This window comes from Amphiprion ocellaris, chromosome 7 (assembly GCF_022539595.1).
Source record: "Amphiprion ocellaris isolate individual 3 ecotype Okinawa chromosome 7, ASM2253959v1, whole genome shotgun sequence".
Classification (NCBI taxonomy): domain Eukaryota; kingdom Metazoa; phylum Chordata; class Actinopteri; family Pomacentridae; genus Amphiprion; species Amphiprion ocellaris.
Window position 1 is genome coordinate 19,397,264 of NC_072772.1, and position 72,089 is coordinate 19,469,352.

Consider the following 72,089-nt stretch of genomic DNA (forward strand, 5'->3'; position numbering starts at 1 on the left):
TGCGAGGATCTCTGCCAACAATCCTGGGATGAACCAACCTAGATGCCAACTCTTGTCATCAGTGATGAGACTTGGATCTATGGTTACGATCCAGAGACCCATTATAGGAGCCTGCAGTCTCCAAAACCAAAAAAGTCGCGTCAGGTCAGGAGCACACTAAGAGCATGCTTGTAATTTTCTTTGACGTTTACAGAACTCAGCGCCATGAATTCATCCTCAGGGATCGGACTGTCAACGCCGGGTTCCACTGTAACATCCTGAGGTGCCTGCAAATGACCTGAACTGTGGTTCCTATAATGAACTCAGAAATTATGCAGCAACATCAACAACTCATATGAAGACAAACTAAATAACAAGAAATACAAAAAAAAAGATCACCTGTGGGCGGCACAGTGGCTTTGTGGTTAGCACCATTGTCTTACAGCTAGAAGATCTCTGGTTCGTGTCCGCGTCTTCCTGGGATCTTTCTGCATGGAGTTGCATGTTCTTCCTATGCATGGAATTTGAGGTACTATTAAGTTGTGCATCTTACTCTCTAGAGGGCAAGGGTTAAGCCTGTGACACTTGGTTTTGGTACTGCTTTCATTCAAACACCCAAAAGCAGTACAAAGTCACGAGCAACAGAAACAATCCTGAGTGGACACTGCATATCAGAGTCTTGAGAAACATTTATGTCAGGAAAAAAAGGATGAATAATTATTCTATACTGCTTTTTGGTATGACCAGGCCTTAAGTTATGCACTGTATGTATCTGTACATGCATCTTTCCTTGCTGCCAAAATATTATAATTGCCCTCCGGTTACAGATTATATGTCTAAAAATTTGTGTATGTGTCAAAGTTATATATTTAGAAGTTTTTCCTTGAAAAGAAACCTTTCCTGTCTTGAAATGGCTTAGTTGACAGCACCATTGCTTCCTCTAGAATGTGCAGATCTATGAAATCTCCACTTCTTCCCCCAACCATCTGCCTCCAGTTTTACTTTAGGAGTAAGTAAATAAAAATCTGCTTGAGCCAGAGCTGCACTATGGGTCGGTGGTTAACACTGTTGCCTTTGTGTCCCGGCTTGGGCCTGGGATCTTTCAACATGGAGTTTGCATGTTCATCCTGTGAATGCATGGGTTTTCTCCAGGTACTCCGGCTTCTCCCCACAGTCCAAAAACATGCTGAGGTTAATTGGTAATTCTAAACTGTTCATAGATGTGAATGTGAGTGTGCTTGTTTGTCTCTATGTGTAGCCCTGTGATAGACTGGCAACCTGCCCAGGGTGTCCCATACCTTCACCCTAAGTCAGCTGGGATAGACTCTAATCCTGCGACCCTAATGAGGATTAAGCAATGTATAGATCATGGATGGAGTAGTGCTTATCTGAGTCGATTATTGATTCCCATTGTACTACATTCCCTGATTAATCTCCTTCTACTACACAAGAATACTTCCATGAGAAGAAGAAGGACCGACATTGTTTCTTTATCTCACACTTTCTTCACTTTTATACTAGCAACTTTTATTATTCTTGACTAATTACAGCACACCCTAATTATCTTCTACAATATCAAAGTAATTTGTACAGTCCAGTCTGGGCCTGCTGGTGGTACTGGATAAAATGCCAGGGCATCCCCAGAGTGAGGAGGCTTCATATTGTACTTACTGTGATATCTGTTTAATTGACACTACCGTTTCTACAGCTAGACCATGTGCATCGCTAGCTTTAGAAATGGTAAATATGGTCTCTCCATAGGTGTGTATAGAGGATAGCAAAGACGTTTCTTACAATTTTTTTTGGGTGAGTGTTTTGCCTTTACTGATGAGGACTGTCTACAGAGACAGGACATGAAGGAGAGACAGAAGGGGAGTGGCATGAACCAAATGGTCTGGCAAGATGGGAATTGAAACAAGGATCTGCCGCTCAGGTATGTGCTGATATGACATGGGCCCTAACCACTCAACTGTCAGGTCACCCCAAGCTGTTTCCCCCCCTAATGTCAAGCTATAGTTTTGCTTTGTGGAATTAAAAGTAAACATCCGACGTAGGATGTTCTTCTGGTGTAGATGAATAGAAAAAGAAGACTGTGAGAATGGAAGAACGCCTCCACATGGTTTGTGATACTGTATAAATACTTCCATTTATACACTGAGAGAAGAAATTCATGATTATCTGAAAAAGAATCTCGACTCACTTACTAGAGCCGGTTACAATTGAAGTCAACCAGTATCTCATGATGTTCACACACTCATGCATCTAGCTGCCAAGCCTGATTTGGATTCCCTTAAAATTATATCAGCACGGCGCTAGCATTAGACTGCACTTATGACTTACTTTATAAAGGACATACTCATGCACTTGGCTTCTTAAAAGATGTCACATGGCAACACAAATACACACCCACATGGCCAGACATTTCATTCCCAATCACCCACATCATCACTGTCCCATGACTTCCATTGGTGCAGAGTGGAGTGGGAAGGAAACAGGTCAAGTTAAGTGGTTGCACGTTCAGCAGCTCTGCTCATATGACTGCCGTACCTTTAGACATTACTGCAGGAGAAGAGGGAGGATGCTGTAGACAATGATTTACTAACAGCCTGGGAGCTTTCTCTGGGATGCCTGATTCAATCATCGATAATCACTCAGACGCAGCCTTAGCTGGTTCTGGAGCTCTTCTGCAGGTACAAGAGCCACAGTGGATGCCATGTCATTTCTTCAAAGGAACAATTGCACCACAAAAAGCAGTTTTTTCAGTGAAGATAACATTAAATGAATCAGAAACACAGTCTAGTCATTGTTAATGTAGTAAATGACTATTCTAGCTGGAAACAGCTGATTTTTAATGGAATATCTACATAGAGGTACAGAGGAACATTCCCAGCAACCATCACTCCTGTGTTCTAATGTTACATTGTGTTATGAATAAAAGAATAAAAGCGTGAATTTTCATGGAAAACATGAAATTGTCTGAGTGACCCTGAACTTTTGAAATGTGGTTACCTGTTTAGGTATGTGTTGTCTTTTATTTAATACTTTTAACACTTTGCATTTGCTATATCAAGTTAACCAGGTAAATGATGTTGCTTTATATTTAACAGACAGATGTGAGAGTGATATCAATCCTTCTTATTTGACTCTTGACTAACAAGTCAAGTGTGTATCACTTAGCTGCTAAAGAACCAGATATTTCCCTCAGGGGTTGGTAGAGACCAAAAATACAACTAAAAGTAGCCTGGTGAAATATTACTTTGAGTGTCATTTATAATTCTGCTTTTCATTTTACATGCGTATTATCTGATGCCTCTGGTGAGCAGACTTGTTTTTCTCTCAGTGTTGGAGTCACGTCTCAGTGCTTCGACCGAGGCTGAATGTGAGAAAAGTCAGTGTCCCTTTGCAGAATTTGTTAACCACATGAGCAGACAGTGGTGTGCCAAAAGCAGGATGACACTGATTAGTGACAACCAGACTGCAGCACTGCAGGACACTGTCAGCTGTCATCAAGAGAGAACCAGGCCGTTAGGTCTGAACCCGCCCATCTCATTTTCAGCACTTTTTGCAGTGACATTAAGACGTACTGTAATTAGCAAATCCAAGAGGCACCCAGATGCATTTCTAAATGAACTCAACTTTCATCAAACCATAAGAAATACACATAAATTCTAGATCATAATGCCAAGATTTAATTCCAGTGTTGTTGTTGTTGTTGGGATCATTTCCAGTCTTCCTGACAGAAAATTTAAAGCCCTTAGACACTGTGGTGCAAGTCACAATGACAATTAAAGACTAAAAGTAGCCCATTTTAAAGAGTATTTATGGTTTTAATAGACAGCAACAATACTAAAAGTGATCCTTTCACCATCACACATCATTCCGTGCAAACTTAAGCTGTTAAATGTATATTTTTGGTGGCAGTTTAAAGAATTAAATTTTGAATTTGTCAGTTACAGTGCATTTCATAACGGTTCATTTTCAGTGGCTGAAACTGTTTTACAAAAACTTCTCTGCCTTGTTCTGCAGATTAATCCACTTCTGAGCTCCACGTGGCAGCTATCAGTGTTTGCCAAGCCTTGACTGCATAAAGATAAACTTTATGAAATCGCCTCAGAACTAAAGCCAAAGTATTTGATCGCCCCCTGGTGGTGAGCTGAAGTACAGAGCATAGAAAAAAAATCACCTCATACAAAATTTTTTCCCAAATATAGATTTCCTTTTCTGTTACATTCTGTACTTTTTTTAAATGGCATTTGTGTTTGTTCAAGTGTTCATTTTTCTGATGAGTTTGTTTTTATGGCTGGAGTGCAGGATTTTTACCATTTTAAAAAAAAATAAAAAATTAACATTCGTAACATTCAAGCCAAACATATGTTCACGCAATGCTGATTAAGTTTAACAGAACCACGTTAATGTTTCTGCATTACACGAGGTACCGGAGTTTAAATCTGCTGTCTGTGGTGACATTCCAGAGATGGTATACTGCTGGTGATACTTTTCACATTAAACTGTGATAACCAATTTGCCAAAGCAGAAGAGGAAAAGAAACCAAACCTATGGAGATGGAGTAGGCTACAGTAACTAGAAGTTTGATGGAATCTGTGGCAGAAAATCCTAGGAAGGGTCTAAGGACATTTTCTAATGCTCCTCATAAAAAAGAAACAGCATTCAGAAGAAAACAGTCAATAAAAGAAAGTGATCAATGACAATGACATGTCATAAGCACATGTCGACTGTGTTTGTTTATTCTTGCAACTAGAGGCAGGAAACTAAAAGTTCATTAGTTAAAAAACAGAAAGGAAATACCAAAACCTGCAGCACCTCAAATGGCCTCTGAGCCTGGCTCTGAAAGTGAGTCAATCACCATAGACCCCCAAGTTAAAATATCCAATTTTACAGCAGAAATAAACACGTTTATAGAATGGTACCAAAAACAGCTTTGGTCTCTATAGCTAAATTACCCTTTCATGACAACTTTACAGGGAGTAATTATTATATAACACATCTGTTTATGTTGTATTACGGATGAAAGTTACGCTCAGTTAATTGTCACACAACAGTCCATGACTCAGACATGCTTGCATGGCTGGACTCAGCTCAATACATGCTACCCGTCTGGTCTTTTCTGGACTAGTTAGGAGTTTCAAGAAGGCAATTCTTGCCAAGATTCACCACACAAAGCTTCAAATCCACAGTTCAGGAACTCTATGCCTGATGTCTGTCTTTCTATACAGACCGTGTATATTCATCGTTGTGAATAACGTTTGAATAAACTACCATAATTCACAAAAGCCTAATGCTATTATAATATTTTATCTTTTAAACAGCTGTATACAAAGAACAAAGAAGTACTCACTTGACAGCTATTTTTTTAAGTAAGTGCATGAATTTACATGCATTTGTTAACTGATTCAGAGAATAGCAAACCTTAAACTCGTCCCCTCTGTTCCAAATGGCATTGGATCCCACTGTGTAATCCCTTGACCTGGCTCCGAGTGTCAGAGTTAATGTACATTGTAGTGAGCATTACATCATTAAAAAGGGGCACTATAATGCATTGTACTGTCAGTAAGTTTGAAAGTCCTACATTATTCTGTTCCTGACCACTAGATACAGTATGTACAGTTTTCCTTTACAGTTGTTTTCTTGGACTACCCTTTAAATAGTATTGAAATAATTTTTTCACTGATCTGAGGAAATTAAAAGAAGTGGTTTTGAGGTATACTGATGAAATATTTCGACAGTACAAAATAAGCCTCTGTGGGTTATTTTAAAAACATGAAAATATGCTACAAACATACATATACTATTTTTTACTGTTCACACAAGAGTCATATGGAGGGTTTTCCATTAGTTTGACCAAAAACTTGAAATATTTTTTTAGTTTTTTGGGAAAGTCTAACAGCAGGATGCGCCGGATCTGACATACCTGCCCTCAGCCACATCTTTGAAACCTGATGTCAGAGCAGGGTCAACCATCACCTGAGACCTGACCCACCACGCCCACCACCTCTTCAGGCTCCTGCCCTCCGTCAAGAGCTACAGTTCTATTCAGGCTCACGCCCGAATAGTCTCACAAGCCTCAAAAACAGCTTCTTCCCTAGAGGTGTCGAACTGTTAAACGGACAATAGGTCACTCACACCTCCCCCCACCCCCATTTACACACACACACACACACACACACACACACACACACACACACACACACACACACACACACACACACACACACACACACACACACACACACACACACACACACACACACACACCTTACAAGTGCAATGCAAATTGGGCAATTATGTAATACATACTGTTTAACTACTGTGCAACTGACATTGTGTTCCTAGCTTGTTATTTAATTACTGTAATTCATTTTTCAAATTGTGGTAAATTCATTTATGTACTTACTTTTACTCATTCTATTTTAGATTTCTTTTTATACTTTGTCCGGGACTACCTCTGTAATTTTGTTGTAATGCTGGCAACACTTGTACAAGGACAATAAAACCTCTTATGTTATGATGTTATGTCTTATGTCTTCAGGGAAGATACCCCTCATGATATGGGGTAAGAAGCCCCTCCATGAGGAGCAATGATTTTTAATGCTCTAGTCCACATTTCAGATTAACATAATTAGAAATAAATTTTTTTTCACGATCATCTAATTCAATAAAATATTAGCTATTTAGCAGTAAAACAAAACAAAACAAACCATGATTATTTGACTAAAATTAAAACTTATAGAAAAAAAAATAAATCAAGAAATACCTAAAATTTATCCCAGCTCCCCGTTAAAAAAAAAATCTTCTACTCTATTTTGCAATCAAAAGTGAGGAGGCCTTAAAGACATCTTGTGTACTGCTGTAGCTGATCCAGCAGATGGAGCAGTCAGGTTGGAGTCTGTCTGGGTTTACTGTCCACTAACCAGACAGCTACAGCAGCTTTTCACTACTGTCAATTCAAACAGAAATCCGAAGCAGTATCGGAAAAGAATGGATTTTACTTTCAAATTAAAAGTTGTTTTTTTACGCTGACGTGCCTTTCATCGTTTATGTGTACTATAGTTGTCGTGCTATTATAATTTGATTTAGATGATAGAACTTTTGAAAATGTTGACTTAACAATATACGTTATATATGTTACGAGTATGTCGTAGCATATTGAGAAACTCGCTGTAAATTGTTTTGACAGCTGTAACCGGATGTGCTGCTGTGCATCACGTGTAGCTTGACGCCGCTCTCTGCCGCTCTGTAGACAGTCGGTCGTACCGGAGAAACCGAAGCGCTGGATTCAAGTGTTTAACCCTGTTGTCCGTGGCTCCGACAGTCTCAGTTCCTGCAGGTAAGACAAATACAAGACAAACGAGTTCGTGGAGGATTTAGGGTTCTTCGGCTTTTTGCATTTTATGTTTGTTTGGTTACCTTTTTTTGAAGCGAGTGCGAATGTTGATGTGGCATTTTAATTTCTTGGCTCGGTCGCTCGCCCCGTGAATAGCAACACAAAGCTACGCATCGACACGATAACTTGTCCTGAGTTCTGCACATGGAAGCAACAAGTAGAGAGAAATGAAGTTAGGACAAGTGTAATGTTGCAGTAACATTCACGGCACAGGCAACATGTGTGTGCAAGTCTCCTTCATAAGTCAGTCAGTGGGGCTGTCAAGCGGACACAAGAGATTAATGAGTGTGAGCTAGCTATCTGTTAGCTAACTAGTTGACCAACGTCTAATAATTCTGACGTCTAGTAATTGTTGACATTGCAGATGAGTTTTTCTGCAAGTTAAAATATAACTCTAGGCATCTGAATTGTGTCAGTCCTTTATTTAAATTCTGGAATTAAAACCCGTATTAAGTAGCCTCTTGGTAATTAATAAAACTGAGTCCCCTTTTCCAATAGTGCTATTTATAATGCTCTACAGCAAACGATGTGACAGATGCAGATTAAAGTTAATATATAATTTAAAGTGTCTTTTGTCGGTTTGGACGTATGCCGAACTAAAAAGTGGTTCCCCAGAAGTGATAGTAACATTGAGTCGTTTTGTTTGTTCGTTTACCTTCGCTGATAAATAGCGCATCATTAAATTGCCAACATTTTGACTGGACTTTGGTGTGACGCGTCCTGAAGCTGCAGGTTAGGGAGCGCACAGTGAGGGGCATATTCGCCCAAAGCTTCTTTTTACTGTACCTTGGCTAGACCGTTCCGAGCTGGGAATATTTTTAGAGCACCTAATGGTAGGGTTTATTGTGTAGGGCTACATTTACTGCAGTTTTAACGAGTTCCTCCCCCGTGTTTCTGGTTTCCAGCCCGTTGCTGCCACAGAGCATTTATGCATGAGCATTAGGTTTGTGGTGGAAAATGGTACGCACAGTGATGGAGTCGTGGAAATTTAACATTAACGTGTGATTCAGGCTTTACAGTTTGAGATCAATGACTGCATATTTTCATTTTGGTTATATTACATACTGACACTCTCTTTGCTGCTACTTTCTTATTGGCATCTTGGAAAGTCCTATGGGGGATGGGGGTCATAGAAGGTATTTGACCATTTAATGCTATGTTAAAGGCTTGTTTTGATTTTTTTCAGAATCTAGGCAGATCGTTTCGTCCAAAAGATGAGTGTCCCATTTAGTGCATTTGGTTTATCTCTGATGTTAAAGGTTAAAGACCGTCTTTTTGCAGCTCAAAATGTTTGACTGTCCACTCTGCAAACGTACTGACTGTATATGTGCCAGGACAAGTGGTGCACAGAACAAATGCTTGGTATGACATTGTCTGTCATCCACACCATTATAATTCACCATTACCAGAGTTGTAATTGAAGTAGTTGCTGCAGGACTTCAGAGGTGCTTTTGTACGTGTTTTCCATCGACATCCAGACACAGTGGGAGCTTCTAAATTCTAAGTATTTCTTAACAGTTGTTTCAGTTTCAGTTGTAACTGCAGGCCTCATTTCAAGGAAGTATAGGGAGACACGTGAGGCAAAAATAGTGTGTGAGATGACCAGTCTCTTAAAAACAGAAGGAAGTTAGTTACTGTAGTTCAGTGCACTGATTGGAGTTGCTGTTTAACATGTTCATCAGGCACTGTAATAGTGGAAAAAAATCTTTTTTTTCCCCAGCTACAACTCAGTCCAATTCAGTACACACATTTTCAGAATCAGTGTGACTTCCCAAGAATCCAATGTCAGTTGCAAATAAACATTCATAAACCTATCAATCATAAAAACAAGACACCCTAGTGCCTAACTTCTATTAATAGCTGTACTAGCATTTAATAGTCAGACTGGATAGGCAGTGAAGATATCTGTGATTCCATTCTTCCTGGTAAAAACAAAACAACGCATTTTACATATCCAAAATGACATTCTTCCTATTCATTATTGTGATTATATCCACATCATTATTCTTGCAGATATCTACATTTATGCTGCAGATATATACAATGTGAATTGCAGAATCATGAAGCTGACTTATAACGAGTTGTATTTCCACTTTCAGATATCTACAGTTCAGTTCTGACTATTCATAATTGTAGTTCAATATATTTTTTAATTCCCTTCAATTCAACATGTCTATTCTTTAAGATATCTTAAATTAAGTTTGAATTAGTCAGACAGTTGGGCTTACGTCCAAACCGACAAAAGACACTTTAAATTATATATTAACTTTAATCTGCATCTGTCACATCGTTTGCTGTAGAGCATTATAAATAGCACTATTGGAAAAGGGGAGTCAGTTTTATTAATTACCAAGAGGCTACTTAATATGGGTTTTAATTGCAGAATTTAAATAAAGGACTGACACAATTCAGATGTCTAGAGTTGCATTTTAACTTGCAGAAAATCTTATCTGCAATGTCAACAATTACTAGACGTGAGAATTATTAGACGTTGGTCAACTAGTTAGCTAACAGTTAGCTAGCTCACACTCATTAATCTCTTGTGTCCGCTTGACAGCCCCACTGACTGACTTATGCTGCATCAAAACCTGCAGGTTGGAGGCAGAATCAGCTTCCTTTTTAAACATTTTGTGACACTGCAACTGTGACCATGTACAAGAAATTGTTTTATCACCATGTCGGAGCAGCCTGAGGCCAAATTTCTTTTGAATTTTAACTGCAACTCTCTTAATGAACAAAGCTCTCATTCTGGATACAGTCTTTGCTGAATAAGTCTTTCTATTCATGACATCTTCTAATTATCTAATCCTCTACAGCAGCCACCATTTTTCTACGCACACTGTTCAAGTGTTGGGTTGGGCAAATATCCAATAGGAAACCTCGCTTTAGCAATGTCATGAACAACAACTTGGACTAGTCATGATATTGCTGGTCATAATTTGACTGGGAAGAATATGGTGAATACAAATTAGGATTGGCCACAGTGTAAGTAGGACTAGCTATTGTTCAAACATTCCTACAGTTTCATTTAGCAGACGCTTTTATCCAAAGCGGCGTACATCTGAGAGTAGATACAACACAAGGAAAGATCTAGTCAGGAGAAAATGACCGTGATAAGTGCCATAAAACATTCCAGACTTTTTTTGACCAATAAAACTTATGAGGTTATGAATCAAGAAAAGGACAAGCAACTTCTAAATTTGTCGCCACACTCTGTGTCTAGACCACAGGGATGGGCCGTTGTCTGGATGGCTGATGGAACGGGACCAATCAAATGACAAGATGCTGGCTCGTAACCGCTTCCTCCTCCTGGTGGTGGTGGGTGGAGCTGCGCTGGCCATTCTCAGTCTGAGCCTCCAGTTCTGTAAGTGCAGCGTGTGTGTTTTTGTGCTCAACTCAACTGCTTTACATTTTCATTCTCTCTGGAGCTTTGACCCAATATTCAAATTTCTGTTAAAAAAATAATTTCTGCGTTCCATAAAAATGTTGCTCAGCCCTTCTAGTCCACATGTTCTGCATGCGTGTCTGTGTTCATATATGCATATCCTCTCATTCCTTTTCTATTTACAAGGCCCCATTCATAGCAAAACAAAACAGAATCCCCTATAGACTTCCTGTAAATCCCCAGCACTCGCAGCGGGCCTCTCTGGATTCTCTGAAACCCCCTGTGAGTCCCTCTCACATCTGCTGTGAATTGCCTAGGTGTACACAATTGTGTCATTTCTCCATCAAGTCATTGTTCAGCATCCCCTGTAGGTATTGTCTACATAGTGTATCCCTGCCAGCCGTCGTGAATGCAAGGAAACCACTGCTCAGTAAAGGGAGACGAGTTGCCCTGCGCTGGATGTAATTTGTAAGCCTCGCTGGCGATTGGAAAAACAAGGGGTGATGAAGCAGGCGGGTTTGCAGAACAAATGGGAATTCATATTTGGATGTAAAATGTCTAAGATTAGGCTATTTTGTGCCAGGTTCCTGAAAACCCCAAAGGGGCGGAAATGTTTACAGCAATCGTAAGCTTGTGTCTGGACAAGCATATAGGATTAGCCTTCCCATAAATCAGACTCACACATATGCAGGATTATAGAGGAATTCAATGCTACAGAGCTGGTATTTTGGACTGCAGAATTCCCTAAACTGTCCTTCATCAGCTGTTTGAACATGCTGTCCCCTCATCAAGACTCAAATGCATAAGATGATGAACTGAAAGCTTTCACTTTTGTTTCCTCTTGGCAAAAGAGCAATTAGTCTCACTTAGTACCAAGTAATGCCTGAAACTGTCATAAAATTTGCCCTTAACTAGATTAAAAATGTAATAAGACCCAATAATGTAATGAATCGACCAATAATGTAGTAAAATGTTCTCAGTGTTGTCATTTTGACATTGAAAGTGACACAATATGTTTATTTCAAGTGTCCTGTAGTGAGTATGTAGGTGTTGCAAATGCTTATGTATGCCCTTTCAAGGGAAGTGTTACTGAAAGTTGTTCAGTTGAATTGTGATTGTTTTCATGAAGTGGCATTTTGTTGGAAACCTGTGGTGCAGAGAGTGAAGAGGAATGTTTAAGAGACAGTCATCTAGGGCCTCCAGTTGTGCTCAAAAGCTTATCTGACCTGGAATTCTGGGTCCTTATGACATGGCCGTTTCCCAAGGAGATACTGCATGCTTCTGCCCATGTGCAGTGTGTCCTCAAAGCTTGCACTAGGACTAAACAACTAATCGATTTCAAGTTGAAATCACAGTTAAAACAGTGTAATTGACACTCCTGCCGACTTGTGACAGTCATGCTTTTGATAATATCTCATGTGGTAATGCTCCATTGCATGTTTTAAATGTGTCACACACTGAATATTGAACTAAACCTTGACTTCAAAAGATTTTGTTGCAAATCAAGTCACAACATCTGTCAGACAAATCGCAATTCTATATTTCCCAGACATCATTCATCCCTAGTCTCCACTTAATCCTAAACCTTCTTTCAGACATGCACTTCTTTTCATTAATCCAGTGGAATCACATCGTGTCGGCTTCATGTCTGAATCAGCATCCTGGTGACTTTCCCTCTAAAGTTGCGGTGGCAGTCTTCGTAGATCAAACCCAGCACCAGTTCTCTATCGGTTTCAACTCGGCAGTGGGACCCATATGAGCATTCCTAAAGTAAGAGCGTTGCGTACATTTATGTACATGAAACAGAAATAACTGTATCAGTTACCTAAAATCATGAGTTTTCCCTGACATGGAGACAGGATGAATCAGGGTCTAATAGAAACTGACATTGTGGAGTTTTCTTTCCATCAGACAGGTGAGCTGTCACCCATAGAGCCACAGTTTATGCGCTACAGTTAAATAATTTTATTACACCACAGATTTAGATGTAGTCTTTTGTTTATCAGTGCATTATTATGCATTATTTCACTTGATGCACTATTAAATCTTCCAATAATGACAAATGCCACCTGCATACTGTTGCTCTGTCAGTCACTGTGGTGGGTATGTTTGAATCAAGCCTCAAAGAAAAGTGACCTATGTCACAATGACAGAATGCAACAGCTTAAACAGATTATTGAAGATACATGAATGTTAAATATCTTACCAGTATGTCCAAAAAGGGCTTAACAGACATTCTTTCATTCCAAATCCAAAGTATATACAGTATGATTCTTACATTTTAAACAGAGAATGTAAATTCTAGAAATGACCATAGTGCTGTCATATCTACCAAAGCATTACATAATCAATTTGAGGAAAACACCTGTAAAGTCTAATATTACAATATCAGTCAGGAGAGTTATTGCATTATTACTCCACCAAGTAACAGGTGGAGTTATGTGACGGTTGGTATACGTTTGTCCGTCAGTCTGTGCACATTACTCTAAAATGGACTAAACGGATTTGATGAAATTTTCAGGGAAGGTCAGAAATGACCCAAGGACCAAGTGATTAGATTTGTGCAGTGATGCAGCTTATAGTCTGGATCGACAGATTTGTTAAAGATTTCTGTATCATTGCAAGATATCCGCACAGCGTCACTGTAGCTATGACAACAAGTGAACACTACGTCAGCTTCCTGCTGATGAACACATGATTGTGATCCTACTACAAATCCACCGCTGCAGATTATCAGGACTTCTCCATCGGAAATCATACAACGACTGAGCAGCCTTGGCGGAGTACTGCGCTCTCTGAGTGCACTCTCTTTCTTGTTGCTTATGTAGTGTTTGTACTTTGGGACACCCAATGCACTCTAGTCACCTCTCCTTCCCTCTTCTTCTCCTACATGACAATTTGTGCTCCACCATGTTTGAAGTTATTATTAATGCCCTGCTATCGATCCCATTCTGATCTTCTGCACTGTAATCCTTGCCTTTGTAAAATCCCTACAGGCAGCTGCCCATCTGACCCTGTGCTGGTATTTACATACACGCCTGCCATTGAGATTTGGTATGGTCTTTTTTATTGTTATTATCACAGTGAAAGTCAAATATTTGCTGGTTTAATAATTAAGGGAACTTCTTCATGTGGATCACTTTTAAAATGGCCCTAACTTAATTTTTTTGATCAGTGCTGCAGTTGGAGAAAGACTGTTGTCATCATTTATTCATCACACGTAGAGAAGGAATTGAGCCACTATCCTGGAAAAGCATGGGATGAAAGCATAAGGGATTTTCTCCTCATGTTTCATAGATGATCAGCTTCTGTTTTGTTCCACTTTTCTGTTATCACTCGTTTGTCTGTTCATCTGGTTTATTGTCTGCACTCAATGCAGCCCTTCTGTCTTACACCCTGTCTGCTTTAAAGAAAAGGCCCATCCATGTGTTTATTGGTGTTTGTTGACCATTACCAGGAGACACTGAGTGACTGATGATGATCGATGGCAGAGTAAATGATTCTCTCTGGCTCCAAGCTACCTCATATTAAAACCAAAGCAAGGCAAAGGGCGCTATCGCCACGCTGACTGACACATAGGGGACTCCCAGAGGAAAGCGATGACAGAGCTCAGAGGCACTCCAGAGAGAACAGCTGCAGGGAAGCACGGTTAAAATGACTGAAACACAGAGAAAGGGATCTATTTTGAGACAAATAGCAGTAGTGAAGGAAAAGGTGAAGCAGAGCTTGATGGGAGTTAAGTGCTGCAGGAGGCTCAGTAGATTCACAGTGAGAGGAGAATGTCATGGGAGGATATAAAAGTAGAGATGGAAGGGTCGGTTGTCTGTGAGTTTTAGACTCTCAGGCGCTGTGATAAAAGAAACAGGGCAAAGAAGACAGTTTACAGTGTAGTCCCATATGTGCGTCCTTCAAAGTGCTGTGCAGATAAACTAAAAGAATTTAAAAGCTTTTTTCCATTTTTTAAGCAGGAGGTTGAGTATACATTCAATTTCTGTAACTTTTCTGAAACAATAATCTACCTCCAAATATCCCTAAGTGTTTGATAGGCAGAGGTCCAAGCACTTTCCATATTATTCCCTCTGCATTCCTTACATTCTTGTTTCCTGCAGTCTGTTTAACTGGACTGTTTGCCTCTGTGCTGACAGCAACATAGATGGTGTGCTTTCTGGCCTGTAACCAAAATGTAGATACGTCTATGAGAACAGAAACAAAATTAACATCTTGTTGCGATGTTGGAAGCCTAGTTTTCAGCATGATTCCTAAAAATAATTTAATAGCTAATTCTGTTTTATGTTTCCCTTCCCACTAGCTGAACGACTGCCGTACTTAAAGCTCCACTTAACAACACTTTCATCCAGTGTGTCTGAATACTAATCATGCAGCCTTTCACCTTTAGTTTTTTTCAAATGGACGAGAAAAAATTGCTTTGCAGCAATTTTCAGCCAGCATATCAACAGCATTCCTTTCATGTTATTCAGTTTTCAGGGTCTGCCACTCCACTGAAACCAAACTTACTGGAATGTTTCTCTGATTGTTGTGTCTCAGTTTAGGTTTTGAAATCACTAATCGCTGTGTCCCTTTAGATCAGCTTCAAGGATTTTTTCTTGGCCCTCTGCTTTTCTTGTGCCATGTGGAAATTAACTCTCCTTCTTGGCATTTCCAAACTGCTCATCATCTCTTCTCCAAAGATATGCCTTGGTAGGAAATTGAATACAACTTAGCTGCTTTGTGCAGACAGACAATAGCACTTCATTTAAAAAAATGTAGTCTTCTTATCTTTGTGTTGGTGCAGGAGGGGTTTTAATCCAGCGGTCTCTCACCTGTGTGTTATGTACATACTCAATGCAAAATTTCAAACCCAGCTCATACTATGTCACTCCAAAAAGTGTTGTGTCTGGCTGCGTGGATCTTGGGTTGTTTAGTAACTTGCAGTACAACAGATTGATGAGATAGAATTTCACTGTATTTATACTAGTGTTGAGAAAATACCTTAAAAAAAGCTTTTCAGTTCTTCTTGCAAACATTTCAACACTGACTTTCCTTCCCAAGAAATATTGCACAGAACACTATAGAACACTTTTTCAAAGTAGCATAGATAGCCATTAAAGACAAACTGATGCTGCCTGTGTTTTTCTAATGCCGAGTTGTTCAGCTGCCAAACATACTAAAAATGACTTTATTACAGGGGCCTGTTGTAGATAAAATGTGCACTGTTCAGACATATTAGCTGGGAGATTTAAATGATAATACTCAGTATCTCCATCCGTGTTTTCTCTGTGTGCTTATCGTATACCAGGTTCTGTGAACTGAAACTTATCCCAGAATGCGTTTGGCAAAAGGCTGGGTACTGGGCAGCCTGCCAGTCTATCCTAGGACTAACGCACTCCCAGACTACCACAATAAAGGTGCTTTCACAGCTTAACTGTGTGATGTAGCTGAAATATCAGTGGTATATTTGCCTGTTTAATTAAGTTTGTTTGTCGTGATGTTAACACAGTTAGGCAGTCTTTGGTGCGGACCAAAGAGCTATTCCAAAATGATCCCTCTTTAGATAATCTCACTTTCTTGCACTTGAGCATACAGTACTTCATAAAGAAACTTTGGAGAAAAAAAGCTAAATTTCTGTGCCAGACTCTTGTTAACTTTTACAGAGGAGCAACAGAAAGCATTCTAACTGAAAACATCAGAAACTGGCATGGGATGTGCACCGCCCAGGACAGAAGGGCTCAGCAGTGGGTGATTAAACCTGCCAGAACATCATGGGTACCAATCTACTGAGTGTCAGTGATACCACTGAGACGAGGCGTCTGCACAAAGCCCAAAGGATACTCAGAGGATATCCAACCACAACCGCAGCCTGTTCAGCCTGCTTTGTGTCTGGCAACAGTCCACTGCTGTACTACCAGACTTTGAAATAGTTTTTTTTCTCATGCTGTAAGATTACTGAATTTATTCTCCACACTTATACAAGAAAAAAGTTTTGTTTTTGCTACTTTGGTATTTATTCTTTAAATAATATGTTTTTTTGTAAGGTGCATTAAAAACTAAATCTGTAATTTGGTTATACAATCTCGTGTTGCATAACGCTAATTAAACTGAATTTTAAATCTGCAGATGCTCCATATTAAAAGACTCAAGTCTATATTAAGGACAATCAGGGGCTTATCAGTGTATCCTTAGCTTGTGCTGTGTTACCAAGCATTAGTGCTTAATTAAATGTGCAGAGGAGAATGTTAATCTGTGCTCAGATACAATTGAGTGTCCCTCCGGATTGTCTGCAAGTCCACAGTCCGTTTTCTGTGTTTTCTAGTGTTACCCCAGTTCTGTACACCAGCGGTCTCCAGCCTTTTTTGGACCATGGACCGGATTCAAGCAAGGCAATTTTCTACAGACCGGTCATGGCGCACATGACAAACTACAAAAGCACTCATAGAGCGCAATTCTCCGCCAATGTTGCTCAGTTGTATCATTTCTGAAGGACGAAATTTTTAATAAAAAATGACCTTGCGCTGAGCACAGGTGTGTGTTATGCATGTGTACCTTATGTATGGATACCAAATCGCGTGACCAAAATACGTAGCGGGCAGCGGAAATTGATGGGACTCGGAAACACCCCCACAATTTAATCAATTGTTCCTTGTATCATTTCTGATGGATAAGTCTCCATAAGTCCGCAGTGGTGGATTTGTAGTAGGATCACAATCGTGATCGTCAGCAGGCAGCTGACGTAGTGTTCACCTGTTGTCATAGTTACAGTGACGCCATACCGCTATCTCGCAGTGATACAGAAATCTTCAACAAATCCGTGGATCTAGACTATAAGCCACATCACTGCCAAAATCTAATCACTTGGTCCTTATGCCATTTCTGACCTTCCCTGAAAATTTCATCCAAATCCGTTAGTCCGTTGTTGAATAACGTTGCTAACAGACAAACAGACAGACAAAAGCACGCTGATCATCAAATAACTCCGCCGCATTCATTGAAGGAGTAGTAATGATCTTTTTTTTTGTTTTTAAAAGAGTTTTGAACAAATAAAATTACTTGTTATAGCTAAATATTGACTTACTTTTTCTTCAGTGTCAGCATCAAGCATCTCTCCTTCTTTTTGCCCCTTGACGTCTATTGTCGCAAATTCGCAACATACTACTTTCATTCAAACTGCAGCCGAGATAGCATATCCGTTCCCCCAATGCCGGTTTGTGCATATTCAATACGTACCTCGGAACCTTTTGCAAACACTGGTTTCTCGTAGGACTGGTCAGAGTGGAACCTAATTATTGTATATCTAATTATTATTATATATCTGTTCTATGTGTAATAGACAAATTAACAATTTCCACTTATTGTAGCATCAGCTGGAAAGCAAAAACACACAATTTTTAAAAAATTTAATTGTAAATAAATTCAGGCATTAAGGGCTTAGAAGCTCTCCAGAGATGTTTGTTCTTTAGTAATTTTGGCAGATTTTAACATGAAATGCGGAAAACAAGCACAGACAGAAGCGAATGGAAGACGATCTAGTCATTTTTCAACATAAAACACAGTGCAGACTCCGCCAGAAATAAATTATAAACCATTTTTATTCTCTCTGTGCGGCCTGGTACCGGTCCGTGGGCTGGTGGTTGGGAACCACTGCTGTACACCAGACACAAAGCCTGAATGTAGAAAGGTCTATAATGGTGAGCAGCTGCTGCCAGCCATTTCCATACTTTGTGTCAATATTTGCTCCATCTTTCATCTGGGATTTGGTACTACAGTGCTTACACTACAAACCACTCAGGATTCAGGTAATGTAAGTGTGGACACACCTTCTTAATTTCAAGCTAAGCCACATTCTCTGAGTACCTTTTCACCCACTAATCACTGCAGTGCGATAGCTGACACAAATTTGCTTGTGTGCATGTTTGAGGCAGAACAGCCTTGAGGTAAGAATCAAGCTGCGTCTGTGTGTGTGTAATGATGGACTCACACGACACAGAAGCAGAAGATTAGCAGGGTGAACTAGTTTTGCCCTGTGTTTGTGAGTCAGTATGCATCCGCGTTTGAAGTGTAAGGATGTATTTGGAGTGTTAAACCCTTCACATTTTAGAGATTAGTGACATTCAGTGTCAGGTGGAGTTGTCACCTTTGTTAAAAGCACTCCCAGACTACAAGGGAAATTTGGAGACAGATTCAAGTCCTAAATGCTTATTACTGCAGCCACATGTAGCGTGAGTGCATATATTTGGAAAGTCCTACGAGTGTGTGCGCTCTACAGTGTGCTCTGTTGCTGTGTATGTACTTGGTAGTGTTGGGCAGGGAGGTACAAAAGCCCCATTGTGTGGGCAACTGTGACTGAGCTGGCCTCCAGAAGTTTGGTTAGTCTAGGCAGGCGTATGTGTGTGTGGATGGGTAGCTGGGAGGTGGGGAGGCAGCAGTGTATGGGGCACAGAGTGTGGAGGGGGACAGGTTATGGTAATGAATGAGCTCCAGTGTGTGCGGCTGAACCTAAAGCTGCCGAACAGTCGTCAAAATGGTCTCCACTGTCGCAGCACACCTTCTCTTCTTTCTCATTTCTGGTGAGTTTAAGCAGATATCTACATGTACAGTTTCAAAACATTCGAGTGAAGACCTTACTGCATGAGTTTTGCTACTAATTTACCTAGAAAGCTTTCTGACTTTGGTTTGCTAGGTGTGGTTAACGATGCCAGCTGAGGCAATAAAAAAGTAACCTCAACTAAGTTTGGCAGGATTTGGGCTTTGTAGGACTTTTGAAAAGATTTGATACGATGCTGTATTGTCATTGTGTTGCCAGTATACAACAAAATCCTGGTTGGCTTTGCTCATTTTTGAAACAGCATGCAAAAACCATGTAGAGAGATAACATACATATATATACTTTAAATGTCTCTGTGTCTAGTGGATGAAGTTTCTGTCTTGTGTGTTCTCCACTCTCATTTAAACTGTTTAAAATGTTTTATGAAAAGTCATTAATGGAGTCATCTTACCGGTATCCATGTACTACTACTCTTACAACATAATATGCATCAATAGAAGGGCAGTTTCCCTATTATATTGACAGCTTGTGCTTCAAATGTGTCAACTCCTTAGATGAAATGGGATAATAGTGTCTCGCTCTTGAAGAGAGAGAAGAGAGATGTGGCTGGGAAAACCTGCATCCTTTAGATCTAGGCTGCCTTCAGTTAGACAGCTGCTTTACAGTAAATGCTGAACATTTTGTCTCATATGCTGATGTCAAGATTCTCCCAGAAGCTTTGCTCATATTTCTTTCTCAAAACAACTCATTTAGCACTATAGTACACTTAGCAGAACCATTTGCAAGTTTTTCGAAGGCATGTAAAAGAAGTCATAGAATCCCAATCACTGTTTTGGGCAGCAACTATTGCTTCATTTTTGATCATTAAGATCTTTATATTGGTTGTTTGATGATACGTGTAGTAAAATTTGAGACAAGAATAAGCAGAAAATCATATCATTTGTGCAGATGGAGCTATTAAATGTTAAGTAGTTTTGCTTAGAAAATGACTAATGATCTGCTAATTCGTTATTCGACTAATTATTTCAGCTCCAGATTTAACTGTTGATCAGTTTTTACAATTAATTTAGCCTCTAATGGCGTAGTTTCCCAGAAACTGACTGATGTCTTCAGATTGGTGGTTTTCCTCGTCCAGCCCAGCAATGATACATTTTCAATGATTTAAAACAGACAGAAGCAGCTGATGCCCTCATTTGAGAAGTGTGAAGCACTAAATGTTTGGCACATTGATGGTCCAAAAGGATACTTTATGTCCTCCCAATATAGGACAGTGTAAATCAGAGTCAGCATCATTCCCACAGGGTTTTGTCAAGCTTTGTTGAGCACAATCTCAGATAATGCGTGTGACAGTTAAACAAATAAAAACATGATCCTTGGAGAAAATTTGCAAGTCAAGGCAAGTTTATTTGTATAGTACATTTCAAGGCAAGGCGATTCGAAGGGCTTTGCATAAAACATTAAGGCATTAAGATGATACATAAAGGCAGCAAAAAGGCAATATTAAACAACACGTAAATTGCTGTGTGTGTAGAGCAAACATAAGTGCATATTTGCACAAAATGTAGGGACTTTGAGCTCTGCTGGAGTGAAGAGTGAGTGGAAATCTGTACGTGTGACTGTATGAGTAAGAGTGAAAGACAGGGTGTAACAGTGTACCCTCTATACTTTGCATTCAGAGTCTGTGATTTAAGTCTGAGGGTTGTTATAGAAATGAGAACCCATTAGCTCTTTGTGTTTTATGATCAGACAGGCAGTGGGCCTCTCTTTCTTTCTCTGCAGCAGGATGTAATATTTGCACAGTTCACTGGTCAGCTTGGATTTTCGATGTGTGTGTGTGTGTGTGTGAGACATAAGTGGGATTTGGATGTTCGACTTGCCAAAAAGGCACACAAGCTTCTTTTTCATCACAGTTGGATCTTTGTCAATGGTCCTTCCGGTTCCCACAACACCTCTGCTCTTACTGGACCATTTCTCCCAGGGTTCAAAGGTCACCAGTGTCTAGGCAACATGGTGGCGACTGTGAGGGGTTTTGGGGTGCAAAGCTGTTGATATGGAGATGAACTGAGATGGAATTCATTTTCTAATGTGTAGCTCGTCTGCTACACCATCAGTTGGTGCAGAGCTTGTTTCTGGCTATGTTATAAGCAGTGTTAAATTTTATTATCATTTCTGCCTCCTCACTGCTTTAGTTTGCTGCTGCCTGGCACTGAAATGCTGCAGGGAAGGGGGGCTACTCTGCTGGCCATGCACCTCTTACAGCACTTTTTAAAAAACATTTCACTGCTCAGCAAAAGCACTGATCACAGCTATGCTTCGCCTGCACTCTTTTCAATAAAAGCAGTGCATAATGTTGGCCGTTTCATCCTGTTTCCCACATCTTGAGAATTTGGTGGTGGTGGATGGTGCAGCAGGACCAATGTGTACGCAGACACTTGCTCAGTTTAGAGGCGGAGAGAACTCGGGTTGTTTTCCAAAGCCAAAATTTTAAGATATCCCTGAAACATCTCACTTGCAAATTGTAGGTAGATGTTACAATTTACTAATGTTTGTTAGAAGTCTGAGATACATCTTTAATTGCTACAATTTACTGATGCTCCATACATGCATTGGTAGATGCTTCGAGGCAGCTGTGCAAAATGAAGCCTCTAGTCCCCCCTCAGCTACTGCAGTGCAGCAACTCAGGCAGGTGTGTCACCAAAATTTACTTTGAAAATAGTGATATACGCTGTTGAAATGTCAGATTTACCCGAGTTGAAACGATATGCTTTTATCTCTCTGTGTGGGCTACCCAGTGACACACACAGACATGCTAAATGTCTTGTACACCCTTGTGACCAGTGAAAATATGTAGTCGCATAGATTTTTGGTTGCATGTGTGACCAGAATGGTGGCACTCTAGAGTCCTGTGGTGTTTTGACTTTTCATTTTCCCGTTTCCCGTATGTATCATTATCTTGAAATTGTTTAAAACCTGTGCAGTCAGCAGGTTTTATATCCCACCTTTGTAGCTATGCATGCAAATTGGAGCCTGTTACCTATTTGGGTTCAGGTCAGAGTACTTTAACAACTTTGCTCATGGTCTTCATTCAAGGTAATGGTCTGTTGAAGAAGAAATGACTACATCTTTCTTATTTAGTGGCTGTATGTTGCTGCTGTAGAGCACTTTCAAAAGAGGCAGAGGAGAAAGTGGTAAGGCTGGAAGTACCACGTACCAGCCAGCCAGTCATCAATGGCTGCCTGCAGACAGTGAGGCTGCAGACTGTTGTGTTTCAGAGCTGGAATTGTTTTCCTCTGTTTGCTTTCTTCATTCACTTGGCTTCTTCTCTTACTCTCTTTATCCCTTTTTTCCACTCTCCTTATACCTCTGCTTATGTCATTACCTTCATCTACAGTGAACCTGATCCCCACCACTCCCATCGTGGAGGAGCGGCCCTTCCAGGCTGCAGATAGAGTCGTCGCGGCGGCTCTGGGGAAGAGCAGAAAGCGAGTGTTCCCAGTGCCTCACAGTGAGGAGCCCAATCCCATATCCGAGGCTTATGGCTACTGCAACACTCCCAACCGTACCGAACAGGCCTGGGAAGGTGAGACCTATGCACTGACACATCAAATATAATTTACCCAAAGACTGCAAGAAGCCTGTGGATGAAATACTGTATATGATTGGGAAGTTGGTTGCATCTATTTCAGAGATGGACTTGTTAGACCAGTTCTCTCATTGCCAGAGTCAGAAGTAGATTTGATGGACAGCGTATAAATACTTAATAATGTCAACGTTAGTGTGTCAGGGCTCGAGGGATGTGTTAATTTTGGGAAAGTCATTTCCACTAGATTGCATCATCCATAACGCCGCAATGCTCTTTCTCTCTCTACAGCACAGCAGCATGTCGCCCTGTTTTTAGCCTGAGGCGACAATACAAATATCCTTCACCGCTCGAGACAAGTTATACAAGCAACCGCTAATTGAACTTTACTCTATTTATCTCTGGGTGGCAGATTTGTCACCGAAAAAAAAATCCATTTGGTCTTTTACATTAAGATTAGAATTTATTGAAAATCAATCTCGAACAAGTATTTTTTTTTAACCATTGTTGTTTTCCTCAGGGTGTGCTCATTTTCCCGTTTCTCCTGTCTTCTGAAATGACTTTTAAAGGCATGCACACACAGCTCATGTACTCACAATGTTCAAATTAGCTTGATATATCTTGTGCTGCTGCTTCAAGTGTCACGGCTGCAAGATTAGTTAATTAAACATTTGCTTTCAAATGGTGTAAAACAAAAGTATAGACAGAACACTGCATTTGCTTACTTACACATTCAGCTGATACAGATAAACATCAGCATTCGTTGGGTGTCATGGAAGTATAACATTTACTCACCTTTTTGCACTAATTTTTGTCTCTACCAATTGCTTTTCACTATGTTTGTCAGTTAGAAACTAACTTCGCCTGTGGGAAGTTTGGTCCTGGTCTGGTAGTGAACAGCGGATTTATCAGAGCTTTACCAATGGAACTATCTCTCTGTTGATGAGAGCAAAGAGAACCCAAACACGAAAATGTTGGACCAAAACATGCTGCTGAAAGACAGTACAAAGCTCTTTAGTGGTGAGAGAAACCGCAGAGTCAGCTGATAAACGTTGACCGATCAGTCACACATTACACATAGTAAATTGATTGATCGTTGTTGCAAATAAAATAGACAAATCAGCTTTAATTTTTGTGAAAGTAATAACATTAGTAAAATACCACATTTGAAGTCACTTCTTACATTGAAAAAAATGCTCATGAGTCTCCTTTGACAGGTCACAGTCCTGCTGACTACAAGCTGCTGTCTGTCCAGGTGATGATTCGCCATGGTGACCGTTATCCACTTTATTCCATTCCCAAAACCAAGCGACCTTCCATTGACTGCACCCTCTCCACCAGCAGGTACACACATATTTCTGATGAAAAATATTATTGAAGTGCAACATACAGCATTTTAGACATGTATGTAGAAGTTCCCCAGTATAACACTGTGGAAGGCTGTGGTGTTCTGGGTCTTTCTTTTGGTCAGAATTTCATTTAATTTATTACTGTACACTACCAGTCAAAAGTTTGGACACATCTTCTCTTTCAATGGTTTTTATTTGATAATTAATAATTTTCTGCATTGTAGATTAATACTGAAGACATCAAAACTATAAAATAATACATATGGAATTGTGTTGTAAACACAAAAGTGTTAATCTTCAGTATTAATTTACAATGTAGAAAATAATACAAATAAATAAAAAGGATTGAATTAGAAGGTGTGTCCAAACTTTTGACTGGTAATGTATTTCACTGGGGCAAAGGATGCAAGTGAGCCACAGCCAGAAACTATTTGTTAATTTGGCAATCTAACAGCATGTTTGAGAAAAAGGGGGGTGTACAAATGACATATAAAAAGAGCCAATTAAGCAGAATTACGCCACACAAGAACTAGCTATAATCCACATGAAGGAGTGTTTACGGGATTGATTTACAAGAAAGAAAATGAATAGCTAAACAAAAGACATTTCATTGGTTTCTGGAGTCTGAATGTAAAGATTTATGCATGGTTTTAATTAAACCAGGTCAGACTAAAGGGCATAAAATGCCACCAGCTGCTTTCCCAAGCAGTGACTCTCTTCCTGGCAGGAGCTCCACCAGCATCTGTGTAACGCCTAACAAGAAGACCTGAGAGTGAGACACCATTTACAGAGACCGCCTTTGATATTCTCCTAAAAAAAAGACTTCTGGCTAGGTAGTGGCTGTAAGAAAATGAGCTCAATGTGTTAAAGAGAATATAGCTCTTTTTTGTAGTGTTTATGAAGCCCTACAGCCATTAATTCAGGTTCTGTAAATCAGCATCTGATTCTGAATACTGTAGAAGATGCACTTGAACAATCATTTGGTTTCCCAGAGTCGTTCTATTTGTCAGCGATAGCGGGTGGGTTTGGTTTTCTGCATCTGCTCTGCTGTGCTGTGGTGCAGATGGATACACACTCATAATCACAAACACGTTAACGTGTGTGTGGTCTGTTGGGGCAGAGTTCTTGACAGTTTTATCTTGCTTGATTTGAGCAACATCCTCAGTGAGCAGCTCTGGTAAGGCTGCCGTTGCTGAAACTCCCCACAAAAATGTGGGAGGAAAATACATACACACTCATATTAATATCATCTCCATTCATTATGCTCAGCTCTCTGAGCTGTATCACTTCCCCTCAGTTGTTCCTTTAAAGCGTCTGTGCTCACACAGGCTCTGCTGCTTGTTCAAGAGGCCTAGATGAGAGTTCCTGATAGGAAGTTATTAAAAGCCAGCTTGCCTCTGTACATGAGCCTCAGAAGAAGTCTTAAATCAGCACTTTGACATCCAGCTTCTGTGTGTTTACACCTACTTGATTTTATGCAAATGCTGCATGTGTGGATACACATGTGCTATGAAAACAAACATTTTATTTGTAAATCCAGCATCTGTAGTTTGGTCAGATGGTTTTTGATGTGTGCGCCCACATCCTCTTGGATGATTTATTTTGATCATATGGTAAATAAATCCCTGTTTTTGGCTTCTGTACCTGGGTTCAGATTAAGCCAATGACTGCTTGCACATCAGCTTTGCACATCTGGACAGAGCACAAGACACACTCTAATCTCTCAACCTGGCACGGTGTATGTACTGTTGCATTTCAGATTAGGAGGTTGCGGCCGATATGCAATGTACATTTGGATATTAGATATTTTCCATATCCTTGATTATAAGCTTGAAAGGAGGTCATCCAGGACACAAGCCTCTTATGACAGAGGTTGAGCTGCTTCAATGCTTTTTATTTTTATGTGAGAACCTAAAAGGGAATATAAAAAACTAATGTGCCATGGAGCAAGCATTTCTTCCCTTAGCTCATTCTGTTGTCATTTCTAGCTGGAATATTCCAACATAGTATATTGTTTGTGAACCAAGCTGGTGCTGCAAAAGGTTTTCCTCTGGCTCAGTAGTAAAACAAATTTTTTGTATTACGGGATGAAGCCTCCATTTGCCATTCTGAAGAATAATACAAAAACAAAGCAGAAAGGGCATTAGCGACTCAGTTTCATCATTCAGGGACATTTTTCCTGCATCTTTTTATGGCTTGATGATAAATGATTTATAAATGTTACATGGCAAATTCAGTAATTTTGAATTTTAAATTCTAGTATTATTTGGCTGTTTAATTTATTTAGCCAGATAGTGATTCCACTTAAGGAATGCTAATATTGATCTGTCCATCAGTCCATGACTTTGGTCTTGGCTTTATATCCAGAATCATCCTCAGATCGAAGTTTCTTGTTGTTCTTTTGTCCGGTAATTTTTTGGTTTGGTGTAGAAATGTTAAATACTTTGTGTTTAAAGCTAATTTTATGAAACTTCTGTGACATAGTGAACATTACAAACATTACACTTAATTTCCATGCAGCTTTGTTTGGTGTCCAGAATGCCATATAATTTATAGACTATGCCCCCTAGAGTTCAACAAGGGAAATGCAGTTCTTTACAAATGGATGGAAACTTCGCTGCAGTCATGCGAGTGGGACTAATCTTAAGTTTTTTACCGCCTGATTTCATGTAATATCCTGGAGCATACCCGTGACAAAAACGGGACCCATAATTCAATGTGATAAATAAGAGAGGAGGTTATCCTGTCAGGTGTAGAGCCAGGTTGTTAGATATTTTAGTACAAGACATATAAACCATAATGCATGCTCTCTGTACGTTACACAGCTGCCATGTGCTAAACCAGCTAAACTAGTCTCTTTTTAATCATACTTTCTTACTGTTTGACCGTCAGCATATTTAAGCAACTAAATCATCTGTTAACATGTTTGCCGATTAGTTTTTCAACCCTCCTGGGACACAGTGTGGGGTCCAAAAAGTTCACTTGTGCGCACATAAATTCCAGACTGGGAAAAAAAAAAAAGCATGAGCAAGACTTTTGCAAACACAATGGAGATTACAAAGGCTTGGATAGGAATGAATGGAGTTCCAGCTGACTCGCCTACGTACACTGAGCTATGTGGAAACAAAGCTTTAGCATTGTTTTTGTATTGTGTTTTTACCATTGGACCTACATACAGCCTCAAAGACCTACCAACATGGTTGTAGACTCTTAGTATTGAATGTTCAGTTCATATCAGCTTGTACAAACTGTCAGTCTGGTTAATGATCAGTCTTTATGGTTACATAACAGCCAGTAATAGCACTTTAGAAGAACAGGAACAGTCAAGTGTGAATATTATCCACCTCTCTTTGTGTTCATAACTTCAAGGGTCTCATCACACTGCCAAAGAAAACCACAGAATATAATGAAGTCCAACATGTGCAAAGCCTTACCTGATAAGCAGAGAATATACAGGTTGTCAACACATGCTGACTTTACTGATAAACGCCTCATCCACCAGAGTGCAGGTTATTTAAAGGTCTCTGCACTGAACGGCTACCGCATAAGGCTTGTTTCGGTTTGATAGTAAAATGAGTTCCACATTTTACATCCTTACACATGAAGCGTCACTTTGTGAAATAAAATATTCTGCAGGGCACAGTTCAAAATTATAATGAGCAATTAAAATGTTTAAGCTCATATAGTGTTAGTTGTAGCATCAATTTGTATGGTAATTTTTATTGTTTAAAACCTAGCAATTCTCCATCATCCCTCGTTAATTGTCAATTTTCGCATTTTCTGTCAACTTTGGCTCCTTTTATTCCCATTTTAATGATGTGTCCGTGATGATCGTATATTCATTTTTTATCAGCAGTGTATTCAGTGTTAGTCTCTCAGTTGAGGGCTTTGTGCCTCACTGAAATATTTCAACAACTTGCATTGCCATAGAATTCTGAGTAGACATTTGTGGTTCACAGAAAAAAAAAATCCTCTAGCACTGCCATGGGGTCAATATTTTGCTTTCAGAGTGAAGTTTGCATTAATCAGAATGCCATAAATGTATTAATCTACTATGGTTGTGCTGTAATTCACTGGTAAATGAAGATATAAAGATACATAGGTAGTAGATGTATTTCTCCAGTCTGGTGGCATTAAACCACTGAAGAAGAAGACACCATAATGAGATAATTAGTATAAAGGAGCACATTTCAACCATCAAACTGTGGCAAATGTGTTGGGAATATTGCAGTTGTGTTTTTTTAATCTAAGGAGCAAGTCATCACCTTGCCACACATTTGCCACAGTTTATAGTTTCTCATCTCTCCAAGACTTTTGTGGCATTCATGTTTTTAAATTTGCAATTTAAAAATGCATGAAAAAGCTTTCAGATAGATTTCATATAAAGATGGATCACCATGTCCTCCAACTATACAAAAAGGAAGTCTTGATTTGCTGGATATGGGTGCTTGCCACCTTGTGCGACTGACATCATTTGCATCAAGGGGTCTTCACGATTGTGACTGGTGCGATGCAGGCACAGTGTAGAAGTGTCAACTGCTGTCCAGCCCAAATGTGACCACACATCACTGAACTCTACACAGTCCTGCTGCTGCAATCTTGACTGTCCTGTACTGTCTTGTGACATCGGGGATGCTCACTGCACACCAGATCATTTTCAAGATAAAACATATTACTAGCTGCCAGTTGGTTATTGACTGGTTATGCTCTTGTGCTTCCTTTTGCCTTACATCTCCACTCCGAGTCACAACTGCACACACCCTGGTTGCAAATGACAGTACTGGCGCCACATGGCAGCACCCATTTCTGAGCTATTTTGGTTTCTCTTCTGGCGAGGTGTCATCCATCCTTATACTGTACAGTCTGTCTTAAAAACAGGTGGATGGTAATGCACTTGCTTTGAATGTATTTGCATATTCAAATTAGCATGTAGGTCTAGCACAGCCTGTCAGAACTGTTAACATGGCTGCAGACTCTTAGCAAAATTCAAATGGGCAAGTCTTGCCACTTGGCAGCCATCTTGGTAATGTCCAGGCAATAATTTTGGGCTAACAACAACAGGCCCTATGACTGGCTGGATATTTACCGGTTTGACTTTTACAACTGGATGTTTTGAAGTAGGGACAGGATGTGTCATACAACTATTATCTTTGGCGTTACGGAATTCTTCCATGGATGTGCATTTCGGATTCCTCAAATGACAAATCTATCCCTTATAACATCTCAGATTTTATTCTTGTGTAGCTCCTTCCCTTTTTTAAAAGTCAAGTTCTAAGATGGCAGAAAACTGTAATAAAAAGAGAGAGTGGGAGCTCAAAAAGGTGGACATAGCTCAGCCATCATGCTGGAACAGCATGAGTTGAGCTGCAAAGTGTGTTTGGATTATTTGTGCTTTGAATGTGCCTGCTTTGCATGGAGAGCCTACTTCATGTTTCTGTTTGCCATGTTAATAATGTCACTATTTCTGTTTTCATTCAGGCAACAGTGTAATTACAGGGATCTGAACTAGCATATGCCCAGGGCTGGATCCTACAAAGAGCTCAGTCGCGTGTGTGTGTGTGTGTGTGTGTGTGTGTGTGTGTGTGTGTGTGTGTGTGTGTGTGTGTGTGTGTGTGTGTGTGTGTGTGTGTGTGTGGCTAGTGTGTGTGTGTGGCTAGTGTGTGTGTGGCTAGTGTGTGTGTTGCTTGTGTTGTGGGGACTTAAATTTGTTTATGCAGTCTCATTATTGGGATGTGTCTTTTTCTTATGCAGACAAATAGCAAGTCCACATAATGTAACTCATCAAATTATAGGTTAAGGAGTGGGCAAGTAGTAGTTATATTTAAAGTCTTCAGGAAACGAATGGAAGTCAATGCAATGCCCTCTGAAGTCAGGAAAACATGACTGTGTGTGTGTGTGTGTGTGTGTGTGTGTGTGTGTGTGTGTGTGTGTGTGTGTGTGTGTGTGTGTGTGTGTGTGTGTGCGCGTGTATGTGTATGTGTGTGTGTGTGTGTGTGTAGCCTGGCACCAGCTTGCCGACCCACTGTCTCCGTCTGCGGTTAACTGAGCTCTTTTCTGCAGGGAACATCTCCTCTCTCTTACATCCTCGTCTTCTTCTACCAATACCGTCTTTGTTAGTGTTGTCTCTTCATTGATCAGTCCTCCCATGCACTTTCTTTTGTCTTACACTGTCCTCCCGGTCTAGTCCACGTCCTCTCATTCCCTTTTGTTTATTCCTTCTCCTCAGTCATACTACCTCTCCTCCATCATCTCTCCATCCCTTCCTCCCTCCTCACTAATCTTTCGCCCGTTCTATCCAGTGATAATAATCCCTGCTTAATGTAATTGGGCTCTGTAATCTTTGGTTAGCAACAATCAGCCTAATAGACAGCCTGGCTGGCTCTTTGTCCACACTGGTGTCCCCATCCGCTGACATCCAGTCTCCCAGTGCAGCCAATTAAATTTAAATTGTCCCAAACTCCCCACAGCAAGCTGATCTGCTGATGACAGAGCAGAATGGAGTACTGGTGGGCACAATATCTCCTTTATTTTGGCACTCCCATTTGCATTGTACTGCATATATTACATCCATAGAGGCGAGTGGTTAGATGACAACAACTGCTGATGTAATGTGACAGCAAAAGGAAACAAATGCCTTTAGAAATGTGGACTAGTGCTTTGAGGTTTTTATTTTGAGAAAAAAGGGGAAACTGTCCTTGGTCTCCATGTAATTATCCTGCAGTGTAGCTGGTGGCTGTTGATGCCAGATTAGGTTTTACTGTGCTCGGTCAGTTACAACAATCGCAAGCTTGATTTAAGGGTAATGACAGCAGGTCGTTTTTTTACAGCTTTTCCTGAACCACTCCATTATCACTATGGAAACAGTGTGTGTGTGCGCCCCTCTTTAATCTGGGTGAGCTGAGCTGCAGCTCCCACAGATTTGTTATATTGAACTGTAATCTTCAATCATCTCTAATCTACTAGATCACCGACTGCTGCCTTTTGCTGCCCCCGTCCCTGGGAGCTTCTGTGCATGAGTGTATGCTGGTGCTCGCATGTGTGTATGTGTGTGTGTCCCAAGGCAACAAATTCTTTCATCTTTTTATATCTCCATCTCCCATATTCCCTCCCACACATACTGAGCAGTGCTGCTGTGGCGCAGTGTTGGGTTAGAGAGACACCTGGTGGTAGATTTGGGGAACGACGGCCACATGCAGCAACACTGAACAGTGTACCAGTGACTCAAAAAGAGAGACACAAACTTCGGGGGTTTCATATGTAACAAACCTTAAAGAACCAAACTTGTCAACTTGCACGGTGGAACTTTGTGTAGTAATGGACTTCATAGATCCAGGCATTCTAAAGATGGCAGTGGTACATGGTTGCATTTAAGGAACTTCTTGATAGAAAAACGTATGTGTAATATGATATATGATATGTAATGTAATATTAAATATAATATGTAATTTTGATACACAACAAGTTTTTAGGGGTTTAGTTGACTAGGGAGGGACTCTCAAGGATAATGTGTTTAGAATTTTTTGAGCAATCTATTGTGAAGCTTTTTTCAGTTTTAAAAATAGAGCAAACTGCCCAGTTCCCCAGAGTTTATGGCAAAATACTTACATATTGTATATAATTAATAATATAATTTTATGTAATTCCAGCTAGTGGAGTAAGCCATGTCAGGGTGATGGTGAGCCGCCATGCCCTATATAAGGACAATAAAAACTGAAAAACTAAATGAAAGCCATCACTCAACCATCACTTGATTGCTTACACATGAGCATATTACAGATTTTCTTAACATGGTGAAAGGATTGTGGGTACACTAAAATATTACAATTTCCATTAATTAATTCCGTTGATTAGTTCCCCTCCAAGATTCCTATTATTATTATGTGCTATTACGTACTTATAATCTGATTGAGTGAAGACCAGATATGATGAGCTGTTAAGTGACTAAAACAGAATACAGAAACATCCTATTTTATTTACTTAGAAGACTCAAAGACAAGAACACACAAGCTTAAAGGGTGAGAAAGAGACCCATGCTGTAACTGCCTCTGAAAGGCAAACTGTGGGTTTAATAGCAAGTTTTCTAGTGTCAGCAGTAAAAATGTTCAAAGACATTTCAAATGCTTCTGAAAATATTTGCCCCTGCATGGTTTAATTTGCTGTAATACCTTGAGCAGAAGTGGATCATTCTGCTTCTACCATGGTGTAACATTACAGCTACTGCTTAAGCTGCAGCATCCATTTAATGAATAGTTCAGAATAGCATAAATGAGCAGCCATGAGTTTAAACTTACAGTAGCTGTGTAGTTTTCTCAAAATAACGTACACTCTTGGATTACATCTTTCCTCTTGTCATCCCTCTCCATCCTCAGGAAGCCTTCCCACCCTCTGCTGAACTCCTTCATCAGTCACATGGGCCAAGGGAGTCGTGGCCACTGGGAGTCACCACTGAGCTCTGTTCCCCGTCTGCCCAACCACAGTGCCTGTGAGATGGGAGAACTCACACAGACAGGTACTAGGACACACTTTTTTTGCACTCTGAATCAAAGACATTAATACATGATAATTTATACCCATTTGATTCACATCAGCTATTTTTTTCCCAACAAGTTTAGTATTAATTGATTAAATGTGTTCCTTCATGCAGTAGAAGTCATTTGTCCTTTTTGGCTTTCAGTGTAATCAAATATAAATGAGTCATACCTTCTTGTTTCCATCCTTTTCCAGGTGTCGTGCAGCACCTTCGCAATGGGCAGCTCCTTCACCATGCCTACAAACGCCACAATCTCCTTCCTTCTGATTGGTCACCCCGCCAGCTTTGGGTGGAGACCACAGGTAAGAGCCGCACTCTTCAGAGCGGACTGGCCTTCCTCTACGGCTTCATCCCAGACTTTGATTGGACAAGACTAACCGTACGTCACCAGTGGAGCACGCTGTTCTGTGGCTCAGCCTGTGACTGCCCTGCCAGGAACAGGTACCTGGAGGAGGAGCAGAGGAGGCAGTATCGGTTCAGAGTGACCGATACCGAGCTAGAGAAGACGTACGTCGATATGGCACGCACTTTGGGTGTTCTCACCCGCCAGCTCCGAGCTGCAAACCCTATAGACTCCCTGTTGTGCCACCTGTGCCATGACCTTTCATTCCCATGTGTTCCCATGGGAGACACTGGCTCCGGTGGATGTCTGACTATGGCACAGTTTGCTGTAATTCGTCGGCAGCAGCTGGATGACGAGGTGGACAGGAGACGGATGGGGCTGTATCGTAAGTACGCCATCCTGGCCATGTACCCCTACCTCAATCGAACTGCCACCAAGATGGAGCGGGTTGCTAAGGCCAGCGAGGCTGGTCGACAACCTCGAGCAGGGGGCGAGGAGGTCTTCACCCTCGCTTCAGCCCACGACGTCACCGTGGCCCCATTGCTGAGCGCACTGGGACTGGAGGAGGCCAGGTTCCCACGGTTTGCAGCAAGAATAGTCTTTGAATTGTGGAAGAGCCCACCAGTGACACAAGGGCAGGCAAAAAAGAAAGCTGGAAAAGGTGAGAAGTCCAAGACAAAAGACGGGGAACTGTTCATCAGAGTGCTTTACAACGGTGAGGATGTAACATTTCACACCACCTTCTGTCGATCCCACGACCGCCACACCAGCCAGCCACTCTGCCCTCTGAAAAACTTCCTGTCTTTTGTTAGAAAAGACATGTTCAGCGTTGTCAATGCTACCTCCTACAAGGAGGCCTGCTACAGGCGCCCTGGTTGACAGATGGACAGATGGAGAGGAGGGTGATTGGGTAAGGACGCAGAGTTGGCAGATGGTTGTACTCCCTTTGTTTTCTGGTTGTTTTCCACTTTTGAAGAGGGTGCATTTTTATGCTGCTCATAGTCTTACAGTTCCTCATATTTTAAAAATAGTACTTGACATTCCTGAGCACAAAGTGAGCAGCAAACACATGTAATACTGTACATAACATCTTGATCAGAGCTGTTCTGTTTTTAACCTTCCCACAAACCTCTTCTTTTAATTTTTGGAGTATTGTATCTTTTCTTGCGTATATCTGTAATACATATGTACTTCATGGGAAGTTGTACGGCACTTCGCCACTTTATTACTACATTCCATTATACCATGGAATTGTAAAACTTCATTATTTTTGAATGCCTCCAAGAAAGGGGAATGTTGAAGCTTGAAATAACATGCTGGATTATTCATTCCTGGGAAATATTTTGAGTATAATACATTTTTTCAATGAAAATACACATTGGGCTGGTTTGGGCCACAATACTCAATATGACTAAGTCATTAGTCACTTAGTATTTCTTTGAAGTTTAAATGGTAATGATTACAGTAGCCTACCTTTTTAACGGTAAGGATTTGACACATTGATATGGATCTTTTTATTCTTTGCTGTATTAAAATTGACTGTGGTACTTTGAAAGTGACACTTGTTTTCTTTTCCACTTACATTCATTTACATCTACAGTACATCTGTATTTATAGTATTCCTGCCATTATATTCCACTTTGTTTTTGCTACTGATTTTAATAAAGGTATTTATACTGTAATGCACACATGCAATAAAATAAATGCTTAGATGTTTTCATTTTCAGTTCCAGTATCATTTTATCTGTTGTGATTGGTTTGCTGAGAAATTGATTGTTGATGGTATTTTTGGCATGAAACTGGTGAATTAATGACTGACAGGAAATGAAAATCTTGGTTTTAGAATCCCAGTCCTTAAATACTCATAAAAATACAGAATTATTGTCAGGAAAATGTTCATAAAGTATCAAAAATAGAACTAGATTTTTGTTAAATGCAATATAAAATAATTTTTCTTGTGTTAATGTTAAAGCAGCATTATATTATATTATATTATATTATATTATATTATATTATATTATATTATATTATATTATATTATATTTATTATATTAATTTGAAGTAATTGTTGGCTGGGAAAAATCTGTTTTGTGTTTTATAAATATATGCTTTGTATCGAAAATAGAATTTGTAGAGTTACTTCAAACAGCTGTTAGATAAATGTGGAGTAAACACATGTAACACTGTGCTTAAATGTAAAAGAAAAGAAGGCTAATGTAGCATAAAATGTTATTTCAAATGCAATTTACTTGTATTCCCTTACAGGCACTGTTCCCTCTAAGCTGCGCGCGTGCGCAATTGCTCACTGCTGACACGGTCTCCGCGCACAGAAAATCTGCGCTGCGCACAAAAAAAAAAAAAAAAAATCCAACCTAAATTGTAAATAAAATAAACATGTAACAATTCATTCTGTGCTATTTTTCAATGTGAGTCAGTGAGTGACCGGTGACTGGCTGCTGCAGCCAATGATGCGATTCACATACGTATTTACCATAGACTGTATATAATGGTATTTACGCAGCTAATCAACGTCAAGCATCCTTATGTGCAGCCACCGTTGTTCTCATAGATATGAATGAATAGATAGGACATGCCCCTTTGAGCTGCATGCTACGGCGAGGCTAAGCTAGTGGGGGCAAAGTTTCAGTGCATTCCGTTGATGTAGACGGCGTGAAAACGGAAACAACAAGTATGCCGGCTCACTGTGCTGCATACAATTACACACTACGTTGTACGATTGAGACAAGGAAACTTGGAATGACTTTTCACAGGTGATGATTGGGATTACAGGCAGTTCTTTAGGACTGCTCTCAGATAATTGAAATGTTACTAAACAAGGTTATACTTATCAAATAACTCTGGTCTCCAGTATATTGGTGAATTCGGTTCTTTGTACTTAATTTATTAGCATGATTTCTTTTTTAATATGTTGTGTACAGACTTAATTACTTCTCTGTCTACTTTTCTTACTCCATGTAGGTTTCCTAGAGACTATGGGTTGAGGAGGAATTGGAAGTTTGTCGGCTTAGACCTGGTGTCATTCCATCAGTGTTAAACTTCCCGGCTCATCTTGGAAGAGTACGTGCCAGAAAGACCACGACCAAGCAGCCTTGAGATCTTAGGCAGCGTCTCCCTGAGGTGGGTGTCAACGGTGTTCACGGTCAGGTCTGTGGTAATCCCGTCAAAAAACAAAACGGAAAAAAATCTAGATTATAAATCAACATGTAACCAAAGCACTCTGTGTATAACGCCATAGTATAGGATGTAGTTCAGAAAATGTCAAAGTATAGTATGCTTTACTCAAGAATAACATAGTATGGCCTGTAGTTCATAGTACAGCATGTTGGCAAGAAAAAAAAAACAAAACATAGATTATTATGTGGTTCAAAAAGCGCAAAATGATAGGATGTTGCCTAAAATTGTCATGTATGATATGTGGTTCAAAAAATGTCATAGTGCAATATATTGTCAAAATAGTATGTTATTCAAGAAAACATCAGAGTATAATATTTAGTCTAAAAAATGCCATAGAATAATAATTTCATTGCACAAGTAAAAGTATAGTAACTTTTAAAACTGTTCGAATTCTTATATGTTGCAAAAAAACAACAAAAAAAACTAAAACAAAAAAAACGTCACAGTAATATGTCAATTAAAAAAGCCTATAGTATAGCGTGTCGCCCAACAAACAGTAAACAAAAACGTCACAGTATAGCCTTTAGTCCACAGCTGTCAGTAGGTGAGGAGCAACACAAAAACAGTCCAAATGCTGGTTTTCAGAGGGTTAGACGATAGTTTATTTGAAAGAGTAAGTTTACAACAACACAACATGTGAGGGGGTTAAAAACAAAAGGGTGTCAGTAAAATAAAAATAAACAGAACTAAAAATGAACTTCATGTTGACATTGATGGACATTCCAACCAGGAACAAAGTAAAAGATAATCAATTCCAGAAAAAACTCTTCCTGTTCACCTCTTAAAACCCAAAAACACACCGCAGTAGCACCCTTAACTAAAACTACCAATGGGTTCCCTGTTTTCCTTTCTGAACAATTCAAAGGTGCCTCTCTATCTCCCTACACATCCACCAACCACTGGAACACATCTCCAAAGTTCTGCTGGGCCAGCTCAGCTTCCCCTCAGAAGAAGTGCTGCCACCTGCCAGATGAAGGAGCCTTTTGAGAGGCAGCTGGCATCGTGATTGGACTGTACTTTGGTCTGTTCCAATCCAGCTTCAGCTCCAGAGACGGCAGGCGGGACGAGTCAACGGAGGCCGGGTGGACGAAGGCATGCAGCTGAGTACAATACAGAAAACAACAGAGGAGGAGTGCAGCAGCCCAGAGCCAGAACAACCAGAGTAGCATCATATGTCTCTTAGAAAACATCATAGTATAGCCTTTGGTATGAAAAAACACAATCATATACATCGTATATTGTACAAATAACAAGTCAAAGGAAAGAGACATACATTGTAGAATTGTAGTAATTGTGGGCTGACTGATGTACTGATTATCAGTATTTTATTTTTTACTGATTTACGGTAATAAATGCATTTAAAAATGGTGCTACTTTGGCTCTGAAGCTTTATCTACCTGTGGTCGCTCTGTCTTCTGGAGTGATTTGATTGGTTATACGTCACAAATAAAACTCCTTTAACTTAACATCTGTAAACAAAACAAAAACGTATCAACAAAGTTTTCTGTTAGAGTTTGTGTTCTTCTGAGTTTAACTCCAAGATTTTAAATACTTTCATTTACTGCAAATGAATATCTACTCCAAATGTCTCAGTAATAATCATTATCAGCCTTAAAAACCCACAAAACACCCCTCTATACTCGACCACACTTAGTACAGTCTGGTTCCCCCTTCTGTAAATCTGCTTGGAATCTTCCACTTCCTGTTTGTCAAAGTGGCCTTCTACCTGGACAGGTTTTGTTGGAGCTCATGCAACAAACATTTTGGGTAACTACACTTTACTATGGATGGATGACACTGAATTAGAGTCTGTTTTAAGGAGACGGAGTTAAGATGTGTAGCTCTGTCATTAAATAGGAAATTATTTCTCAGAATTCACAGAGAAAAGTCTGAAATGTTTGCTAGGTTAGCATCCCACATGTTCTTTGGCTCAGCTAAAGCTAACTCTCTCCAACTTCTGGGTCTCTTGAGTTGCTTGTTGTTAAAATATCTTGCTAGAGGTGCTGAAGCTCAGAAAGTCTGAGATGTTTGTTCAAAATAAGCTCATTCTCAAGTCTTATCTGATTTGTCCTCTTTTGTTTGAACTTTCCCTAAACTTAGGAGTTAATAACAGAGCAGCACATCCAGACTCACTCTCATTTATGTAGAAATTAAACTTCAGTGTCATTCATTGATGTTAAAGTGCAGTTTTTCAAATGTTTGTTGCACATGCTCCCGACCAAACCAGTCCAGGTGGAAGACGATGTGAAGAGAAAGCTCCAGAGGATGAATATCACACATTTACATTGGAAATTACTGTCCTTTAATTAGACATTGTCATGCAAAAGTTGGATTTCCCTTCAATGATGTTCAAATCTTTGTTGAGTGTTTTGTTGATGTTGGTTTCTAAATGTTTTTTGACACTCGGCCCCAAAGATTAAAACCTTCTACGGCTCACAAGCTGCAACAATTCACACATTATCAACTATCTTTCTGACTAAACTAAGATAAAAAGTGAAAAACTGTATGATTCCTGCATCATGGATGTAAATCTTTTTGGTTTTTATGACAGTAAACTGAATATATTTGGGTTTGACATTTTATAAACCAAAACAAGAAATGAATTACTGGAGAAAACAATCAACAGATTAATGGACAAAGAAAATGTGTTTTCCAACATATATGGCTGAATTACTCCAACATTACAAGATACATGCAATTTGAATTCAATTTTATTTATATAACACCAATTACAGGTCAAATTGTCTTGACACTTTATTTTTCCATTTTCTCTCATATTTAAAATATGACAAAGTAAGAAATTTAAACCTCTTGACTAATCCAATTTATTATTTTGTTTTTAAGAGACTAATCGACAACTAAAATAACTTTCTCCACTAAAACTAATAAACATGAGGTCAAATAGAAGGAACAGTTTTAAATACTGCAGTCCCATGATGACAAGAATGAAGTTTCTCAACAAAAACTAAATCTGCTGGTGGATTCCGTTAAAGTCCTAATAAATGATAATAAAGTGTGATACTAAAGGTTTGTGGTGCTAAAAATGTCAAAGTAAAGATATCAAGTTGAACATCTGGATGGAGGTTGATAAAAGTTGACCTTCCTTCATTTCTCTGGAGCCGACTCCATGGATTTTATGGATGGTGGTTAAAGACCTGCTCTTCTAGTCGTCTTCCTTCTAGTCGCTGTAAAAAGTCAGTCCGTCCTGACCGACTTCAACACCTCTTCATGACAACTTGTTCTGCCTCCGACCTCGTGGAAACTCCAGAAACTGGGGAAAACCCATGGAGACTCGATGAACTCGTGGCGACTCGAAGAACTCGTGGGGCGGGGGAAGGTGTGGTGGGTGGTGGGGGGAGGTGGGGGAGTAGAGGGGGGAGGCCGCCACCCACCTCCCCGCCTACTCTCCGCCCAGACTCCACCCAGACTCCGCCTCGGCTCCACCCATGTGGCCACTTGAGGAACTACGATGCCAAAGGGACGACGAAATTATGTCTTTTTATCTGATCTGTAGCTCAGTGAGTTAAGGATTTGCCTATGGAGCTGCAGGTCGCTGGTTCAAGACCAGACCCTTCTTAAGTTTTATCAAAATCCTGACAAAGACAAACAAAGAAAACTGCCGATGGCGGGTCTTGAACCTGCGACCCTCCACTTGGTAGTCCTCTTCTTATCCTCCTGAGCTACTCGCTCAGATACTAATTCTTCTTTTTTTTGCGCATTTATCATCTATTTTTTGTTGTTTTTGAGTTTTTTTTTTTTTAACTCGAGTCTCGACCGTTTTTCTCAGGAGGTTGGACTTCAGCGTTTGTGCTGGAGGGTTGAACCCTCAGTTCCAAGACTTTCCAAAGCCTCGAGACCTTCCGAGTCCTCAGGACCTGAGCTTTCACACAGTCTGAGGGCTGAAATTTTCTAAGTCCCACAGTAGTTCTCTGTTAGATTGAACTTTCAGACAGTCCAAGGACTGATATCTTCTAAGTTCCTGAGTACTTCTCTGTTAGTTTGAACCTTCTGACAGTCCAAGGACTGAAAACATAAAAGTTCTTGAGTAGTTCTCTGTTAGTTTGAACCTTCAGACAGTCTGAGGACTGAAATTTTAAAAGTTTCTTAGTACTTCTCTGTTAGTTTGAACTTTCTGGTTAACAGAAGCCTTAAAACTTGTGACCATGAGTCTTGATTTCACATTTAGACCATCCATCTGAGTTCTTCTCAGACTTTCACCTGTGGGTTTTTTAGAAATCCTCAACAAACTTTGATTCTCCTCACTGAACAGTAAAGTTTGTGGAGATCAGAAGGTAACATTAGTTTGATAAATGCCTTCAACTACGAGTAGACTTTATCTGGAAAGCAGTTTTCTGAAATGAGTTCTTAGTAAATCTGTCCACAATCAAACCAAGAACAGAGAAAGAGGAAATGTTTGAAGAAACAACTTGATGTTTTCATTTCAGACTAGAAAACGCTTTAAAACCTTTATCTGTTTTTGCTCTTTTTGATCAATTTATTGTTTCTTCTGTTTAATTTGATCTTCTAAAATTTAACTGGTGTCTTTTCAAATGTTTTGTCTTTAGTTAGATTCTTCTTAAACGTTTAGTTTTGCTCTTTTCTCACCTTTTATTCTTTTCTAATGTCTGATTTGATTTCAAAATGTTTTGTCTTTTTAATTTTTAATTGTTTTTTTCAAATGTTTTATCGGCTTATTTGAATTTTTTTTTCTTTGCGAATATTTAATTTTTCGATTAAATCTTGAAGGTTTTTCTTTTAAAATGTTTTACCACCTTTTAATGTTTAATTTTCTTTTTAAATGCTTCATTGTATTTTCTGTTTAATTCCTATTTGAAGTTTTATTGTCTCTAAGATGTAATTTTCTAATTAAACATTTAATTTTTTAATTAAATGTTTTGTCTTTTTAACGGTTTAATAATCTAATTAAATGTTTTGTATTTTTTAAAATGTTTAATATTCTTCTTGTTTAATTGTATTTTTTGAATGTTTAATTATCGAAAATATTTTATCTGTAATTTTTAATATTTGTATTTGAAAAATGTTGTTTAATTTCATAGTTACATGTATTGTATCTTGTTTAATTATCTAATTCAATATTTTGTCTGTTTAATATAGTTAAACATTAAATACAATTTAAAATATTGAATTAGATAATTAAACAAGATACAATGCATGTAACTATGAAATTAAACAAAATTTTTCAAATACAAATATTAAAAATTACAGATAAAATATTTTCGATAAACATTCAAAAAATACTTTTTAATAATAAACCTTTTTTAAAGTTTTATTGTATTGTTTCTTTCCCCTTTGATTTAATTGCTTTTTGTTATGTAGTTTATTTCTTTAATCTTCTTTTTCTGTCAAGATTTTAACCCCAACCTTAAAAATGAAATAAACCCTTAAATCACAATGAAAATACTTCTGTTGTCACAATCATGAGTTAGTCAATTATTCAGATTATCAATTCAACTTTATTTGTTTAGCACCTTTTACACAGATGACAAAACTAAACAAGCAAAGAGAAAAAAAACTATGCTAAAACTATGATTAAAACTCAAAAACATTTTTAAAAAAAATAAAATTTAACATGGTAATAAAATATGTTGTGTCCAGGGGATGGAGGGAGTTTATTGAAGTCTTCTTGGGCTCACATAGGAAATCATTTAAAATATAAACTTGATATTCAGTCTAAGGAAACTGGAAACTGCAGAGCGACAGAAGAACCAACAATATCTCCTGTTTTCTCCTTTAATGAGTCGACTCTTCTTGTGCTTTCAGACCAAAGAACTACAGACTCTTCACAACCTGCTCAAACTCTTGGTACAGGACCTCACCACACGGGTCAAGAAGGTTTCCGTCTAATTTCTACTCTGAAGCTCACCTTCTCCTGCTCAAACTACTGACAAATGTTTCTGCTGCTCTAAAGTCTGGTCTCCAGAACTTCCTAAAAACTCTCAAAGTCTCTTCTGCTGCAGGTTGCTTTGTAGAACTGTTGCAGAAAACCTCACTAAACCACATGGAGGGGCCTCAAGATATTCGTCCAAATGAAACCATACAAAAACCAAACTAGCACAACCCAAACGCTAAAGTCCCCTGCAGCCTACCAGAGAACCTCTGAGAACAGAGAATCAGGACAGGAACTCTTACCTTCTGGACAACCAACGTTGGTTCACAAATAAGAATACAGAATGTGTCTGACCAAAAACCTCTAAAGACTCACTACAGCCAAGATAAAGACACAACTCAGCTGCACCAAATCCACTAATCACTGCACACATTAGTACCATGTGCTAACTGTGGCTAAAGAACCACATTTACCAAGACAACTATCCAGTACAAAGCCCTAAAACACACCAAGAAACACATTAAAGACGATTTTACTGCTGGAAGCTGCAAGCCAACACCTAAAGAACAAACTAAAGCAATGGAACCAAACCCAGTTCAGTGGAGAAGAGAAACAGAGGAAATGTTTGTCTGCAGCTAAATAAAGCAGGAAGACACTGAGCTGCTCAGGTGTTCCTGATAACACCAAGCAGCCACCTGGACAGCCAATAGGAACACAGCCACCTGGACAGCCAATAGGAACACAGCTTACTGGAAGTCCAGAGGGCTGGGTTAGTGAAGGAAATTTAAAGTTGAAGCAGAAAGTTAACAAATAAAGTTGAAAACCACCTTCTGATACCTGAAATCTCTGAGTTTTCACACAAAGAACACCTGAACATGTCAAACTCGTTTCATAGTAGAACCATCATTGTAAAAACGTCATAGTATGGTGTGTTGCTCAAAAAACATTAGGACCCGGCTGTCAGGGGACAAACATGTAAGAAACATGAGAACAGAGAGAACCCAACCAGTAGGTCACAGTTTATCATCCCCCAGTCATCTCCTGAAGTCCATATGGTGAGAGACATCAGTATCTGGTTGTTAATTTACCAGAGGATGCTTATAATCATGCTGATGTGGTCTGTACTCTACAGTATTTTAGTGACTCAATAAATGCCTAAGTTGTTTTTTTTAAAATGCATTTTAGTTTTTCGTAAACATTAAATAGCCTATATGTAATCAATAAATGGCCTTTGCCTATCTTAAGAAAAATTCACTCAGAACTTTGATATGTTAACAGTACTAAATAAATCAATAAATACATGCATACACACAAAAATAACTTAATACATTAACTGTGTTAAGATTTAGATTTTTAAAAAAGTTGTTTATGTTTTTGCAGAATCCAGTATTGCTCACTGGTTGGTCATTACATTTTGTTAGTTTGATTTCACTGTTTAAAATGATGCCACCTCTTTTCAGACAGAACCTGTGATAATAAAACAATACAAAATTTTTAGTTCCGTGTTAATAAAGCACTTAAAGCTTTAAGTATGGCTAAATGCTTTTTTCAAAATTAAATATATCACTCCTTAGGTGGTAGTGGCCCCAAGTTCAGTAAAGTTGGAAAGATATTCACAGATTCGGACTTCCAGCATCAATAACTCATTAGATATAGGTTGTCAAAACATAAACGGTGCCTCTTTCCCATTGTTGCAAGGCAGACAATGTGCTACAAGCCCAGTTTTATCAAAAGTAGCTGTCTTTCAAGCTACAGGAATAACATTGGTGTCTATGGAGTGAACAGGGTCCGTCTGCAATTTGCAAAACCACTGCAACAGTAAAGAGAGACAAATATTCAATAACTTCACTCTTATACATTGTAGTGTCACTAAAATCACTGCAGCCTTCAACTGGCTCCTGTTGACAAAGTGTTTTAACAGAAATGTAAATGCTGTAATTTGATTCTTTTAATGAACCATGTAACTTGAATGGATGTGATGCTGGTGTGACCACAGTGCACACGTCTGATGTTGCTCACAGTGGTCCAAGGGACGCTCAGGGAGTTTGTGTGTTTGCTCAGGCTCATGAAAAATTAGAGGGAACATTGCTTACAGGTGAATAATAATGACCTTAAAATCACGTTTAAGTGCGGTACTTTAATTGAAGTAGAAGTTTTTCTCCACCACTGCATTTCTAGATTAAATCAACCCAGAACTGTTGGCAAGGTATTGAGATGTTATGCCACTAGATGGCGTATTGGCTCCACAAACCCTCCAAACCCAGTGTGACCCATCTGCTGCAATCAGTTATCCACTTTGTCAACATTGCTGCAGGGGTACAGCACTTAGTCAATACATTTCTATAAATGTAAAAATCTTGAGTGCCTGTTCTCCTCCACCAGACAAGTCATGTGTCATCATCATTAGGAACGTAATACGACGCTGACAAGATATCTATTGTACAGCTCATTTTCAAAAGTGCTTCAGCCTGCTCATCCTGCTTTTTTCCCTTTCAGAATCCTCAGAATCAGGGGAGTATTGACTGGAAAAATGCAATAACAAGAGCGAGTCGGTAAATTGCATTTGCAGAGTATGGATGTTCTATTTGTCCTGACAGTTGAGGGGTACATTCTAGTGAATAAAAGGCTGTGCAACCGATGCTGAGGACTGATGAGGCGAGTTTTCATTAAGCTGTCAGCGGGAAGAAACATAAAGGCATGTTACATTTTTCAAACGTTCTGAGAGATTTGAATAGCTTGAATTTAAGGCGATTATCATGAAGGGTTTCCTGGAGTACTGAAAGTATTTTGAACATTGTCTTTTCATTGTTTGACAGGAGTCACACTGGCTCCAAAACAGTGTCAACTATGAAAGTATTTCAAATCCAAGAGCGGTGGATTAAAAATCACATTTCCTTCAGCTGCTGAGTCACACCCTAGAACTCGAGTTCACATCTCAATCCCAAAGTTCAGTCGAACCGCATAAGTCCATGCAAATTTATTCCTAAACTTTCCCCACTTACATCCAAACCTTCTCCGGGGCCATTTCCCATGTTATGCCATGACGTCAGGGTTGTTAATGATAGGAGCTAACTTTCTCCGGCCGGCCCGATTCCTTGCCCCTCTTGTCCTGCCCTCCCTCACCAACGCCTTTCCCTCCAGGCCCTGACACCCCTCCGCCACCCACGCCTCTGATGTCATCCCGCCACAGCGAGGTGGAGCAGCAATTTTCTCCCGCCGCAACTCGCTCAATCTTTGATGTTGTTACGCTGCCTCCGGCTTTGGCTTATACACCGGTGTCTCTCAGTGTGTGTGTGTGTTTGAGGAGAAGGGTAAAGACACATCAAGGTGAATGTATCGGGTGCAGTTTAAAGCTTGTGTATGTTCTGTTTGTCTGTCCACTTGACCCATTCTGGCTACAAAATCCGGCGTATAGATTTCCAAACACACCCAGGACGGCCTGCGTCAATAGCAATATAGGGGCTGCAGAAAACCCTGAGAGTGTGTGTGTGTGTGCTGTTTGGATAGATGATGGCAAGACAGATGACTGACAGCTCAGACAGTAGGAGAGAATCACTGTGGTCAACTCAGAGCAGAAGCGAAGATGGAAGAGAGGGAGAGGTTGCGGTTATGGTTAGACATTAACCTCATGGAATCAGCCCCAGACTCTCCTCACTCCCCCAAAACCACAGTTTATAGCCGCAAGTTGCAGGAATTAAAGAGAGAGATTAGATTTCATGTTGTGAAGAGGTTTTGTAGGAGGAACAACGGCTACCAGGATCCAGGAGAAAGGAAGCCAAGTGTTGACCGGAGGGAGCAGCTCGGGTTCACGTTAACGCTGCCACTGAGGTGACTCCAGCTTCCCACGGTGGGCTCTCTGAGGGCCATCCCACTATAATTCATAAGCAACGAGCCAGTTAGAGTATGTGTGAGAATGACATATTATAGGCTTCACTCTCACAGATATTATCTTTCCATGCTTGGTGCTGAGAGTTCGGCAATCCTCCATTAAATCTGGAACCAAGTTTAAATCTGTTGCTAAAATGTCATTGAGCTGTGATGTTACCTTTCAAAGCAATAGCATGACATCTTGCAAAATGCAGAGGTTTGCCAAGCTTAGTATCTGTACATAAGCTACAGTCAGGAAGTGGCTTTGTTTAGCACAAAAGCTAAAAATCCACTTACCAGTACGTCTAAACCTCACTAATTACACATTATTATCTTTTGGCGAGAACAGTTTGAACCTCAGAAAACCAGTTTCTCATGTTTATGCTTAAGTTTTTGAAAAGATTCAACAGACAATACAAAGCGTGAATAAATGAGCTTAGGACGGAGTCAGGCTAACTGTTTCCTGATTTCCACCCACTGTGCTAAGCTAACTAGCTGCTGGCTAATGTTCTTATCAAAATTCTTGAAATAAATTGATTGTGTGTTTTTCAGTCTGAAAAATTATTTCTGTAAAGTTTCTACAGACTTTAAGAAATTAACTATTGCACAAAATTGAACAGTGGTCAAACTCAGACCTCGCAGAGATGGAAAAGTGCTGTATTTAGAATATTAGAGATTTTTCAATGACAAGGGTACAGATGATACATAGTCCAGGACATATCCAAGTTTGTCCAATAGACATTTTTGGAAGTGCTGGTAAGTGGAATGTGTTGCTCTTTGACAGAGCCATGCTAACCGTTTACCCATTTCCAGCTTGGGTGCTCAGCTAAGCTAAGCTAACTAGCTGCTGGTCCTGACACTGCTGCATTCTGGGCTTAGCATTCCCTAAGACTATTGTAATGGGTTTAAAGAAATATAAACCAGACATTTTTTCCCCTATAACACAATGGTAATGAGGTAAAGTCAGACCGTTCTCCAGCGTCATGGAGAAAGGACTACCTTTTAATAGACTTAGGGTTCCCCATTTAGAGCCTTTGTGCTAAGCTAAGTCAGTTGGCTGCTGTGGCTAACTCCTGGCAAGACATGAAATTTATACCATTGTTCAAAAGTTTGTGGTCAGCCAGGCAATTTCATGTCTTCTATAAAAACTCACACTTTAATTCATGTGCTAACATAATTGCACAAGGGTTTTCTAATCATCAATTAGCCTTTCAACACCATTAGTTAACACAATGTAGCATTAGAACACAGGAGTGATGGTTGCTGGAAATGTTCCTCTGTTCCCCTATGGAGATATTCCATCAAAAATCAGCTGTTACCACTAGAGTAGTCATTTACCACATTAACGATGTCTAGACTGGATTTCTGATGAATTTAATGTTTTCTTCACTGAAAAAACTACTTTTCTTTTAAAAAAATAACATTTCTAAGTGACCCCAAACTTTTGAACAGTAGTTTACTTCTTCAATTGTCAAAATATTCCCAAATTGCACAAATAAAAAAAAAAACAAAAGCTACAATGATGTACAAACTTTAAAAGCTGGTCAAAACCCCTGACATGCCAAGTGAAGAGAAGTGATATACTTAGCATGTAAGGAGCCACTTTTGGGAGACGAAGTGACAGAAGAGACATCTGTGAGAGAGGGAGATGAAAAGAGCGTGTGTCTGAAGCTAAGGGTCAGCTAATTGTGGTGTGCAGTGCATGTGTGTCCCGTCTGTCAGTGTCTAGACTGTGCCGGCAGTGTGTTTTCTCAGATGTGAGCCTGTATTAAACCCTTTAGGTAAGCAAACAACCCGCTACACTGTGGGGCCGTGTGCGCTACTTGGACAGTTTAAATCCAAGTTGTGTTTGATGGTCATTGTGCTCGCGCTCTTACCTGTTTGTGATTTATTGAGATGGGAACGAGTTCTCGTTAGCTAAAATAATCAGGATTTATGAGTCTCTCTGTGCTGTAAGCGACGGGCCAGAGGCTTCGCCCCACACAGGCGCACACAGCCGGGCTAATTGAGTTTGCTCATTACTGTCTCGCTCCTCTATCAAGGGCTCGTTCAGTCCATCATCCATCACATGCGCACACTTCATAATAGTTGGAACTTTTTTACTTCTCCTTTTTCTGAACAGTCTTCGAGCACTTTTTCGAAAGGTGTGTCAGGCCTCCACATAAGCACTTTTTCTCCAAGTGTGCATGTGTCAATGTGGATGACACACGCTGACGTTTCTGGCTTGTCTTTGCAACTTTATTACCCTCACTTGTCTTACGTCTGTCTGGATCCTCTATCTTTAGCTAAAGCCTGCATGTCTATGTGGAACAGGGTGTGTTCATCTGTTCTTTTATCTTTGTGGGAACCAATGTGAGGTTTAGTCCTTCAGAGTGGGGACATTTAGACCAGGCCTCGCTTATTGACAGAACTTCGAGGGGTGGTTTGAGGGTTTAGACTCGGTTTTATGTTTCAGGTTGAGTTTTGGGATTGGGATTACGCCTTGAGTTTGCTCCCTTGCGGGCACCATGGATGCAAAGTTGCTACTATTATACTACTTTTTTAGTCTGCAGAAATTGCATGGAAGACTCTGTTCCATACATGTGCTCTAGGTTGTATTTACATATTCTCCATATGCACGTTACTGCCTAGAGTGCACACTGTTGCCCATGTTTTGCAGTTACCAGGAGAGTCCAAACAAAATGTCATTGAAAATTGGATAATGTTCACTTTGTCGTTTCTTATTATAGGATAGCATTACTTTTTAACCAACAGTTCAATAAGAAAGTATGGTTTTACCTTGCAGACATGTTTCGGCGACATCTGCTGTCTTCTTCAGAGCGTCATCAGATTTGTGATGACGTCCTTTTACATGTTGGCAAGGTAACACCATACTTTCTTATTGAATTATCGGTTCAAAAGTAACGCTATCCTAAAATGTCAGTGAAATATGACTGTTGTTAACCCTTGTAAACACAGAAAGTATAACCCTGGTCTAAGATGTTAAAGCTGTCCTCACACTGATACAGTCATGGAAAAAATTATTGGACCACTCTTGTTTTCTTCAATTTCTTGTTGATTTCAGTGCCTGGTACCACTAAAGGAATATTACCTGAAGAATACAATGACCACGACAGAAAATGCAGCTGCTTATATAATAATTTATGTCCTCTTTGGTGTGCTTAAGCTAAATTGTATTCCCAGGGTATATAAGAGGCCATTTCATGACAAAAGCGGCACTGCACACATGACGAGGTCAGTTAAAGCCTGGATGGAGAGCCAGAACATTGGAACCGTGCCTTGACCTGTTCAATCACCAGATCTAAATCCAATTGAAAATCTGTGGAAAATCATCAAATGTAAAATGGAGAACTACAAGCCCAAAAACAAAGCAAATTAGTTTGAATTTGTGCAACAGGAATTGGCTGTTGTGACAGCAGAACAATGTCAGAAGCTGGTGGAGAGCATGCCAAGACGCATGGCTGCAGTCATCAAAAACAATGGTTATGCAATCAAGTACTAACTCCTGTGTGGATCATGTGACTAAAACAGACAGAAAAGAAAACATGGAATGCCTAAAAGCACTGTTTTTGGCAGTACAATGCCATAGCTATTAATGTAAGAATTTAAGTGATTTTGGTTGTTATCAAGAAAACCATGGAAAATGTCTGATGTCAGCTCTTAAATTAAATTTTATGAGCTATTTTTTGTTGTTATCATTATATTTGTCCAAACAAATGTACCTTTAGTTGTAACAGGCATTAAAATGAACAAGATATTGAAGAAAACAAGGGTGGTTTAATATTTTTTCCATGACTGTAGAAGTCTAAATGTGTGTGTGTGACATTCCTTGAAACGCCATCTCAAATGCAAACAGCTAAAGACCCCCCCTCTCATCATTTTAGATGGAAAAAGGAGAAAGACAGTGAAAATGAGAGAGGCTGGATAGCGAACACAGTGGAGAGATAGATGCATGCAAATGTACAGCAAGTCAGCGACGGCGGAGTGAGAGACAGAGCGAAGGAGGAGGGGGATAAAAGCATTTGGTAAATGGGTCAGGCCTGTCTGCCATCCCAAGCACATACGCACAGCATGCAGCCCCCAGAGAGAGACCCAGACTGTAGAACATGCTGCCGAGAGGAGACACGACGGGAGGAGAGAGAAGAAATGGATGGAAAATGGGAAGAAGTAAAAGGATCACAGGAAAAAAGGAGATGGAAAGCAAGAGGGGCAAATGTGTCAGCTCAGATCTGAAAGGGTCGGTTTGCTCAAATCACACGGACACATGTTCCCAGCTTCCTTCTAGTGGTACGGACATGTAGGTTACAGTAGGACTGGGTTTATTTTGAGATGTCAGAGATCTTTGTCACCTGCCCGACACAGCTGAATTTTGTTTGCGGTGCTCGGAGAATATTGACTTTCCAGGAAAATAAAGCATTTCTACCAAAAAATGCCACACCAACCGCAAAATTTGCAGGGTTAAAAGACTTACAGGACTCGATTTCCTCTTTGAAAAGAAACACTATTAACACAGAAATGTTCAAGTGCTGTGTCATTTTAATGAGACCTAAGAGCTTGTCCATTCTAATACAGGTAAATTCTCATTTTTCTTAATGTACACACCAACAGTGTACAACTCTGTAAAAGCCTCTGTGTCTGCAGTGCCCGGTATCACTTTGTCCACAATATCTGAGCTTAAAGTCCACAGAAACACTGAAACAACAGAATGTTCTTCCTCGATATTTGATGTATCATAGATGTAGACTTGTTTAAGATATTTTACACAGACAAATCTGTGCCTTCCATTTATCCTTCAGCTCACTGGACAGACATTTTTATTTACATTTTGTCATTTTGAGTAGTTTTAATTACACTGTGACTGATCAGAATCTGTATTCATTCATTTAGATCACTATATAATACAGTGAAATAGAAGGAATTCATCAGTGATGACTGTGTGGCGAACGAAAGCCTTGTTGATTAGAGACTTGCCATTGAAATTTACAAAAACTTCGGCCTCGGGCTGCTGTGACATGGCAGTAGAACAGCTTGTCATATGCGGTTACAGTCGCAGTGTTGTAGTACGTGTGAAAAACAAGCTGCCTCCACCTCCCACTTATTGTAGCCTCTGGCGTAGTTACAGATATTTGCAACATCATTTCGCCAAAATTTTAATTCAAGATGTGTGTAATTACATTTTGACTCGTCAGAATTCCAGTTTGAGACATCTGTGACATCATTGTGACTTGTCCAAACATAATTTAAGATTGAAAAAAAGAACACAGCCAGTCAGAAGTTTTAGAATGCCCCAATTTTGAAAGCTTTTTTTTAATAGAAGTTCAAGTAGCTCAAGTCCAATGAATAGCTTGAAATGGTACAAAGATAAGTGGTGAACTGCCAGAGGTTAAAAAAAGGTAAAGTCACCCAAAACTGAAAAATAATGTACATTTCAGAATTATACAAAAAGGCCTTTTTCAGGGAACAAGAGATGGGTTTACAACTTAAAGCTGTTTAGCAGCAATGGAGGTTGATCAAGCCTTGAAAGTTGGTGCTACCAAATCCTACAGGTGTCCCAACTTTTCTAGATTAATTACAACCCCTTCTGTCTGCATAAAAGTAGTGTTGGAACACACCATGGCACCATACCCTCCAGAGCATTATGTGAACAGCACTGTATTTCAGAAAGCAGTGTCTTGCTATAAAAATGTAACATTTATTAATGTCAACCCACAAGTGCCACACATTTATAGGAACTTTCTGAAGAATATTTGATTTCCATTGTGGAAAGAATGCCACGAGTGTGTTCAGCTGTTATATCTGCCAAAGGTGGTACTTTGATGAGTCAAAAGTTGAGAAAACATTTTCGTTTCTAAATTGATTTTTTATTTTTTTTTTAGCTTCATTTGTTTATTTGTTCTATGTTTTTATTTCAGAGTACAATGAGACATTAACATGCATAATTTCCAATAAAAAACTGGAAAAATTGAGGTCTTCTAAAACTTTTGACTGGCAGCATAGATATCTTGGATTGAGGGGAATTCAGCATATCTTGAACTGGAATTGTGACTAATCACAATTAAACTGTCGAAAACTAAAACTGGAATTACACCTAGTCATAACTGAGCGGCAGATATCTGCAGTGTCAGCTGTACATGTTTGTAATGAGTCCAAATGCATGAATGGTGAAAGTGATGTCATTTGTCTTGGGAAGAATGATGAGGTGAATATCTGAAATGTTCCTTTTAACCAGGAAGAATTGAAATACAGATACCTGTCATGCATATCCAGTCTAGCTACTAAAATGTTAAAACAGCTTCCATAGAAAGCTGATGTATTTACTGTGCAAAATTCTTGTAATACTCCTATGCTTTCTAAACAGTTGACTCACTGTGCACGTGTGGTATAAATAGGGGAAGTATGGAAGTTGAGGGTGGCAGATGTGGGCCGATTTATAGTCTTACGTGTTTTCATCTTTTTCTTATCTTACAGTATTATAATACAGTGTCTATGTACAGTATCTGTTGTGGCAGGAAGGTTGTTAGCATGAACTAAATATTCAACTTTCAAATGCAGTTTGATTACTAAAGCACATTTTTTATTATACAGTTGTCATCGTAACATTTGTCGATGTACATAGTGTGTGAAGTATGAAGTGGCTTTGTGTCACACAGCATCAGTACAATATTGCCATACATACTCTCAGTGAGCATCAATCTAAATGTTTAGCTGTATGATTCCTTTTCATTCATGTGTTTTCATTGGTATTTCTGAGTGACAGATCTGACCGGAGGAAGGGGAAGTTGGTTGTGACCTGTGACAAAGGCTTCGCTTTAGACTCTGACCCATGATGCTGAATGCGGTCCGGCCGGCTGCTGTCCTGGCCGCACCAGTCATTCTTTATGGTACACTGCTGCCTGATGAAAGGACACGGTAAGTTTGTTTGCTGGACTGGAACTGCATCAAAGAAAGGAGAGAGAAGAAAGGAGAACGAGCCGGGCTGTCACTGGAGTGAGAAGTGCTCTGTGGCTGCTTGGCTTGAACAGATGAAAGGGTTAATATCATTTGACAACACCCAACAATGAGTAATGACTCCATAGCCTCCCTCTCCCTCCCCATACCTTCATGCTGTTTCACTCTCAACTTTTGTCTTTTTTCCTGGAGCATGGCCTTATTTGCTGCACAGCCTCTGCTGCACTCTGCCTTGTTTGTCTCCATTGTAGGCGCAGCAGCCTGCTGCTTACCGTCTGTATGTGCCTGGGTAAACACGTTTTGGGAATAGCAGTTAATCCATCACGGGTGTCACGCTGAAATGTTTCTCCCTCGGGGCCCTGCAGAGCTGCCGTATCAGGTGGAAGGGTTCCACTTCCCGTCTTTGTAGGCAGGTTCCTGGCTGAGGGGGACAATCTCCCTATTGGCCCCCGGTGGATTGAGCATACAACCCTTGGGCGACACTACCTGTTCCACCACAGCCCTGGACGGCGCCACTGTGGAAGGGTGTGTGTGTGTGTGTGTGTTGTTATGCATCATTAGTTTACGGGTAACAAGGAAGTTTCTTTGGCCTGAAATAGCATTTTGCTAATATTATTTGCATTCCTGCTGGTACAATTCTAGACATTTGCTATAGTTGCGGTGTCAGATTTTGATGTGAGGTGACAGTCAATGTGGGTCATGAGGAGGAATACGTGTCAGTATCTCCCTCACACACACACACACACAGTCAAACACACACACACACACTTGCACAGGAGCGTTCCTTGGTGAGCTGTATAGATTTTAAATTGAATCTCTCTTGTCCGCGCTGTGGGTGACCTTCCCACTCGGAGCTGAGGAGTGTTCCAGAAAGCCAATACGACCGTCGTGATTTCATTCTCATGCAGCCAGACAGTGACAAGCAGGGAGAGAGATCCAAAGGGACAGATGGAGCGAGGAGCCTCTTTGTTACTTTCTGACCTCATATGTGATTGTAAAAGGTGGCACAGAGGAGCAGGTTCTAGTAGGTTACCACATATTACCTGTGGAAATTAGGTATTTCACATTTAATATCTTGAAGAAGATGAAGACTATCCACATAGACGCCTGAGAAGTGCAGCAGGTAGAGAAAATGCATCTCCAATATTCAATAAGGGGTGCAAAATGATGATTTTGCTACCTCACTTTTTGTCTTCTTACAAATGAACTTTTCATCATACAGTCCCTGCAGTCAGGTCCAATCAGTCTGTATCGATCATCATCTTACAGTTTTTAACAGATGACCAAAAGAATCACATTTGTTTGGAGTTGGTTCAGTTGAAACCATCACTGATAGATTGCCATGGACCGCTTTGGCTGTCAATCACCGTCTGTCATCCACACAAGTATCTGACTGATTATATTGGTGACAAAACAGCCATTTAGCTCAGCTATGATCACTGACTGAAAATAGAACATAGTAGGCAGGCATATGTTGAATGAACTTACTTGCCACATCGACTCCAGACACTTTAAATGCGCTAAAAGTAGGTACTGTAATAGAAATGCCAAACTGATCTGCCGTTGAACTAACTTGGCAAGCTTCACACTATTAGCTTGCTGATCGGACAGGATTCAGCCGTGCAGATGGGACGTTTACAAAGAAACCAAGTCAGAATTGGATCTTTGTAAGTGTAATATGACTGGTAACAGGGCTGGTATTTCTTACACTTCTCACACAATTGACACTTTTTCACACTCTCACACCACACATCCATTTGGCCATACAGTGAAAAACTAGACCATGCTTGATGATGTCTTAGTAAGAAAAGAAGGTTGTAGCTGTTTATTGTAAAGCAGTATTTTTCATTTAAAAAGGAAGCTAATGCAAATAAACTAGGAAATGTCATTTTGTCATAGGCTTGTAGTATAGACAAGGCTGTAAATAACAGAACAGAAGAAGCTGGAAACAAAACTAGTTGTTTGCTGACCAACAAAGCTTTGGCCACATACAAGCATATGGGCATATGATAGAAAAATAAAGAGAAGTTGTCGTTTTTAACTGGCAAAGTTGTAACTGTTCTTTCAGGACCATATGTTTCATTCTTTCCAGAGACGAAAACAACAACAAAAGCAGAAACAGCTGATCAGTCATGTGAGGAAATGTTTACTGCATCAGATCTTATTTTTTTTTTAAAAAAGTCTTTCTATCTCACATGAAGCTCATTCACTTTTTTCAAAAAGTCCAAAATCACTTCAAGCAAGCAAAATAACATTTTTTGCCAAGTTGAGGAAGTTTTTTTTCTCTTCATTTCCCATTTACATTAAATTATTTTAATGTTATACTTCAAAATGGTCATAATACGTCATGGAAACACGGCTACTGACAGCACTTTGACAGACAAGAGAGAGCAGGCAGCACTGTGCAACAGTGGATTCTTCAGATAAATCAGGAGGAAAGCAAAACATGTCCACAAATCTGTCATGTTGTAATTTTTTACAGTGTAATCTGTGTTAGCGTCTCTCGCCATCTCATGCATCGTGAACACACAGGCAAAACAGAGGATGAGTTACTATGATAATAAGACATCCTGCCTTTGTTGCTCTGATTTCCAACAATTGGTTTTTACTGGACAATTTTTCAATTTTTTTTATTGGAAATGATGCATGTTAATGTCTCATTGTACTCTGAAATGAAAGCATAGAAAAATAAGCAAATGAAGTAAAAAAAAAAAAATCAATTTAGAAACCAAAATGTATTCTAAACTTTTGACTCATCAAAGTACCACCTTCGGCAGATATAACAGCTGAACACACTCGTGGCATTCTTTCTACAATGGAAGTCAAATATTCTTCAGAAAGTTCTTCCCAACTCTGTTGCAGAAGTTCACATAAATGTGTAGCACTTATAGGTTGCTTTGCTTTCACTCTTCTGTCCAGTTCATCCCAAACCAGCTCCATGGGGTTTAAGTCTAGAGACTGTGCTGCCACTCCATGTTTTCAAGCTCACCATCTTCTTTTTTCCTAAGGTAGTTCTGGCATAGCTTGGACTTCTGTTTTGGGTCATTATCTTGCTGTAGGATGAACCTCTGACCAACTAGGAACATACCAGAGGTTACTGCATGGTGCTGCAGAATGCTGTGGTAGCCGTTTAGGTTCAGGGTAATTCTCAGTCTGTACAAGTCACTGACCCTGGATCCAGCAAAACAACCCCAGACCATCATGCCTCCTCCTCCATGTTTGACAGTTGATGTCACACTCTAAGGAACCATCCTTTCTCCTACTGGACGGCGTACAAAAATCCTGCGTGATGAACCACAGATTTCAAATTTTGATTCATCATTCCATAATACCTTCTTCCAGTCTTCATTAGTCCATTGGTGGTGTTTCATGGCCCAGGCAAGCCTCTTTTTCTTATTCTTAAGTCTTAGCAACGGCTTTCTGCTGTAACTCCACCTGTCAAACCTGCAACTCCTTCTCTTCACAGTTGAAACTGAGACTTCTTACTACGACCACTTTTTTATATCATTTTTATATCAACACACTACTTTCTGCAGCACAATACTGTTCAAATAATGCTCTGGAGGGTTTGGTGCCACAGTGTGTTCCAACACTACTTTGATGCAGACAGAGGTGGTTGTAAGTGAATCAAGAAAAGTTGGGACACCTGTAGGATTTGGTAGCACCAACTTTCAAGGCTTGATCAACCTCCACTGCTGCAGAAAAGTTTTAAATGGCTACCTCATTTATTGTTCCCTGAAAAAGGCCTTTTTGTATAATTCAGAAATGTACATTATTTTTCAGTTTTGGGTAACCTTACCTTTTTTTAACCTCTGGCAGTTCACCACTTATCTTTGTACCATTTCAAGCTGACTTGGACTTGAACTACTTGAATTTCAATAAAAAACTTTCAAAATTTGGGTGTTCTAAAACTTCTGACCGGTAGTGTGTATACTTTTGCTAAATCCTAATCACATATAATTGAGTACCGATATTTAGTAATATATCATAATTTTGTGTGTTTGGTTCAAATCATACTGGCTATATAACTATATACCGTACCTCTAGGTTTTCATAGCACCCTAAACCTAAGTAATCTAGAAGAGAGCAGGTGGTTGTTTCTTGATTTAATCCAAGGGATTCGGTTGCGTAACAGTACCAAGAATTTGTTTTAAATTTTATTTTTTTCTGGAGAGGACCCTGAGACCTCCTTCCAATTATGTGTCTTTCAAAGTTTGGCTTCCATTTCAAAGCATCCATGATTGTGTGTTTTTCTTGAATTGAAGTGCTACTATGCTTCAAATGACGCACTCATCCAATTGTTCTAGCTGTGTCTGACAAGTTTTGTAACATCATGAAACTCGTCCAAAAAAAAAACACAGATGCAAAGATTGAATCTCTTCTCCAAAATCTACCTTTTTTGTGTTTACAACCAAATGCAACATCATAAAAGCCTTTGGGGATAAACAGAGGGAAACAATGCTTTTATCCTCTTTTGTGTGATTATTTGTACCACATGACAACAGGCTTTCCACCCCGGCTTCACTCTTCACAGCAGTAAACATTTTTGCCCTCTATGTTGTCATCCTTTAGGCCTTCAAAAAAAAACGCACAGAGATTCTGACACATGAGACCTCTGTGGTACTTTCACACCAACGTGGCCTCAGAACAACACATCAGAAGAACTCCCACCTTGGCAAGGAACTGCCTCTGCACAGATGGCTTTCTCACCAACAGCGTGCCGAAACAAAAGTTCACTTCTACCACTGTGGGTGGAGTGCGAAGGATGAATGCATCAGCATCACAACAAAGGCCCAGAGGACAAGAAAACAAGGAGGACATGATGTGATAGAGCGCTATGATGAAGACAAAATTACACATTTTGTTGTTTATGTTTTCATTTACCTTCTTTAGTTTTCAAGAAGCATTGCATCATTCGGTAGAATATAATGCTGAAGTATCAAGCTACAAATTGACGGAGAGAATTAAGTGAGTGTAAATCCACTCAAGGTTAAATAAAAGAGAGAACAAAGTGGGAACTCTCAAAAGCAATAATCTCTCATCAAACCAGCAGGCTGATGGGGCCCAAACTATTTCAGTCTTGACTAAACAAAGCAGAGACAGCACTTTAATGAGCCTGCCACTCACCCAGAGACAGCAGCCTCTTCACTCCCAAATCATTTCTAAGTTGCATGCTCCATAGTTTCAGCTGTGTCTGATTCACCTTGAGCTTAGCAGCAATACAATCACTGTTGATTATTGTTTCTGCCTCTTTGGCAAAATATGTTTTGTTTTAATTGTGATGTTTTAATCCAGCTTTTAACCCTGCCAGTGTGTTCATATAGTGTTTTTTTTACGTGGTAGAGGACATATAATGAGCCAGTCAGCTTCATGGCTGAACATTTCCACATGAAAGCTGCACTCTACCAGTGACAGTTTTCAGGCATTCAGGGTTTCATGTGCAGGAAACATAAAGAACCAAACCAGTCTTGAAGGATGAAACCTTCTGAATCATTCTTCTTTAGAATCAGTTTCTGCCTCAAACATCCATCCATCCATTATCTATACACTGGTTAATCTTCATGAGGGTCGTGGGGGGCTGGAGTCTATCCCAGCTGACTTAGGGTGAAGGCAGGGTTCACCCTGGACAGGTCACCAGTCTATCACAAGGCTATACATAGAGACAAACAATCACAATCACATTCACACCTACGGACAATTTAGAATCACCAATTAACCTCAGCATGTTTTTGGACTGTAGGAGGAAGCTGGAGAACCTGGAGAAAATCCACACATGCACAGGGAGAACATGCAAACTCCATGCAGAAAGATCCCAGGCTGGGACGCAAACCGGGGATCTTCTAGCTGCAAGGCAACAATGCTAACCACCGAGTTATTGTGCAGCATTGGCTCAAACGTATTTTTTTTAAATTACTCCTGAAATGCAACAGCAGGTAGATGGGTGACGGAGAAGTGTCAACTTCATAGATCTGCATATTCTACAGCAGGGGTGTCAAACTCATTTTAGCTCAGGGGCTTCATACAGCCCAATTCGATCTTCAGCGGGACAGACCAGTAAAATCACAGCATAATAAACTATTAAAATAACAACTCCAAACTTTTCCCTTTGTTTTAGTGCAAAAAAGTACATTATGAAAATGTTCACATCTAATAACTGTCTTTTTTCAAAACATTATGAACAATGTGAAATTTCTGAAAAAAACATAATTGCAATTTCAACAATATTATACCTAATTTTATCATTTAGACAGTAGAACTTACAGATCTGTGTATCTAGAACTCAACAGTATTTTGGCTTTATGATCCAAACAGCTTGTCAAGATCTAGAAATTATTAGACATTTATAGTTTTACATATTTACAATTTGCAGTTGATGTCTTCTCTGTAGTTTTTACACTTTCAGAGTTAAACTGCGGGCCAGATTGGACCCTCTGGCAGGCCGGTTTTGGCCCACGGACCTTATGTTTGACACCCTGTTCTAGAGGAAGCAATGGTGCAGTCATCTAAGCCATTTGAAGGCAGGAATGGTTTGTTTTCAAGGAAAAATTTCTAAATATATAACTTTGATACACAGACGAGTATTTAGACGTGTATTGTGTAACTGGAGAGGAATATTACAGTTGCCATCAACAAAAGATTAAGTATTTGGCATGGAAACATGCATTTTTAATTTAATTTTTCTGTACTTACACATACCTATAATTTGTACCAGAAAAGTAACTTAGAAAAATAAGTGAGTTATGGTTATTTTACATGTGTATGGGGCTCCAGCGCTGATAGATCGGTACAGTGCAGGCATCAGAAGGTGCAGCCTCCTTCCACCTGTATAGTGGATGCATAGAAACTTATCAGCAATGACGAACTGATGTGTAGAAATTATTATTATTATTATTATTATCAGTTTATTTAAAAAGGGATCATGTACAATATTAAACATAAATGTTTTCATTTGATGTATTGCACCAGAGTTAGCTTTAAGCTAATTTCCATCTGCAGTCCCTTGGCAGGTCACAATAAAAACATCAAAACATTAAAATGTTACAAAAAAAGTACATGACACAGTGAAACAAAACATACACACACACACACACACACTCTTAAAAGCACACATGTACACACAGTCACACACAAATACCAATTAGAAAGACATTAATGGTTGCAGTTCTGAGTGTTCTTAAGCAAGTTTTTCAGTTTGCTTTTAAAACTGCTGATAGAAGTACAGTTCTTTGATGGTGTTTGTCAACTCATCTGCTGCTCTCTGTATAATAGACACTCAATTTTTGGTTTACTGAATAGTGAGCAATAACTTGAGATTTTAGACACATATCAGTCATCACCATCATATCACACCATCACTGACAGCCATTAAGTCTGAAGATACTCATTTTTGCATCTATAAAATGTGGAGCATTTCATTGTGGGTTGTCAGCTGTAAAGTAATCCCACTGACATTCTGAAGACACTAAATACTGGATGAAATTACACAGTCAGAATTCAGATAGTCAGGACTGTCCATCATCAACAGAAACTTTTACTGAGGAGGTAGAAATGTGTGTCTGAGCCAACAGGCTGGTTATCAGTTACATCATCAGCTCAGTCACTAAACTTGTCTTCTGATTCTGTTGTGGCTTCCAGACCTCTTCCTGTCAGAGTTTCCTCCAGTTTCTGAGCCTTTTGATGGTGAAGAAAACTGAACTCACTGATACTTTGACTTTCTTCACAATTTCTCTGTAGGAAAGACCTACATTTTAAAGTGTTATGATGATCTGTCTCTCTTCTATTGTTAATTGTCTTTTCCTCACTATTTTTATAGCAACACACTACTTTCTGCAGTACAATGCTGTTCAAATAATGCTCTGGAGGGTCTACTTTTATGCAGACAGAGGGGGTTGTAAGTAATGTAGAAAATTTGGGACACCTGTAGGATTTGGTAGCACCAACTTTCAAGGCTTGATCAACCTCCATTGCTGCAGAACAACTTTAAGTTGTTAACCCATTTCTTGTTCCATGAAAAAGGCCTTTTTGTATTATTCAGAAATGTACATTGTTTTTCAGTTTTGGGTAACCTTATCTTTTTTTAACCTCTGGCAGTTTGCCACTTACCTTTGTAACATTTCAAGCTATTGATTGGACTTGAAGTCCTTGAATTTCCATAAATAACTGAAAAAATTGTGGCGTTATAAAACCTTTGACCGATAGTGTAAATTCAATGATTTGTTAACATATCAAAAGAAAGACCAGAGTCATGGCTGTTACACATTTTCTAATTCCCAAAATGATAACATCATAAAGTGAGTGGGGGCAACAATTTGCCTTGTTTGCCACCTTTGCAAGTAGACTACTGTATGTGAACACTTCAGTGAATGAAATAATGGCATTTATTTCTGTTAAGCACTGAAGAAATACCAAGATGTTAAAGTCATACAATATTCAACTATTATAGTAATGATATTTCCTATACTAAATTATGAAATATATCTCCCCCACCTGCAATTTAAGGTGAGATACATGTTTTAAAAAAAAATTTATGCTATGAAATAGTTTTGCCTTGATATAGTACTTAATTTTAAAAAATCTGCAATTATTATTCTAGCAAATGATAGAAGCACCAGACAGCAAAGCCTGTTTTGCCAAAAAAAAGAAAAAGGTGCATCATAAAAATTTATTAATATCTATCTATCTATTTATCTATCTATCTATCTGTACATATATACATGTTCTGTCCTCGCTAAGTGTTGTCCCCATGAACGTTTACTCAGCTATACAGACAGCTAAACACTCCTCTCATCAAACTCCAAGGAACAGGCCATGTGTCGAGCTGGGTAGTTTAATCAGGATAAAGTGTGAAACTACAAACAAAACCAGAGATAAACAAAACATTGCATCAGTATAACGCATATAAACAGACTACGTGTTCACAAAACACCAAAATAATATTTCTTAACTTAATGAATCTGCAAACAAACATCTCCTACAAACATACTGATTAAGAGGCATACACAATCAAAAGCGTCACAAAGAACGTGGCCTATAAATGAAATCAACCGATATCTTAGATGACCTGTTTGCAAATGACATTTCAAACTAATAATAATACACACATGTTGCTTTCACAATAAGAAACAAACAGAACTTACAGATGATGCCGTTTTCAAACTGTGAAGGTGTGGATGGGAACAGAAGCAAAACAGGTGTGACTGCCACTGACGGGCTTTTAAAGGCAAGGAAGGAGATTAGAAGGAAGTGACCTCATGAGCATGACCTCACTTCCTCTTTCCCTCAGGTAACAAAAATGAATATACAAAACAACCACTAGGGTGTAATCACAACAAACAGAACAGATCTGACTCATCACTATATATATATATATATATATATATATATATATATATATATATATATATATATATATATATATATATGTATATATATATATATATATCACCTTTAATGTGGGGATTTCTACTCTGTTCAATAACAATTATTGTTACATTATTGTAATTCTGCTCAACAATACATGTAAAGTGCTCAAGATTTGCTCTAGAAGCAGTAATATTGGTTTAAATTCTAACAGTAGACCAAACTTGTAATATTAATTTAATCTTAATTAAAAAGCTCTTTGGGTCAACTTACAAGCAAACATGACTTAATTTGCCAAAATAGATATGTCAGGCTGAAATATTGACCAAGAAACAAATGACAAAAAGAAGGAGGCAAATAGAAGGAAAGTGAAAGTGAGAAATAAAAGTATGAAATAACTGCATAGCTCTGCACCGCTTGTTCCACCTCTCTAAAATAAATGCTAATGCTCTTTTCTGTTGTTGATCCCAATGAGAAGCGCCATGGGTATAAGATCAATAAGTCTCAATTCTGCCAGTGAGCTTGGCTTTACAGCAGAAATCTATAGTACTGTTTTGAATTATTATTACAAATCCATTGCTCTTGTTTTTCCCCGTCCCTGCTAAAAGAGGTGGGGAGGTTGTCGAAACAATGAGAGTAAATCAATGGCTATGGCAAACAAAGCACGCCCTGCGGAGCCCCCAGCATAGGTCAAGCCAAAAGAAGAGGAAAAAATGCAGTATTATGATTAGTATGATTCAATAGTTCTTCCTCTGTTTGCTCCTCAGAGAGGTTTACCCTGCGAGTGGTGGAGGAGATGGAGGGATGTTTCCATCTATCTTTCAGGAGGTAATGAAGTCATCATCTCCCGGTAGATGTGTCCTGACCCTGTCGTCGCTTGATGGTGAGTCATCCGCCTGTCGCTCCGGTCACAAAACACACACAGGCAAATTTTCCTGCTCACACACTCAAAGCTTCTCTCAACACCCTGCTTCTGTCCTCCCACGGTTTACAGCCCCATCATAACAAATCACTGATATTTGACATAACACCATTTACATAGGCACACACACAACGGTAATATCGCGGGTGAATTAAGAGTATATGAAGGTGATGTTGAATGTAGATGTCCAAACACACGCTGGAGTTAACACTGCACACATGTTGCCTTGACAATGGGAACATGACATGATTAGGACTTTGTGTAAACTTGAAGGAATTACGGCCATCTAAAATTGGACATGTGCACACTACACACACTGACTGTCCGGTAGATATTTTTCACATTTATATACACTACTGTTCAAACGTTTGGCGTCACTTAGAAATGTCCTTATTTTTGAAAGAAAAGCAAGTTTTTCAATGAAGATAACATTAAAGGAATCAGAAATCCAGTCTAGACGTTGTTAATGTGGTAAATGACTATTCCAGCTGGAAACAGCTGATTTTTAATGGAATATCTCCATAGAGGTACAGAGGAACATTTCCAGCAACCATCACTCCTGTGTTCTAATGCTACATTGTGTTAGCTAATGGTGTTGAAAGGCTCATTGATGATTAGAAAACCCTTATGCAATTATGTTAGCACATGAATAAAAGTGTGAGTTTTCATGGAAAATATGAAATTGTCTGGGTGACAAACTTTTGAATGGCAGTGTAGGTTTTATATGTAATGAGATGGTTTTGTGTACATTTTACCCCCAACAAATGTAACGTAGGAACCAGAGTCAGCATTAGGCAAATTCATTTGAAAAACCTAAACAATTACTGATACCTATTACTCAACATGGTACTTTTGAATCAACAATCAAGAAAGCTGCTATTCTACACTTGACATCTTCCATATTAACACATTAAAATCCAGAATGAGACTTTATAATTTGAGAAAGAGGTAATATTTAATGGCCATCAACTAACTAGTCCTGTGGCAATCCTGGTAATACAGTGAAGCAGCAGCATTCATGCAGCCTCAAACTGAACAGAACCAAGGGAAGCCCTGAATACAGACTAGCTATGAAGACACATTATTTTGACTAATGTGGACCGTCTTTAAAGTTTTGTCTCTACTGTAGGTATTATTTAAAGTCAAGGTTTCAAGGATGAAACCTTGACTTTAAATAATACCTACAGTTATTGGCCAATTTTGCAAAAAACAGAGGAAGCTGCTGTGCACTTCCAGTTTAACAGAGATGGGGCAGTTAACCTTGAAACAACCAGTTATTCCTCATCTTTAAAGCCTTTCTTTCATAATATTTAAAGAACATGCTGTGCCTCTTTCAATAAAGAATAAATCTCTACTTTGTGTTGCGAAGAATGCTTCTTTCTTTGCAGTGTTTTGTTGCGCCAGAAAAACCCAACCAAGTCAGACAAAGCTAGAACTATACTTTACTGGAGCTTTTCACACTGTTTTTAAATAATAAAAGAGAAAAGACTGTAAGGATTACGATTAAGTGGTTGGTTTGGCAAATGTATCTGGCTAACCACCACAACTCTGTTATAGGAACAGTTTCCCTGGGCTTCTTGCAAACACTATGAGACAGTGTTGAACAGTGGGTTAGGTTTGTCTGATGTCTCAGAGATAAAAGTTTTGAGATACGGTAAGGTTGAATTCAGATTTATTTTTGAAGAAGGCAGATTTAGATTGAACCTTGGATTGGTTTAAGTTGAAGTAAATAGAAGCAGCAAACAGCAAACAAGCCGACCCTCGACGTAGCACTGCAAAGGAGAGGCTTTCATGAGGTCAGCAACTGTAATATAATTACTGACTTCCAAATACACAACTCATTACTGAAAAAAGGAATCACGTGGGCTACTTAGTAAGGCGATACTACCCAACACTGAGCAGATCTAGCAGAGTACAAAGAGACACAGATGGGGATTCTGGGAAAGCTTGAGAAGCAGAGGACAGCTGAAGTCTCTGTTTGACAGATGCCCTGGCTCTCAGAGGAGCCGAATTAAATAGTTGACATAGTTTGGATGGAGGACTTTCACACCCTTCTTAGTCGCTCGCCCCCTCGCACACACACACTCTCTTTCACGGAGCAAGCTGTCTGACAGAACATAAACACGTATTAGCCGTATCATCTCTCATCGACACTTAATGCCGCAGCGCCGGGTGTTAACACGCCACAAGCCGCGCTAATGCACTGTGGCACTGAGCGCAGTTTTAAGTGGCACCATTTAATGTACATATGGTTACATTCACAGAAACACATGCATATGAGTTACATACAGAAAGCATAAAAGCTGCAGCAGGGAGGCCCCAAAATATAGAGCTGACCTCAGGGACATGGATTTAATAGTGTCTTGTACGCTTTACTAATGGAGGAGATGATATAATATACAGTGTGAGTATAGTGCTGCTTCCTCCAGATGGATAGTGTGTGTATGTGTGCTTTCTAATCCTATTTCCTCATGTCCGTGGTGCCCCTTTAATTGCGCAGTTACGCGGATTGGAAGGAAGGGTTTCACAAGTTTTTGAGTACGGACATGACACACACACACCTTCAGCACCCGATTTATCTTTGCCTCGGATGGTTAAGCACCTCAGTAATCACATGACACAGTATCATGGGTTTATGGACGTGTATCCATTCAGCTGGGATCAAAAGCCTTATTAGTGTGAAAGGGGGCAGCAGTAAGGTGTCAACGCTCATCCACAGCTGTGTGTGTTAGTATGTTCAGCACCAGGGGTACCTCAACCCTGTCAAGTCATGATGGAATCTGCAATTGATAGACCCCAATAGTTGCCACTTCAATTTTCTTTTGTAATAAAAACCAATACTGACTTTTTTCCCCCCTTTCTCCAGCCTCATATCTGAAAGTAGTGTCTGGATTTTCATGCTCACCCACCATCATTCTATTTCTCTCTTTTACTCACTTTCTCTCCTGCCTCTTCGTCTTTGTTGACCTTGCTGAATTCCTCCTCCTCTGATCCAGTCTCTTCTCTAATCTCGCAGCTTCTTTCTCTATTGATCGCCCCTCTCTTTCCATTTCTCTCTCCCTCTGTCCCACCTCTGATATAACTGCATTTGCTCACAGTTTTTCATCGCTGTATTTAGACCGTTAACACTGTCTTTTCTCATTCCGCAGTTTTATTTCTACATTTCCAGCTCCAACCCCTCTCCCACTCCATTTATTCCTCCCATCCACGTGATCACGGGGTCTTATTGGTGCTAATTGGATGATTTCATGATGGGATACAGCTGACCATGCCGCTTTTATCCCTATCTGCTTTCATGAACTTTTGCTGAATGGACGCAGGAAGGCACTGATTATTTTCCCTCCAGGATCCATGGATGTTTTGAGACGTTCTCTGCCTCATAATTGATTTTCCTTCTCTGTACTAATTTGTGTTTGCTGGTGCTTGCACTGTGAAAAAATGTCCATCTTAGCAAGTCATACCCTGGTAGGGAGCCAAACGCTTGGCTTCTTAGAAAAAAGTTTTATGAAAACTGCCAGTGGTAGAAGTATTGATTTGGTTTCAGTGGCCGCTTTGTGTTAACATTTCCTTAGATCACAAAGAGTAGAGAGAATCCCAAAATAATACATGCAGCAGTAAAAATTATGGAATAAATCCTGTAAATTAATTTGTTGTCTTTTTCTGTCAGATAGAGTTTGACTGATTTGGATTTTGAGGGCTATCATGATTGAAATGATTAACTACTATTTCATGCAAATGCTATCCTTTAGAGATGTGACGTCTTTCGTTTGAACGACTCTTTCAAGTGAACGATGAGAACCGTTTGCAGTTGCGAGCCGTCCATATGTGCAAACTGCCCACGCTTTCTTCACGTGTCATTCCAGAATTGGAGGACATTTAATTTTTGGAAAATAAACCTTCTCTTTTACATGTTTTTGCTACATTTTCATCAATAATAGGTAATATACTATCAAAAACTTGATTGGCTCAGCTTACACAACAATTTTATTCCATGTTTTATTTGTTGTTTGCTATCCCTACTCTAATCACAGTAACAGGGTTGCTAATCCATGCTAATGTTAGCTTTTTCTCAGCAGTAGAAGCTAGATATTTAGCTGACTGTTACTGCTGACCAAGAGGAGAAACTGACTGATAGAAAACAGTCAAAATAATTAGTTTTATCCTGATAATATGAGGTAGAGTGAGACATTCAATTAAGGCTGACAATGTTATGAAAATATGAAAAATAGAAGAGAGGACATAGCTTTGCTCTAACTATTCTTTTGGAAAACTGTTTGATGATGTTAATTCCAGCATTTCATGTGATTCACTGTTTTGTTCTTCTACCAGCTAAAAAGGTTACGCTAACAGGGTTGTTGTGGGACGCATGTTCCATGTATAAAAATTATTTAAAATGTTATGTTGATAAAAAAAATGCTGCCACAATTACAAGAGAAATCAATGAAAAAATGATACTAAAAATAGGAGATTTAAATTTCATTTTAGCTGCTTTATTTGAGATTCAGTTTGGTCATCAGGGGGGTGGGACAAGAGAAAATTGGCATTTTAGGGGGAATTCCAGACTTATTTAGTATTTTTAAAATATTTTCAAACATTATTTTCTCCTAGTTTTTAAAAAAAAATTGGTCTCAGGACAAGTACATTTACACAACAACTGCATGTTTTAATATTTTGTACATGGATTATTTGAAATTTGATGGGTGGGACGTAAAATGTCCTCCAATCCTGGAATGACCCATACATTGGTGGGATGTGTAAGTTTGAATTGTTCTGATCAATATTCCATCTTATAACTGCTACCAGTGATTGTTTCCTTGATAAAAAGGAGCTACCCCTGGTTAATGAGCCAGTCTTTTGAAAAATAATAACTTCCTGCTTTAAAATAACTTGGATGTAACTCCACTGTTACTTACCTTAGAATGTGGCTCTATGAAGACAGAAAAATGGAAGAAAGAGTTTCCCAAATACAGTGGAGATTATAGCGGTTCACATAGGCAAGAATGGAGTTCTGGTTGATTTATACACACATGCACAGAGCTATGTGGAAATAAGTTGTCAGTCTGTTTGATTACAATGTGACAGTGAATCCTCCCTCACTGCTGCTCATTTTGATGTGCTATTAACAGGTGAAGCTGAATGGCTCTATCTTATCGTGCATTTCTGACAACAGGTGCTATTTAAGATGCTTGTTGCCCCCAGTGTTCGCTACACATGTAGATTCTAACAAAACTCCTGGGCCTGCATTAGTGAGGCACCTCCAATAACCACAGGGATCAACACAGCAGTATTATGCAGCTTTAACCCTGAGACTTTGCACCCAAATTCACACCCCTTCCTCATGGCTGAATAGCTCCGAACGTATTCACTCAAGCATGGTGTGGTGCATATCAAATAAAGCTGCACATGAGATGTCACCGAGGATTTAAAAAAAACAAACAAAACAAACCATGAACTTTAATTATATTTACAATTGCATACCACTTTATAATTACTCATAAAGTTGGTATTACATTGATTTATACATATGTTAATATCTGATGTAAAGACTAATCTAATATTGAAATTACAGCAAATTTCTTCATTGACTCCAGCATAAAGCTGACATTACATCTCACTTTGTATGAAAGAGAAACACAAAGTATAAAATTGCTTTCCATTGTGAAGAGTCCGAAGATGAGTGCAGGTCACCTGTGTGCAAGAAGGCAATAGAGATAGTAGACTCCAGGGTTTCTAGTTTGGAACTGCGAGAGGCAAATGTTCTCCTGGTTTGTCATTTCTGTAAGTAGGTGTTTGTACATGAGCACTTAAAATGATGACAGTTCTTTTTCTTAGACACTAAGTACATATTTTCCCCAATTTCTAAGTCAAACAGTAACTATCCATCATGGTTCTGATGTTGGCAGATTCCAATCTCCCCAATACAGTTATGAAAAAAAATCTCTGCTGCCAGCATTTTTAGGTGAGATACACTACCGTTCAAAACTTTGGGGTCACTTAGAAATGCCCTTATTCTTGAAAGAAAAGCAGTTTTTGTTTTCACTAAAGACAATATTATTCAGAGATCCACTCTAGACATTGTTAATGTGGTAAATTACTTTTCTAGCCAGAAACGGCTGATTTTTAATGGAATATCTACATAGAGGTACAGAGGAACATTTCCAGCAACCATCACTCCTGTGTTCTAATGCTACATTGTGTTAGCTAATGGTGTTGAAAAGCTAATTGATGATCAGAAAGCCCTTGTGCAGTTATGTTAGCACATGAATAAAAGTGTGCGTTTTCATGGGAAACATAAAATTGTCTGGGTGACTCCAAACTTTTGAATGGTAGTGTATATATATTTTTTCCATATGATATAAGAGCCAATATAAAAAATCTAGTGGGTTCAAGTACCGTGAAATGATAGAAGATGTGATTAGCGTTGACTGTTCTCAAAAGAACAAGACACAGCATGCACTAATAAGAAGAACAGCTCGTTCTATTAATGACCAAGACAATAGCCTAAAATTAAAGGTAGTGAAATTCCCCTTAAAATAGCCTAAAGCTCAAAGGGCTGAACTGGTCTTCATTCACATGACTAAGAATGGAACTTTAACAATGTCTAGACTGGATTTCTGATTCATTTAAGTGTCATTGTTGCTTATTTAGTTAGAAATGCTCTACTTAGTACTGAAGAATTGAAAGCAAGTCTTAGCATGCTTTAAATTTAGACATTTTCACATTTTATACTAAAATTTTAACATAATAACTGCTGACTAGGTTTTTATGTCCAATCAAAGGGTGTGTGCATGTGTGTGATTGTTGGCAGCTCTAATGTTGACTGATGTGTTAACTTTGATGAGCCCCCACTGATCCCGTCAGAACTGCTTCTGGAAAGTTGGAGGCAGTAATTATAAGTTTGCCCTCCTCTCCAGGAGAAAGTTGCAGGTCTAGTTGGTCCAGTCATCTCTGATGGAGAGATAAAAGAAGAGGAGGAGAAAGGCTTGATCTCAGCATACATGAGAAATAGATGACTAACCAAATAGGAGGGCCCAGCCAGCCGTGACCACAATCAATGGACTTTCTCTAAGTGTCTTCGATTTAGACTCACACTCCTCTCTCCAAGGCAATCTCTTTCTCCATCTCTCTCTCTCTGTATATATATGTGTTTATACACATCCATGGCTCTTTTCTTCCCTCAGTCTTTCTCCAGCTTTCCCATTTTATTCCCTTCTATTTTCCTCCCTTTTGAGTATTTTATTTCTCTGCATAATATTTCCTTCTCCCCCTTTTTTTTGTCTTTCTTTACTCCCCCTTCCCTCTTTTTCTTGCCTTCCGCTTTCATTCCATTCTCTTTTCACCTCCTCCCCCACCTCATGTTTTTCCCCACTTTCTTTTTCTCCATTTATTCATTCATCTTCTCGTTCTTAGCTTTCCTCATACATCTCCCCCTCCCTTCACCCCTCCTGTGTCTCTCTGCAAATCCCCTTCCCTCGCCTCCTCCCATTCCAAGCTGGTATTGATTGAGTCTTCACAGCTTCATTAGGATTCTCCCTCTCACCTTGTTGGATGCAGCCCCGGGGCAGTGATCCAGCGGGGCTCTTCAGAGAGGCACACTCAGGTTACATGTCAGCTCTTCCCATATTTCACTTTTAGCGGACTTACTTTGCCTTATCTGCTCATTCCAGCCTTCTGAAAGTGCGCTTCAAGGGTGTTCCCACTTCACCCCCGTCCTGGGGTTACTGTCATAAGGATGTGTCACAGGCATACTAGAGGTGAGGACTTGATTTAGGAGTGTGTGTGTGTGTGTGTGTGTGTGTGTGTGTGTGTGTGTCCAGGGTGCTTTGCATCCATTGTGCGTCAACAAAGTTCAAGTTCAGAGATTTTTTTTCCCCCACTGTTCTTCAGAGGTTCACCTTTTGACCCTGAGCTTTAATGTAAAGATCTGTACTTTGTAGACAAATGGTGATAAAATGAGGACAGAAGAGCACATGCAGACTGTATATAAAACGTGGACATCAAAATTGCCATAAACCTGCATTTTGTCTAACAGCCAGCAGGGGTCGACGACTCCGGTTGGAAAAAGAAGTTTGATTCTATAGAAATCTATGAGAAAATTAATCAACTTCTGTGTAAACATTTTCCTAATGAGTTTATGGTCTGAATTGCTACTTTCAAGACTTTTTGAGTATGGTCCCACTTAGAGTAAAATAGACGATGAAGCAGGAAATGTTCTAAGGAAGAACTACCTTGTGATTTACAGGTTACTAGCCCTGTGTGTAGTGTCCTCGGAAAGTCAACCGATGGTGGTCCAGCACACCTGACCACCTGTTATCCACCTGTCACATGATAATAACTAAACCGTTTGTGTGATGACTGAACTACTTCATCCACTGAGGAAGACCTTATAACATTCAAGTTTATTGAAACCCAATAGCTCAGATCAAATCTGTGGGAGCTTTGAGATGTAAGGTACATTTGTCTCGCTAAGACACTTAAACAACTTCACTGAAATTACACAGAGATTTGCTATCATTCCATCTGTCACATTTCTGGGATAAACACTTATTTATTTAAAAAAGTGCTTGGTAACAAAAGCAAAACTGATAATTTGTAGCTCAACTGTAAAACTGTAAAATTATTCTCCTGGTCTCTTGTGTATACTATCACCATTCTTTGGTCTGGAGGAGATGCTAACTCTGGCTTGTATGAAGCCTAAAAAACCCTGGATTGTAAGATTTGTGATCTGAAATATTGGAGAAGCAACATAAGTCAATGAGCCAAAATGTTATGGCCACTCACATTGGAGGCAAATATTCTTGATTGTCCCGTTCTAGTGGCACATGTCAATCGTGGCAAGTTT

At 39.4% G+C, this 72,089-nt stretch overlaps 1 protein-coding gene across 2 annotated transcripts; it reads left to right on the plus strand.

The window, feature by feature from the left end:
• The first annotated feature begins 7,210 nt into the window (after positions 1 to 7,210).
• Positions 7,211 to 34,827, plus strand: pxylp1 (2-phosphoxylose phosphatase 1). 2 transcript variants are annotated; one of them, XM_023290976.3, is made up of 6 exons: positions 7,211 to 7,324; positions 10,605 to 10,745; positions 22,697 to 22,885; positions 24,103 to 24,229; positions 32,604 to 32,743; positions 32,959 to 34,827. In XM_023290976.3, the coding sequence occupies exons 2-6, from the start codon at positions 10,637 to 10,639 to the stop codon at positions 33,984 to 33,986; spliced, it is 1,593 nt and encodes a 530-aa protein (XP_023146744.1). In that variant the 5' UTR covers positions 7,211 to 7,324; positions 10,605 to 10,636; the 3' UTR covers positions 33,987 to 34,827. The 2 variants fall into 2 exon arrangements, with proteins under 2 accessions (XP_023146744.1, XP_023146745.1); XM_023290977.3 differs by lacking the exons at positions 7,211 to 7,324; positions 10,605 to 10,745 and adding an exon at positions 19,170 to 19,327.
• Positions 34,828 to 72,089: the final 37,262 nt, after the last annotated feature.

Bases quoted from the DNA above. Each gene is read 5' to 3' on its own strand.
- pxylp1 (XM_023290976.3), top strand. From the start codon at position 10,637: ATGGAACGGGACCAATCAAATGACAAGATGCTGGCTCGTAACCGCTTC. The intron at 10,746-22,696 runs GTAAGTGCAGCG...CTTCATCTACAG, and splicing joins CAGTCTGAGCCTCCAGTTCT to TGAACCTGATCCCCACCACT. The intron at 32,744-32,958 runs GTACTAGGACAC...ATCCTTTTCCAG, and splicing joins GGGAGAACTCACACAGACAG to GTGTCGTGCAGCACCTTCGC.